Raw genomic sequence first — 54,953 nt, 5'->3', positions numbered from 1 at the left:
TCAGAGGCATCCCTGTGCGGGACCCCTCAGGTGTCTGGTAAGCAGAGCCCTCAACAGCTGCCCTTACGCTAAGGTGGGCTCTGAGTCCCAGCGCCTTTCAGCATCCAAGCTCTTGGCTCCTCAATTCACCGTGCCGGTGAGAAGATTCTCCAAGCAAGCTTCGCAGGCCTCCCTGGTCTCCATGGATACTGCTGATGCCAGAGCCCCGGACTTTTCACAACATTCACAACAGGCCGATAGAGTCTTGGATAGGAGCCCCCAAATCTCCCTGCCACTCAAGGAGACGGACTTGAACTCAACAGACACAGGTTCGCCTCCTGCCCCTTAGACCTTTTGGCCACCAGTGGACATTCCTAGTCATCTGAATCAACGGCTGCCTGCTATGTGGACAACTGAAACTGTACTTTGGGTCCTGGATTCAAGTCACCTTTTAATTTGCACATGGTCTCACCCTCAGAATTGATGCAAAGGATGGATCTACAGTGGGTTGTGCAACTGCAGGAAGAGAATGGATGCTCCATTTGACTGTGGTGCCAGTGATGGGGCTTTTGGAGTTTAGGTGGGTTCCGACAATGGGACTCCTGGATGGAGTCCGGGAAGTGGTGGCTTCTGCCTTTAATCCCAGCAGTCAGGATGGAGTCTTCATGTGGTTGTAGAGGTAGGCCACACACCTGCTCTGACGGGAAGCAGCCAGCAGACATCATCACAGCTTCTAGGCTGGAAAGCCACAAGGCCATGGAACCACCTTAGAATGTCCTGCCACACCTATTCTGGGTCAGAGATCAACTCAATAAAAGGAAATGGCACAGTTCTGAGGAGTCTCCATCCTTCCTCCTTCTCTGACAGCTGAGCCTTCATGCGACCATTGACTTGAACCTCCCACTAGTAGGATGCCACAGGGAGAGAAAGCAGGTCTTGGGGCACTCAGCATGGTTCCGAACATGCATGCACCTGTGACCTACTCGCATGGTACAATCTTCAGAGCACCACGGCCGTCATCTGCATCAGCACATCTGGAAGGACCTGCTCATGCCCATGAGTGCCCTGACTGACTTTCTGGACAAGAAGCAGGGAGGCGGGAGAGACAGGTGTAGGCTCATCCCTCCTGTATTTCCTCAGCATTGCCTTGTACTTCTGCCCTAATTGTCTCACGGTCTCAGGTGGTGCTACAGAGGCCACAGTGTGGACCAATAACAGGACCCGGTGGGGACTCCACACACTGGCTATGAGTAATCTGTTTTCCATGCTAGGATGAAATGGCTTTTTCCTGTCAGTTACTCCTCACCCATGCTCTGTAAGCAGGCCCAATAAAGATGTTATTAGTTCTCCTAACTGAAGTGTGGTAGGATACTTTGGTTTGTGTCTGGGGTGCTATAAAGGAGGGTAGAGGTATATGTCTCCCCAAGACAGGAATTCTACCTTCGACTGGATGCCGCCACATACACTTCTTCCCTGTCCCCTCACCACACCCATGGCCCCTCAAAGCTAACTAAGAACACATAACAGCCTCACAACAGACAGACACAGAGGGACATACAGGTCTGTGGTCTTGCTGAACAATGCTTTGTTTGGTGGCTACACTACCACCTCAGACCAGGATACAGACAAGAAAAGGAGCAATGTCCTCAAATCTTGCCTAACTATACAATGATAATTATTTAACCAGAATCCACCACAAAACAAATATGAAGATGTCTTTTTGCCAGGTGGTTGTGGCTCACTCCTTTAGTCTAGTGAGTACTAGGCCTGCCTGGTCTACACAGTGAGTTCCAGAACAGCCAGGAACTGTTCACAGAACCACTAAGAACATTTTAGGGCCGGGAAGTGGTGGCTTCTGCCTTTAATCCCAGCAGTCAGGAAGGAGGCAGCAGTGGGCGGCTCTCTGAGTTCGAGGCCAGCGTGGTCTACAGGGTGAGTTCCAGGACTTCGGGGGCTACACACATAAACCTTGTCTTGAAATATAGGGGGAAAAAAACGTCATTTCATGGCCGTAGGACATTCTGAGACTTTCACCAGTATTGAAGTAAAAAACATTTTCATGGCATAGAACTGGTACTGAGCACAGTTTTGGCCTCGATGAAACAAACGAAGGAAAACATTAAGGAATACACAAACCCTGAGCCAGCAGGGTTTGGTGTCACACACCTTTAATCCCAACATTTGGAGGGCAGAGATTGAGGCAGGATGATCTCTGTGAGTTCCAGGCCTACCTGGTCTATAAAAATGAGTTTCCAAACACCTGTGTGGTTGGGAAAAAACAAACAAACAAACAAACAAACAACAAAACACCTCAGAAATGAAAGGAGACAAAGAGTTAAATCACATCATTGATAGCAGTCTCTGTTCCATTGTTCCTGGCTAACCACTCAGCTATTGGCACCAAATGGGCCTCTAATCCTCATTTGGAGTGGATTAATGTCGGAGCCATGCATCCTAAACTACATGGAGAATTATACATTAGTTTAGCACAATTAATGGTGCTTGGGACCAACTACACCTCTTGAGAGCACAGTGAGTCCATGACTTGACTCATTCACTAAATCTAGTGGGGAATATGACAGGCCCCAGTCCTTAGCACACCTGACTCCATGATGGAAGCACCAGTCAGGGTGGAGACAGCACCACCTATCCAAATGAAAACAAAGACCTAATCCACCACAATCCGTAGTTCTGGGACAGGCTCAAAATACACTAACCTTGCAATTTGGTTTCTGTAGTTATGATCGGGTAACTGCACTCTTTTTAAGGCCTTTTTTTTTTTTTTGTGATTTTTGAGAAGGAGTTTTTCTCTGTTATTTATTTTGGTGCCTGTCCTGAGTCTCCCTCTGTAGACCAGGCTGGCCTGGAACTCACAGAGGTCTACCTGGCTCTGCCTCCCGAGCACTGGGATTAATGGCATGTGCCACCAACTGCCAGCATGACTGTTCTTTGATCTTAAACTAATTTACACTTTCTGCTGTGTTCAAGATATCTGGATTCATTAAAATAGTTTCCAGTATTCCATTTACTGTGGTCTTGTTTCTGATTGTTTCAAAACAAAATGGGTAATCATTGGTTTTCCAATTTGGGAGGATATCCACCAGAGAAGACTGCTGGGACATGGGATTAAGGCAACAGAAAGTCTTTATTGGCCAGCCAGGAACTGCACTGGGTGTTCAGCATCTCAGTACAGTCACCAGCCTTCCTCAGGGTCAGCTTTTAAGCTCAAAGACAGTGTTCTTGCTTGACATGCTTCAGTTAACAAGAGCGTTTGGGCAGTGGTGGGCCACGGCTTTAATCCCAGCAGTCAGGAGGCAGATGTGGGCAGATCTCTGAGTACGAGGCCAGCAAGGTCTACAGGGTGAGTTCCAGGACTTCCTGGTTCACACAGATAAACCTTGTCTTGAAAAATCAGGGAAAAAAAATGTCATTTCACAGCCATACAACATTCTGAGACTTTCATCAGTATTGAAGTACAAACATTTTAAATGTCATAGAACTGATATTAAGCACAGTTTTGGCCTCCATGAAACTAATAAAGGATAACATTAAGAATGGCTGAGCCAGCAGGGTTTGGTGTCACACACCTTTAATCCCAACACTTGGAGGACAGAGATTGAGGTAGGAGGATCTCTGTGAGTTCCAGGCCTACCTGGTCAATAAAAATGAGTTTCCAAACACCTGGGTGGGAAAAGAAAAACACACACCTCAAAAAGAAAAGGAGATAAAGATTAAATCCCATCATTGATAGTAGTATCTGTTCTCTTGTTCCTGGCTAACCACTCAGTTATTGGCATCAACTGGGTTCTAATCCTCATTTTGATCTACAGAGAGAGTTCCAGCACAGAGAAACCCTGTCTTGATCAGTTTAAGGTCTTTCTTGGTTCCATATTGAATTCACACTTAGCATTGTTACATGAGAACTGTCTAGTCGTTCAACTTGAAGAACTAGGTGAACTGGTATCAAGGTAAAATTCAAAAAACCAAACATAAAGGAGTAAAATGAAACCACATTTTATTGATCACAACAGAACCCTACCAGAAATAGGGACAAGCAGGGACAGGAAAACTCTTCCTTAGGAAAGATCTTAGAAGTGAAAGTCACAGTTAGGGCAAGAGCCTGTATATACATCAAAGTCCAGACAGCTCCAATGTATAAACATCTCTGTAGATTTAGGACAGACTTATCAACCACTAGTAATTCTCCAGAAGTACAAATGTGCAAAACTGACCTAGTATAGAAACCAAGTGGTCTACTCATATGAATTACTTTATCTTTTTTGGTTTTTGTTGTTGTTGTTGTTGTTGTTGTTGTTGTAGTTTTTGTTTGTTTTGTAGGTTTGGGTGGTTTTTTTGTTTTGTTTTGTTTTGTTTTCATTTTTGAGACAGGGTGTTTCTGTATAAAATCCCTGGCTGACCTGGAACTCACTTTTTCGACCAGGCTGGCCTCGAAATCACAGAGATTCTCCTGCCTCATTCTCTGCCTTCCAAGTGTTGGGATTAAAGGTGTGTACCACCAAACACTGCTGGCTCAGCCATTCTTAATGTTATCCTTCGTTTGTTTCATTGAGGCCAAAACTGTGCTCAGTACCAAATCCATGACATTTAAAATGTTTGTACTTCAATACTGATGAAAGTTTCAGAATGTTGGCTATGAAATTATATATATATATATATATTTGCCCCTGGTTTTTCAAGACAAGGTTAATCTGTTTGACCCCGGAATTCCTGGAACTCACCCTGTAGACCATGCTGGCCTTGAACTCAGAGATCTGCCTGCATCTGCCTCCCAATTATGGGACTAAAGGCATAAGCCACAACCATCTGGCAAAAAGACATCTTCATATTTGTTTTGTGGTGGATTCAGGTTGAATAATTATCCTTGTATAGTTAGCCAAGATTTGAGGACACTGCTTATTTTCCTGTCTGTATCTGATGTCAGGTGCTTATATAACCACCAAACTAAGAATTGTCCAGCAAGACCATAGACCTGCTTGTGTCTCTCTGTGGTGAAATTCTGTCATGCGTTCTTAAAATATTCTCTCTCTCTCTCTCTCTCTCTCTCTCTCTCTCTCTCTCTCTCTCTCTCTCTCTCTCCCTCCCTCCCTCCCTCCCTCCCTCCCTCCCTCCCTCCCTCCCTCCCTCCCTCCCTCTCTCTCTCTCTCTCTCTCTCTCTCTCTCTCTCTCTCTCTCTGTTTTTTGAGACAGGGTTTCTCTGTAGCTTTGGTGCCTGTCGTGGATCTTGCTCTGTAGACCAGGTTGGCCCGGAACTCACAGAGATCCGCCCTCCTCTGCCTCTGGAGAGCTGGGATTAAAGGCGTGAGCCACCACTTCCTGGCCCTAAAATTCTTAGTGGTTCTATAAACACTTGGCATATAGCATATTGCTGTGATGTATAACATTCTTTTTTGTAGTGTATTTCTGGTTTGCCTTTTCTCGAATTGGGGTTGTTTCATTTCCAGTGAAGTTGGGCGTGGCTAACGGAGGGGTGGGGCCAGTGGTGGGCGTGACTAAAGTGGGTGGGCGGGCACTGATGACAGTATTCACCTTTGCGGGTATAAAAGACCAAGAGCTGAGGCTCCAGGACCACAGGGAGTGAAAGTCTCACAGGAGAAAGCTTCTCTGGTGCTGCCCTGTCTTCAGCCAGGTCTCCATGCTGTTGGAGTAAGGTCAGTTATCTGGAACTCTCTTCAACAACTTTTGGATGTTTGTCCTTCTGAGAAAATGACGAGTATCATTGACCAGATCGGCTGGTCAAGCTCCAGCTTTAGGGTGTCAGATTTATCTGTGTTTCATTTGTGTTCAGTCCTGTTGGCATTTAAGTATGATTATTGTGGGGCAACATTTATCCTGGCGATCCCCAGTCACAATGACTTTTGTCACTCGAGGGGTTGACTTTCCAGTTAGTTCTTATCCCTATGTAATATGGGTGGTCCAGGGCATGTGAGCACGGCCGTGCATCCTGGCCCATTTCTGGCTGGGAATGATTGATTTGTCCCCAGGGTCCTCCCCTGTGGTATAGAGTCTGATTCCCTAGGTGTTCCCTATTTCCCAAAGGACAGAATCTTGCTTACAGAAATTCCAGATTTTTAATTTTTAAATTTTATGGCCACTGGATTTCATTTTCCTATTGTGTATCTTTTGGGGAAAGAGCTAGTTTGTTTACTTTTGTGGGTGGAGGTGTGGGACCCATCCAAAGTGTTACCCAGTGATTTGATCAAGGGAACCCTGGGGACCTGAAACATCTCAAGTTGCATGGCCCCAGGCTCAGGGTGACCTTGAACACAAAATCATGTTCTGGGTTGGCATACCTCAATTAACAGAAGCTAAAAAGCAAGGTTAGTTCATTTAGAGACTTTCCCAAAAGGATGGGCATTGATGGAGCTGTGCCTGTGCTGAAGGATTTTGGTTTGGTTTAGTTTTTTTTTTTTTTTCTTGTTTGTTTGTCTGTCTTTGTATTTTAGACAGGGTTTTTCTGTAGATTCAGAGCCTGTCTTGGACCTCAGTCTGTAGACAAGGCTGGCCTATAACTCACAGAGATCTGCCTACCTCTGCCTCTCAAGTGCTTGTATTAAAGGCATGCACCATCACCACTTGGCTCCTGTGCTGAGTTTTACAGTCTTTATAGCACCTCCATCATGGAGTTAGTCTTGCTAAGGTCTGACGCCTGTTTTCCACTTACCCTTTCCGAGAAGTCAGGTTAGGTTTCCTCTCTGCTCTTCTCTAGTGAGGTTAGGTTTTCTGACAATTGCATTTGAAATCTTAATTTGTCATTTGTATTGTTTTTCTTAGATTTTAATTGATGAAGTTTCTTGAATTGGATGACTAAACATTTTATTTCCCATGTATTCAGGACAACGTTGAAGACAATGTGGATCCAAGAACAACCTTGAGTCCCTGATTATCTCGGCACCAACTTCCAATTGCTAGGGTCAAGGTGAGTGTCACCAAGACTCACTTACTGTAAAACCCAGTTTTCTCCACCTGAATTCAAAATGGTTGTGTCTCTTTACCAGTGTTTTGATTTGAACTTGAATTTTGCCTAGCTCAGTCATTTTTCTATCCACTTATTTTCTGTTATTGTTGATTTCTATTAGGTTTGGGGTTGTTCCTCCTGAAGAGATCTCAGCTTCCCCTGCCTTCCAGGCCACCGGGACAGACCTCTAGGTGACAGGCCTGGACCAAGGCCCCCTGGGCAGCTGGCTGAGGTAGGCCTGGGCTGGCCTCTCTCTCCACAGAGACTCTCTCTCCAGGGAGCAGAGTCCCTGGGAAGTCAAGGCAGCAGGCTCTCTCTTCTCTTACTCTCTCTTGGCTTTTGTTTGGAGTGTGGAGAGGAGAAGGAAGGGTCTGGCTCTATTGACCAGCATCTGCTCAGACTTGTGATTCTCCTGAGAGACATAGTTAATGTTTAAACTGTGATCCTGATGAACGGGAAACTGAAGAACTAGGAAAAAAAAGAGAAGAAGGAAGAAAGGAAAGACAGAGCTTCTGCACAGAAGAGAGAGTGAAGGAAAAAGACACTGCAGGAAGACAGGGAAAAGAGAAGAAAAGGCACGGAGACAGACAGAAAGATCCCTCTTGCAAAGCTCAAGGTCCCAGAGCAGCGGTAGCCATGGCATCTGAGCACTGTGGCCCCCAGAGCCCAGGGAGTGCCATCATGACCTTCCGCCCAACCATGAGAGAATTTTCAGATTTCAGCAAGTACATTGCCTACATGGAGTCCCAAGGGGCACACCGAGCTGGACTGGCCAAGGTCATCCCACCCAAGGAGTGGAGAGCCAGGCAGTCCTATGAGGACGTCAGTGACATCCTAATAAGCAGTCCCCTGCAGCAAGTGGTGTCTGGCCAGGCAGGTGTGTTCACTCAATTCCATAAGAAGAAGAAAGCCATGACGGTGGGACAATACCGTGAGCTGGCCAACAGTAAGAAATACCAGACCCCGCCACACCTGAGTTTTGAAGATTTGGAGAGAAAATACTGGAAAAGTCGATTCTTTGGGTCACCGATCTATGGTGCAGATGTCAACGGCTCCCTGTTTGATGAGAACACTCAGTATTGGAACGTGGCACAGCTGGGGAGCATTTTGGACCTCTTGAAGCAGGAATGCGGCATTGTGATTGAGGGTGTCAACACGCCCTACCTGTACTTTGGCATGTGGAAGGCCACCTTCGCGTGGCACACCGAGGACATGGACCTGTACAGCATCAACTACCTGCACTTTGGGCAGCCCAAGACGTGGTATGCGGTGCCCCCCGAGCATGGCCGACGCCTGGAGCACCTGGCCAGGCAGCTGTTCCCGGGCAGTTCCCAGGGCTGCCAGGCCTTCCTGAGGCACAAGGTGGCACTCATCTCACCCACTGTACTCAAGGAGAATGGCATCCCCTTTGGCCGCATGACCCAGGAGGCTGGGGAGTTCATGGTCACCTTTCCCTATGGCTACCACGCTGGCTTCAACCATGGCTTCAACTGTGCAGAGGCCATCAATTTTGCGACCCCGAGGTGGATCGACTATGGCAAGGTGGCTTCTCAGTGTAGCTGTGGGGAGGCCAGGGTGAGCTTCTCCATGGACGCCTTTGTTCGGCTCCTGCAGCCTGAGCGATGTGAGCCGTTGAAGCCCCAGGGGCATGGAACTGTGGACTACCCAGAGGTCACCTCGCACCCCAGTCAGGGGACATTCACTTTGACTCAGAGGCATCCGTGTGCGGGACCCCTCAGGTGTCTGGTAAGCAGAGCCCTCAACAGCTGCCCTTACGCTAAGGTGGGCTCTGAGTCCCAGCGCCTTTCAGCATCCAAGCTCTTGGCTCCTCAATTCACCGTGCCGGTGAGAAGATTCTCCAAGCAAGCTTCGCAGGCCTCCCTGGTCTCCATGGATACTGCTGATGCCAGAGCCCCGGACTTTTCACAACATTCACAACAGGCCGATAGAGTCTTGGATAGGAGCCCCCAAATCTCCCTGCCACTCAAGGAGACGGACTTGAACTCAACAGACACAGGTTCGCCTCCTGCCCCTTAGACCTTTTGGCCACCAGTGGACATTCCTAGTCATCTGAATCAACGGCTGCCTGCTATGTGGACAACTGAAACTGTACTTTGGGTCCTGGATTCAAGTCACCTTTTAATTTGCACATGGTCTCACCCTCAGAATTGATGCAAAGGATGGATCTACAGTGGGTTGTGCAACTGCAGGAAGAGAATGGATGCTCCATTTGACTGTGGTGCCAGTGATGGGGCTTTTGGAGTTTAGGTGGGTTCCGACAATGGGACTCCTGGATGGAGTCTTCATGTGGTTGTAGAGGTAGGCCACACACCTGCTGTGACGGGAAGCAGCCAGCAGACATCATCACAGCTTCTAGGCTGGAAAGCCACAAGGCCATGGAACCACCTTAGAATGTCCTGCCACACCTATTCTGGGTCAGAGATCAACTCAATAAAAGGAAATGGCACAGTTCTGAGGAGTCTCCATCCTTCCTCCTTCTCTGACAGCTGAGCCTTCATGCGACCATCGACTTGAACCTCCCACTAGTAGGATGCCACAGGGAGAGAAAGCAGGTCTTGGGGCACTCAGCATGGTTCCGAACATGCATGCACCTGTGACCTACTCGCATGGTACAATCTTCAGAGCACCACGGCTGTCATCTGCATCAGCACATCTGGAAGGACCTGCTCATGCCCATGAGTGCCCTGACTGACTTTCTGGACAAGAAGCAGGGAGGCGGGAGAGACAGGTGTAGGCTCATCCCTCCTGTATTTCCTCAGCATTGCCTTGTACTTCTGCCCTAATTGTCTCACGGTCTCAGGTGGTGCTACAGAGGCCACAGTGTGGACCAATAACAGGACCCGGTGGGGACTCCACACACTGGCTATGAGTAATCTGTTTTCCATGCTAGGATGAAATGGCTTTTTCCTGTCAGTTACTCCTCACCCATGCTCTGTAAGCAGGCCCAATAAAGATGTTATTAGTTCTCCTAACTGAAGTGTGGTAGGATACTTTGGTTTGTGTCTGGGGTGCTATAAAGGAAGGTATAGATATATGTCTCCCCAAGACAGGAATTCTACCTTCGACTGGATGCTGCCACATACACTTCTTCCCTGTCCCCTCACCACACCCATGGCCCCTCAAAGCTAACTAAGAACACATAACAGCCTCACAACAGACAGACACAGAGGGACATACAGGTCTGTGGTCTTGCTGAACAATGCTTTGTTTGGTGGCTACACTACCACCTCAGACCAGGATACAGACAAGAAAAGGAGCAATGTCCTCAAATCTTGCCTAACTATACAATGATAATTATTTAACCAGAATCCACCACAAAACAAATATGAAGATGTCTTTTTGCCAGGTGGTTGTGGCTCACTCCTTTAGTCTAGTGAGTACTAGGCCTGCCTGGTCTACACAGTGAGTTCCAGAACAGCCAGGAACTGTTCACAGAACCACTAAGAACATTTTAGGGCCGGGAAGTGGTGGCTTCTGCCTTTAATCCCAGCAGTCAGGAAGGAGGCAGCAGTGGGCGGCTCTCTGAGTTCGAGGCCAGCGTGGTCTACAGGGTGAGTTCCAGGACTTCGGGGGCTACACACATAAACCTTGTCTTGAAATATAGGGGGAAAAAACGTCATTTCATGGCCGTAGGACATTCTGAGACTTTCACCAGTATTGAAGTAAAAACATTTTCATGGCATAGAACTGGTACTGAGCACAGTTTTGGCCTCGATGAAACAAACGAAGGAAAACATTAAGGAATACACAAACCCTGAGCCAGCAGGGTTTGGTGTCACACACCTTTAATCCCAACATTTGGAGGGCAGAGATTGAGGCAGGATGATCTCTGTGAGTTCCAGGCCTACCTGGTCTATAAAAATGAGTTTCCAAACACCTGTGTGGTTGAGAAAAATCAAACAAACAAACAAACAAACAACAAAACACCTCAGAAATGAAAGGAGACAAAGAGTTAAATCACATCATTGATAGCAGTCTCTGTTCCATTGTTCCTGGCTAACCACTCAGCTATTGGCACCAAATGGGCCTCTAATCCTCATTTGGAGTGGATTAATGTCGGAGCCATGCATCCTAAACTACATGGAGAATTATACATTAGTTTAGCACAATTAATGGTGCTTGGGACCAACTACACCTCTTGAGAGCACAGTGAGTCCATGACTTGACTCATTCACTAAATCTAGTGGGGAATATGACAGGCCCCAGACCTTAGCACACCTGACTCCATGATGGAAGCACCAGTCAGTGTGGAGACAGCACCACCTATCCAAATGAAAACAAAGACCTAATCCACCACAATCCGTAGTTCTGGGAGAGGCTCAAAATACACTAACCTTGCAATTTGGTTTCTGTAGTTATGATCGGGTAACTGCACTCTTTTTAAGGCCTTTTTTTTTTTTTTGTGATTTTTGAGAAGGAGTTTTTCTCTGTTATTTATTTTGGTGCCTGTCCTGAGTCTCCCTCTGTAGACCAGGCTGGCCTGGAACTCACAGAGGTCTACCTGGCTCTGCCTCCCGAGCACTGGGATTAATGGCATGTGCCACCAACTGCCAGCATGACTGTTCTTTGATCTTAAACTAATTTACACTTTCTGCTGTGTTCAAGATATCTGGATTCATTAAAATAGTTTCCAGTATTCCATTTACTGTGGTCTTGTTTCTGATTGTTTCAAAACAAAATGGGTAATCATTGGTTTTCCAATTTGGGAGGATATCCACCAGAGAAGACTGCTGGGACATGGGATTAAGGCAACAGAAAGTCTTTATTGGCCAGCCAGGAACTGCACTGGGTGTTCAGCATCCCAGTACAGTCACCAGCCTTCCTCAGGGTCAGCTTTTAAGCTCAAAGACAGTGTTCTTGCTTGACATGCTTCAGTTAACAAGAGCGTTTGGGCAGTGGTGGGCCACGGCTTTAATCCCAGCAGTCAGGAGGCAGATGTGGGCAGATCTCTGAGTACGAGGCCAGCAAGGTCTACAGGGTGAGTTCCAGGACTTCCTGGTTCACACAGATAAACCTTGTCTTGAAAAATCAGGAAAAAAAAAATGTCATTTCACAGCCATACAACATTCTGAGACTTTCATCAGTATTGAAGTACAAACATTTTAAATGTCATAGAACTGATATTAAGCACAGTTTTGGCCTCCATGAAACTAATAAAGGATAACATTAAGAATGGCTGAGCCAGCAGGGTTTGGTGTCACACACCTTTAATCCCAACACTTGGAGGACAGAGATTGAGGTAGGAGGATCTCTGTGAGTTCCAGGCCTACCTGGTCAATAAAAATGAGTTTCCAAACACCTGGGTGGGAAAAGAAAAACACACACCTCAAAAAGAAAAGGAGATAAAGATTAAATCCCATCATTGATAGTAGTATCTGTTCTCTTGTTCCTGGCTAACCACTCAGTTATTGGCATCAACTGGGTTCTAATCCTCATTTTGATCTACAGAGAGAGTTCCAGCACAGAGAAACCCTGTCTTGATCAGTTTAAGGTCTTTCTTGGTTCCATATTGAATTCACACTTAGCATTGTTACATGAGAACTGTCTAGTCGTTCAACTTGAAGAACTAGGTGAACTGGTATCAAGGTAAAATTCAAAAAACCAAACATAAAGGAGTAAAATGAAACCACATTTTATTGATCACAACAGAACCCTACCAGAAATAGGGACAAGCAGGGACAGGAAAACTCTTCCTTAGGAAAGATCTTAGGAGTGAAAGTCACAGTTAGGGCAAGAGCCTGTATATACATCAAAGTCCAGACAGCTCCAATGTATAAACATCTCTGTAGATTTAGGACAGACTTATCAACCACTAGTAATTCTCCAGAAGTACAAATGTGCAAAACTGACCTAGTATAGAAACCAAGTGGTCTACTCATATGAATTACTTTATCTTTTTTGGTTTTTGTTGTTGTTGTTGTTGTAGTTTTTGTTTGTTTTGTAGGTTTGGGTGGTTTTTTTGTTTTGTTTTGTTTTGTTTTCATTTTTGAGACAGGGTGTTTCTGTATAAAATCCCTGGCTGACCTGGAACTCACTTTTTCGACCAGGCTGGCCTCGAACTCACAGAGATTCTCCTGCCTCATTCTCTGCCTTCCAAGTGTTGGGATTAAAGGTGTGTACCACCAAACACTGCTGGCTCAGCCATTCTTAATGTTATCCTTCGTTTGTTTCATTGAGGCCAAAACTGTGCTCAGTACCAAATCCATGACATTTAAAATGTTTGTACTTCAATACTGATGAAAGTTTCAGAATGTTGGCTATGAAATTATATATATATATTTGCCCCTGGTTTTTCAAGACAAGGTTAATCTGTTTGACCCCGGAATTCCTGGAACTCACCCTGTAGACCATGCTGGCCTTGAACTCAGAGATCTGCCTGCATCTGCCTCCCAATTATGGGACTAAAGGCATAAGCCACAACCATCTGGCAAAAAGACATCTTCATATTTGTTTTGTGGTGGATTCAGGTTGAATAATTATCCTTGTATAGTTAGCCAAGATTTGAGGACACTGCTTATTTTCCTGTCTGTATCTGATGTCAGGTGCTTATATAACCACCAAACTAAGAATTGTCCAGCAAGACCATAGACCTGCTTGTGTCTCTCTGTGGTGAAATTCTGTCATGCGTTCTTAAAATATTCTCTCTCTCTCTCTCTCTCTCTCTCTCTCTCTCTCTCTCTCTCTCTCTCTCTCTCTCTCTCTCTCTCTCTCTGTTTTTTGAGACAGGGTTTCTCTGTAGCTTTGGTGCCTGTCGTGGATCTTGCTCTGTAGACCAGGTTGGCCCGGAACTCACAGAGATCCGCCCTCCTCTGCCTCTGGAGAGCTGGGATTAAAGGCGTGAGCCACCACTTCCTGGCCCTAAAATTCTTAGTGGTTCTATAAACACTTGGCATATAGCATATTGCTGTGATGTATAACATTCTTTTTTGTAGTGTATTTCTGGTTTGCCTTTTCTCGAATTGGGGTTGTTTCATTTCCAGTGAAGTTGGGCGTGGCTAACGGAGGGGTGGGGCCAGTGGTGGGCGTGACTAAAGTGGGTGGGCGGGCACTGATGACAGTATTCACCTTTGCGGGTATAAAAGACCAAGAGCTGAGGCTCCAGGACCACAGGGAGTGAAAGTCTCACAGGAGAAAGCTTCTCTGGTGCTGCCCTGTCTTCAGCCAGGTCTCCATGCTGTTGGAGTAAGGTCAGTTATCTGGAACTCTCTTCAACATCTTTTGGGTGTTTGTCCTGAGAAAATGACGAGTATCATTGACCAGATCGGCTGGTCAAGCTCCAGCTTTAGGGTGTCAGATTTATCTGTGTTTCATTTGTGTTCAGTCCTGTTGGCATTTAAGTATGATTATTGTGGGGCAACATTTATCCTGGCGATCCCCAGTCACAATGAGTTCTGTCACTCGAGGGGTTGACTTTCCAGTTAGTTCTTATCCCTATGTAATATGGGTGGTCCAGGGCATGTGAGCACGGCCGTGCATCCTGGCCCATTTCTGGCTGGGAATGATTGATTTGTCCCCAGGGTCCTCCCCTGTGGTATAGAGTCTGATTCCCTAGGTGTTCCCTATTTCCCAAAGGACAGAATCTTGCTTACAGAAATTCCAGATTTTTAATTTTTAAATTTTATGGCCACTGGATTTCATTTTCCTATTGTGTATCTTTTAGGGAAAGAGCTAGTTTGTTTACTTTTGTGGGTGGAGGTGTGGGACCCCTCCAAAGTGTTACCCAGTGATTTGATCAAGGGAACCCTGGGGACCTGAAACATCTCAAGTTGCATGGCCCCAGGCTCAGGGTGACCTTGAACACAAAATCATGTTCTGGGTTGGCATACCTCAATTAACAGAAGCTAAAAAGCAAGGTTAGTTCATTTAGAGACTTTCCCAAAAGGATGGGCATTGATGGAGCTGTGCCTGTGCTGAAGGATTTTGGTTTGGTTTAGTTTTTTTTTTTTTTCTTGTTTGTTTGTCTGTCTTTGTTTTTTAGACAGGGTTTTTCTGTAGATTCAGAGCCTGTCTTGGACCTCAGTCTGTAGACAAGGCTGGCCTATAACTCACAGAGATCTGCCTACCTCTGCCTCTCAAGTGCTTGTATTAAAGGCATGCACCATCACCACTTGGCTCCTGTGCTGAGTTTTACAGTCTTTATAGCACCTCCATCATGGAGTTAGTCTTGCTAAGGTCTGACGCCTGTTTTCCACTTACCCTTTCCGAGAAGTCAGGTTAGGTTTCCTCTCTGCTCTTCTCTAGTGAGGTTAGGTTTTCTGACAATTGCATTTGAAATCTTAATTTGTCATTTGTATTGTTTTTCTTAGATTTTAATTGATGAAGTTTCTTGAATTGGATGACTAAACATTTTATTTCCCATGTATTCAGGACAACGTTGAGGACAATGTGGATCCAAGAACAACCTTGAGTCCCTGATTATCTCGGCACCAACTTCCAATTGCTAGGGTCAAGGTGAGTGTCACCAAGACTCACTTACTGTAAAACCCAGTTTTCTCCACCTGAATTCAAAATGGTTGTGTCTCTTTACCAGTGTTTTGATTTGAACTTGAATTTTGCCTAGCTCAGTCATTTTTCTATCCACTTATTTTCTGTTATTGTTGATTTCTATTAGGTTTGGGGTTGTTCCTCCTGAAGAGATCTCAGCTTCCCCTGCCTTCCAGGCCACCGGGACAGACCTCTAGGTGACAGGCCTGGACCAAGGCCCCCTGGGCAGCTGGCTGAGGTAGGCCTGGGCTGGCCTCTCTCTCCACAGAGACTCTCTCTCCAGGGAGCAGAGTCCCTGGGAAGTCAAGGCAGCAGGCTCTCTCTTCTCTTACTCTCTCTTGGCTTTTGTTTGGAGTGTGGAGAGGAGAAGGAAGGGTCTGGCTCTATTGACCAGCATCTGCTCAGACTTGTGATTCTCCTGAGAGTCATATTTAATGTTTAAAGTGTGATCCTGACGAACGGGAAACTGAAGAACTAGGAAAAAAAAGAGAAGAAGGAAGAAAGGAAAGACAGAGCTTCTGCACAGAAGAGAGAGTGAAGGAAAAAGACACTGCAGGAAGACAGGGAAAAGAGAAGAAAAGGCACGGAGACAGACAGAAAGATCCCTCTTGCAAAGCTCAAGGTCCCAGAGCAGCGGTAGCCATGGCATCTGAGCACTGTGGCCCCCAGAGCCCAGGGAGTGCCATCATGACCTTCCGCCCAACCATGAGAGAATTTTCAGATTTCAGCAAGTACATTGCCTACATGGAGTCCCAAGGGGCACACCGAGCTGGACTGGCCAAGGTCATCCCACCCAAGGAGTGGAGAGCCAGGCAGTCCTATGAGGACGTCAGTGACATCCTAATAAGCAGTCCCCTGCAGCAAGTGGTGTCTGGCCAGGCAGGTGTGTTCACTCAATTCCATAAGAAGAAGAAAGCCATGACGGTGGGACAATACCGTGAGCTGGCCAACAGTAAGAAATACCAGACCCCGCCACACCTGAGTTTTGAAGATTTGGAGAGAAAATACTGGAAAAGTCGATTCTTTGGGTCACCGATCTATGGTGCAGATGTCAACGGCTCCCTGTTTGATGAGAACACTCAGTATTGGAACGTGGCACAGCTGGGGAGCATTTTGGACCTCTTGAAGCAGGAATGCGGCATTGTGATTGAGGGTGTCAACACGCCCTACCTGTACTTTGGCATGTGGAAGGCCACCTTCGCGTGGCACACCGAGGACATGGCCCTGTACAGCATCAACTACCTGCACTTTGGGCAGCCCAAGACGTGGTATGCGGTGCCCCCCGAGCATGGCCGACGCCTGGAGCACCTGGCCAGGCAGCTGTTCCCGGGCAGTTCCCAGGGCTGCCAGGCCTTCCTGAGGCACAAGGTGGCACTCATCTCACCCACTGTACTCAAGGAGAATGGCATCCCCTTTGGCCGCATGACCCAGGAGGCTGGGGAGTTCATGGTCACCTTTCCCTATGGCTACCACGCTGGCTTCAACCATGGCTTCAACTGTGCAGAGGCCATCAATTTTGCGACCCAGAGGTGGATCGACTATGGCAAGGTGGCTTCTCAGTGTAGCTGTGGGGAGGCCAGGGTGAGCTTCTCCATGGACGCCTTTGTTCGGCTCCTGCAGCCTGAGCGATGTGAGCCGTTGAAGCCCCAGGGGCATGGATCTGTGGACTACCCAGAGGTCACCTCGCACCCCAGTCAGGGGACATTCACTTTGACTCAGAGGCATCCGTGTGCGGGACCCCTCAGGTGTCTGGTAAGCAGAGCCCTCAACAGCTGCCCTTACGCTAAGGTGGGCTCTGAGTCCCAGCGCCTTTCAGCATCCAAGCTCTTGGCTCCTCAATTCACCGTGCCGGTGAGAAGATTCTCCAAGCAAGCTTCGCAGGCCTCCCTGGTCTCCATGGATACTGCTGATGCCAGAGCCCCGGACTTTTCACAACATTCACAACAGGCCGATAGAGTCTTGGATAGGAGCCCCCAAATCTCCCTGCCACTCAAGGAGACGGACTTGAACTCAACAGACACAGGTTCGCCTCCTGCCCCTTAGACCTTTTGGCCACCAGTGGACATTCCTAGTCATCTGAATCAACGGCTGCCTGCTATGTGGACAACTGAAACTGTACTTTGGGTCCTGGATTCAAGTCACCTTTTAATTTGCACATGGTCTCACCCTCAGAATTGATGCAAAGGATGGATCTACAGTGGGTTGTGCAACTGCAGGAAGAGAATGGATGCTCCATTTGACTGTGGTGCCAGTGATGGGGCTTTTGGAGTTTAGGTGGGTTCCGACAATGGGACTCCTGGATGGAGTCTTCATGTGGTTGTAGAGGTAGGCCACACACCTGCTGTGATGGGAAGCAGCCAGCAGACATCATCACAGCTTCTAGGCTGGAAAGCCACAAGGCCATGGAACCACCTTAGAATGTCCTGCCACACCTATTCTGGGTCAGAGATCAACTCAATAAAAGGAAATGGCACAGTTCTGAGGAGTCTCCATCCTTCCTCCTCTGACAGCTGAGCCTTCATGCGACCATCGACTTGAACCTCCCACTAGTAGGATGCCACAGGGAGAGAAAGCAGGTCTTGGGGCACTCAGCATGGTTCCGAACATGCATGCACCTGTGACCTACTCGCATGGTACAATCTTCAGAGCACCACGGCCGTCATCTGCATCAGCACATCTGGAAGGACCTGCTCATGCCCATGAGTGCCCTGACTGACTTTCTGGACAAGAAGCAGGGAGGCGGGAGAGACAGGTGTAGGCTCATCCCTCCTGTATTTCCTCAGCATTGCCTTGTACTTCTGCCCTAATTGTCTCACGGTCTCAGGTGGTGCTACAGAGGCCACAGTGTGGACCAATAACAGGACCCGGTGGGGACTCCACACACTGGCTATGAGTAATCTGTTTTCCATGCTAGGATGAAATGGCTTTTTCCTGTCAGTTACTCCTCACCCATGCTCTGTAAGCAGGCCCAATAAAGATGTTATTAGTTCTCCTAACTGAAGTGTGGTAGGATACTTTGGTTTGTGTCTGGGGTGCTATAAAGGAGGGTAGAGGTATATGTCTCCCCAAGACAGGAATTCTACCTTCGACTGGATGCCGCCACATACACTTCTTCCCTGTCCCCTCACCACACCCATGGCCCCTCAAAGCTAACTAAGAACACATAACAGCCTCACAACAGACAGACACAGAGGGACATACAGGTCTGTGGTCTTGCTGAACAATGCTTTGTTTGGTGGCTACACTACCACCTCAGACCAGGATACAGACAAGAAAAGGAGCAATGTCCTCAAATCTTGCCTAACTATACAATGATAATTATTTAACCAGAATCCACCACAAAACAAATATGAAGATGTCTTTTTGACAGGTGGTTGTGGCTCACTCCTTTAGTCTAGTGAGTACTAGGCCTGCCTGGTCTACACAGTGAGTTCCAGAACAGCCAGGAACTGTTCACAGAACCACTAAGAACATTTTAGGGCCGGGAAGTGGTGGCTTCTGCCTTTAATCCCAGCAGTCAGGAAGGAGGCAGCAGTGGGCGGCTCTCTGAGTTCGAGGCCAGCGTGGTCTACAGGGTGAGTTCCAGGACTTCGGGGGCTACACACATAAACCTTGTCTTGAAATATAGGGGGAAAAAACGTCATTTCATGGCCGTAGGACATTCTGAGACTTTCACCAGTATTGAAGTAAAAACATTTTCATGGCATAGAACTGGTACTGAGCACAGTTTTGGCCTCGATGAAACAAACGAAGGAAAACATTAAGGAATACACAAACCCTGAGCCAGCAGGGTTTGGTGTCACACACCTTTAATCCCAACATTTGGAGGGCAGAGATTGAGGCAGGATGATCTCTGTGAGTTCCAGGCCTACCTGGTCTATAAAAATGAGTTTCCAAACACCTGTGTGGTTGGGAAAAAACAAACAAACAAACAAACAAACAAACAACAAAACACCTCAGAAATGAAAGGAGACAAAGAGTTAAATCACATCATTGATAGCAGTCTCTGTTCCATTGTTCCTGGCTAACCACTCAGCTATTGGCACCAAATGGGCCTCTAATCCTCATTTGGAGTGGATTAATGTCGGCGCCCTGCATCCTAAACTACATGGAGAGTTACACATTAGTTTAGCACAATTAATGGTTCTTAGGACCAACTACACCTCTTGAGAGCACAGTGAGTCCATGACTTGATTCATTCACTAAATCCAGTGGGGAATATGACAGGCCCCAGACCTTAGCACACCTGACTCCATGATGGAAGCACCAGTCAGGGTGGAGACAGCACCACCTATCCAAATGAAAACAAAGACCTAATCCACCACAATCCGAAGTTCTGGGACTGGTTCAAAATACACTAACCCCGCAATTTGGTTTCTGTAGTTATGCTCAGGTAACTGCTCTTGCTAACTGAAGTATGTCAACCCAGAACTCGGTTTTTGTACTCAAAAGCTGACCCTGAGAAAGGGTGACTGTACTGGGATCCTGAATACCCGGTGTAGTTGCCGGCTGGCCAATAAAGACTTTCTGTTGCCTTAATCCCATGTCCCAGCAGTCTTCTCTGGTGGATATCCTCCCAAAACTGAAAACCAATGATTAACCATTTTGTTTTGAAACAATCAGAAACAAGACCACAGTAAATGGAATACTGGAAACTATTTTAATGAATCGAAATATCGTGAACACAGCAGAAAGTGTAAAATAGTTGAAGATCAAAGAAAAGTCATGCCGGCCAGTGGTGGCACCTGACTTTAATCCCAGTACTCGGGAGGCAGAGCCAGGTGGACCTCTGTGAGTTTGAGGCCAGCTTGGTCTACAGAGGGAGACCAAGTAAAGGCACCAAAATAAATAACAGAGAGAAACCCCTTCTCAAAAATCACACACACACACACACACACACACACACACACACACACACAAAAAAAAAAAAAAAAAAAAAAAAAAAAAAAAAAAACAAAAAAACAAACCTTATAACGAGTGCAGTTACCCGATCATAACTAAAGAAACCAAAATGCAAGGTTAGTGTATTTTGAGCCTGTCCCAGAACTAGGGACTGTGGTGGATTAGGTGCTTCCATCATGGAGTCAAGTATGCTAAGGTCTGGGGCCTGTCATATTCCCCACTAGATTTAGTGAATGAATCAAGTCATGGACTCACTGTGCTCTCAAGAGGTGTAGTTGGTCCTAAGAACCATTAATTGTGCTAAACTAATGTGTAATTCTCCATGTAGTTTAGGATGCATGGCTCCGACATTAATCCACTCCAAATGAGGATTAGAGGCCCAGTTGGTGCCAATAGCTGAGTGGTTAGCCAGGAACAAGTGAACAGAGACTGCTATCAATGATGGGATTTAACTCTTTGTCTCCTTTTCTTTTTTAAGTTTTTATTTCCCCAGCAATTTAGGTGTTTTCTAATTATTCCCCATCTATCAGCAGAAACAATAGTTTTCTCCCACAGCTACACATAGTCCCCTTACATCAGGAGCAGTGAGTCTAAGCCTCTCCAATTATGTAGGAGCAATTCTGCAATAGAACCTAACTGTTGTTTTAATCCACACAAAGAAACTTCTAATATTTCTGGGTCCAGATCAACCTGTCTACTCAGTTTGGAAAGCAACAGAAGAGGGCACACTTAGTCAAACCTTGTATCTGCCAACCAAGTGGTCTCAGAAACCTGGTAATATTGCCATTGTCCAGATGAGTCAATGTACCAAGCAGATCAGCAGACACCTGCTAACAAGGGGAAATGCCTAGATTAAAGGTGTTGGATATTAGATGAGTTTCAGCCCCTTGAAGTCCTCTAACATTAATTTGGGCTGTCCCCAGTCACAGTGAGATTTGTCAGTCAAAGGGGTGATAGAATGGTTTGTTCTCATACCTATCTAGTACAGGAGCCTGGGAGTCTGAGCATACCCAGCCATCCTGCCCAGTGGTTTCTAGATAACACAAGATTTTGCTGCAATGCTACAGTATCTTCAGGAAGGTTTATGCTCAAAGCCTAAAGAAAATATAGAAAAATGTAGACATTTTTGAATGATGCAACCCAATGGGAATACTGAGATGAAATTAAGCCAAACAAATTTGGGCTGGCAATGTTAATATCAGAATTCAAATCCAAATCAAATAACAGCGTCCATAGAAACAGACCTTGAACCCCAGGAGTAAAAAGCATACTTTAGAATAATTGTGTATTAGCTGGGCGTGGTGGCACACACCTTTAATCCCAGCACTCAACCGGCAGAGGCAGGCTGATCTCTCTGAGGACTAGGCCAAACTGATCTACAGAGAGAGTTCCAGCACAGAGAAACCCTCTCTTGATCAGTTTAAGGTCTTTCTTGGTTCCATATTGAATTCACACTTAGCATTGTTACATGAACACCTGATTTTTGACAATGAAGCCAAAACTATACAATGGAAAAAAGAAAGTATCTTCAACAAATGGTGCTGGCATAACTGGATGTCAATATGTAAAAGATTACAAATAGATCCTTATCTGTCACCATGCACAAAACTCAAGTCCAAGTGGATCAAAGACCTCAACATAAATCCAGTTACACTAAACTTAATACAAGAGAAAGTAGGAAGTACTCTTGGACACATTGGCACCAGAGACCACTTCCTAAATATAACACCAACAGCACAGACACTGAGCACAACAATTAATAAATGGGACCTCTTGAAACTGAGAAGCCTTGTAGGGCAAAAGACACGGTCAATAAGACAAAAGACAGCCTACAGAATGGGAAAAGATCTTCACAAACCCCACATCTGACAGAGGATTGATCTCAACAGTATATAAAGAACTCAAGAAATTAGACATCAAAATACTAAACAATCCAATTAAAAAATGGGTTAAAGAGCTAAACAGAGAATTCACAAAACAAGAATCACAAATGGCTGAAAGCCATTTAAAGAAATGCTCAACATCCTTAATTATCAGAGAAATGCAAATCAAAACGACTCTGAGATACCACTTTACACCTGTTAGAATGGCTACGATCAAAAACACTAATGACAGTCAATGTTGGAGAGGATGTGGAGCAAAGGGAACACTCCTCCACTATTGGTGGGAATGCAAGCTTGTACAACCACTGTGGAAATTAGTATGGTGGTTTCTCAGAAAATTAGGAATCAAATTACCACAAGATCCAGCCATACCACTCTTGGGCATATACCCAAGGAATGCTGATTCATACCACAAAGATACATGCTGATCTATGTTCATAGCAGTACTATTTGTAATAGCGAGAACCTGGAAACAACCTAGATGCCCATCAACTGAAGAATGGATTAAGAAAATGTGGTACATATACACAATGGAGTACTACTCAGCAGAGAAAAACAATGACAGCATGAAATTTGGAGGCAAATGGATGGAAATAGAAAAAAATCATCCTGAGTAAGGTAACCCAAACCCAGAAGGATAAACATGGTATGTACTCACTCATAAGTGGATTCTAGATATAAAGTAAAGAACAATCAGACTACAACCCACTGAACCATGGAGGCTATATATATAGCATGGGGGACCCTAGCATGACTATGGCTTATAATAAGTTTTGGTTTTACTCAATTACTGATCAAATCTCAATGAAACATTTCACTGTTAAGATAAGAATTTATACTATATCAAGCTGATAATAGAATACTTAATTAATTTAAAAAAATTTAAACTATTAAAAAAAAAACCCAAACATATTTTGTAAAGTAAAAGTGGGAACTAGGTACTCATCATTCTTCTCGACATAGTCACGCCCACCAACGGCCACACCCCTCCGTTAGCCACGCCCAACTTCACTGGAAATGAAACAACCCCAATTTGAGAAAAGGCAAACCAGAAATACACTACAAAAAAGAATGTTATACATCAAAGCAATATGCTATATGCCAAGTGTTTATAGAACCACTAAGAACATTTTAGGGCCGGGAAGTAGTGGCTCACGCCTTTAATCCCAGCTCTCCAGAGGCAGAGGTGGGTGGATCTCTGTGAGTTCCGGGCCAACCTGGTCTACAGAGCAAGATCCAAGACAGGCACCAGAGCTACAGAGAAACCCTGTCTCAAAATACACTAACCTTGCATTTTGGTTTCTGTAGTTATGATCGGGTAGCTGCACCCATTTTAAGGCTTTGTGTGTGTGTGTGATTTTTGAGAAGGGGTTTCTCTCTGTTATTTATTTTGGTGCCTTTACTTGGTCTTCCTCTGTAGACCAAGTTGGCCTCAAACTCACAGAGGTCCACCTGGCTCTGCCTCCCGAGTACTGGGATTAAAGTCAGGTGCCACCACTGGCCGGCATGACTTTTCTTTGATCTTCAACTATTTTATACTTTCTGCTGTGTTCACGATATTTCGATTCATTAAAATAGTTTCCAGTATTCCATTTACTGTGGTCTTGTTTCTGATTGTTTCAAAACAAAATGGTTAATCATTGGTTTATAGTGTTGGGAGGATATCCACCAGTGAAGACTGCTGTGACATGGGATTAAGGCAACAGAAAGTCTTTATTGGCCAGCCGGCAACTACACCGGGTGTTCAGGATCCCAGTACAGTCACCAGCCTTTCTCAGGGTCGGCTTTTGAGTACAAAAACCGTGTCTGGATTGACATACTTCAGTTAGCAAGAGCAGTTACCTGAGCATAACTACAGAAACCAAATTGCGGGGTTAGTGTATTTTGAACCAGTCCCAGAACTTCGGACTGTGGTGGATTAGGTCTTTGTTTTCATTTGGATAGGTGGTGCTGTCTCCACCCTGACTGGTGCTTCCATCATGGAGTCAGGTGTGCTAACCTATGGGGCCTGTCATATTCCCCACTAGATTGAGTGAATGAGTCAAGTCATGGACTCACTGTGCTCTCAAGAGGTGTAGTTGGTCCCAAGCACCATTAATTGTGCTAAACTAATGTGTAATTCTCCATGTAGTTTAGGATGCATGGCTCCGACATTAATCCACTCCAAATGAGGATTAGAGGCCCATTTGGTGCCAATAGCTGAGTGGTTAGCCAGGAACAATGGAACAGAGACTGCTATCAATGATGTGATTTAACTCTTTGTCTCCTTTCATTTCTAAGGTGTTTTGTTCTTTGTTTGTTTGTTTGTTTTTTCCCAACCACACAGGTGTTTGGAAACTCATTTTAATAGACCAGGAAGGCCTGGAACTCACAGAGATCATCCTGCCTCAATCTCTGCCCTCCAAATGTTGGGATTAAAGGTGTGTGACACCAAACCCTGCTGGCTCAGGGTTTGTGTATTCCTTAATGTTTTCCTTTGTTTGTTTCATCGAGGCCAAAACTGTGCTCAGTACCAGTTCTATGCCATGAAAATGTTTTTACTTCAATACTGGTGAAAGTCTCAGAATGTCCTACGGCCATGAAATGATGTTTTTTCCCCCTGCATTTCAAGACAAGGTTTATGTGTGTAGCCCCCCGAAGTCCTGGAACTCACCCTGTAGACCACGCTGGCCTCGAACTCAGAGAGCCGCCCACTGCTGCCTCCTTCCTGACTGCTGGGATTAAAGGCAGAAGCCACCACTTCCCGGCCCTAAAATGTTCTTAGTGGTTCTGTGAACAGTTCCTGGCTGTTCTGGAACTCACTGTGTAGACCAGGCAGGCCTAGTACTCACTAGACTAAAGGAGTGAGCCACAACCACCTGTCAAAAAGACATCTTCATATTTGTTTTGTGGTGGATTCTGGTTGAATAATTATCATTGTATAGTTAGGCAAGATTTGAGGACATTGCTCCTTTTCTTGTCTGTATCCTGGTCTGAGGTGGTAGTGTAGCCACCAAACAAAGCATTGTTCAGCAAGACCACAGACCTGTATGTCCCTCTGTGTCTGTCTGTTGTGAGGCTGTTATGTGTTCTTAGTTAGCTTTGAGGGGCCATGGGTGTGGTGAGGGGACAGGGAAGAAGTGTATGTGGCGGCATCCAGTCGAAGGTAGAATTCCTGTCTTGGGGAGACATATACCTCTACCCTCCTTTATAGCACCCCAGACACAAACCAAAGTATCCTACCACACTTCAGTTAGGAGAACTAATAACATCTTTATTGGGCCTGCTTACAGAGCATGGGTGAGGAGTAACTGACAGGAAAAAGCCATTTCATCCTAGCATGGAAAACAGATTACTCATAGCCAGTGTGTGGAGTCCCCACCGGGTCCTGTTATTGGTCCACACTGTGGCCTCTGTAGCACCACCTGAGACCGTGAGACAATTAGGGCAGAAGTACAAGGCAATGCTGAGGAAATACAGGAGGGATGAGCCTACACCTGTCTCTCCCGCCTCCCTGCTTCTTGTCCAGAAAGTCAGTCAGGGCACTCATGGGCATGAGCAGGTCCTTCCAGATGTGCTGATGCAGATGACGGCCGTGGTGCTCTGAAGATTGTACCATGCGAGTAGGTCACAGGTGCATGCATGTTCGGAACCATGCTGAGTGCCCCAAGACCTGCTTTCTCTCCCTGTGGCATCCTACTAGTGGGAGGTTCAAGTCGATGGTCGCATGAAGGCTCAGCTGTCAGAGAAGGAGGAAGGATGGAGACTCCTCAGAACTGTGCCATTTCCTTTTATTGAGTTGATCTCTGACCCAGAATAGGTGTGGCAGGACATTCTAAGGTGGTTCCATGGCCTTGTGGCTTTCCAGCCTAGAAGCTGTGATGATGTCTGCTGGCTGCTTCCCATCACAGCAGGTGTGTGGCCTACCTCTACAACCACATGAAGACTCCATCCTGACTGCTGGGATTAAAGGCAGAAGCCACCACTTCCCGGACTCCATCCAGGAGTCCCATTGTCGGAACCCACCTAAACTCCAAAAGCCCCATCACTGGCACCACAGTCAAATGGAGCATCCATTCTCTTCCTGCAGTTGCACAACCCACTGTAGATCCATCCTTTGCATCAATTCTGAGGGTGAGACCATGTGCAAATTAAAAGGTGACTTGAATCCAGGACCCAAAGTACAGTTTCAGTTGTCCACATAGCAGGCAGCCGTTGATTCAGATGACTAGGAATGTCCACTGGTGGCCAAAAGGTCTAAGGGGCAGGAGGCGAACCTGTGTCTGTTGAGTTCAAGTCCGTCTCCTTGAGTGGCAGGGAGATTTGGGGGCTCCTATCCAAGACTCTATCGGCCTGTTGTGAATGTTGTGAAAAGTCCGGGGCTCTGGCATCAGCAGTATCCATGGAGACCAGGGAGGCCTGCGAAGCTTGCTTGGAGAATCTTCTCACCGGCACGGTGAATTGAGGAGCCAAGAGCTTGGATGCTGAAAGGCGCTGGGACTCAGAGCCCACCTTAGCGTAAGGGCAGCTGTTGAGGGCTCTGCTTACCAGACACCTGAGGGGTCCCGCACACGGATGCCTCTGAGTCAAAGTGAATGTCCCCTGACTGGGGTGCGAGGTGACCTCTGGGTAGTCCACAGTTCCATGCCCCTGGGGCTTCAACGGCTCACATCGCTCAGGCTGCAGGAGCCGAACAAAGGCGTCCATGGAGAAGCTCACCCTGGCCTCCCCACAGCTACACTGAGAAGCCACCTTGCCATAGTCGATCCACCTCGGGGTCGCAAAATTGATGGCCTCTGCATAGTTGAAGCCATGGTTGAAGCCAGCGTGGTAGCCATAGGGAAAGGTGACCATGAACTCCCCAGCCTCCTGGGTCATGCGGCCAAAGGGGATGCCATTCTCCTTGAGTACAGTGGGTGAGATGAGTGCCACCTTGTGCCTCAGGAAGGCCTGGCAGCCCTGGGAACTGCCCGGGAACAGCTGCCTGGCCAGGTGCTCCAGGCGTCGGCCATGCTCGGGGGGCACCGCATACCACGTCTTGGGCTGCCCAAAGTGCAGGTAGTTGATGCTGTACAGGTCCATGTCCTCGGTGTGCCACGCGAAGGTGGCCTTCCACATGCCAAAGTACAGGTAGGGCGTGTTGACACCCTCAATCACAATGCCGCATTCCTGCTTCAAGAGGTCCAAAATGCTCCCCAGCTGTGCCACGTTCCAATACTGAGTGTTCTCATCAAACAGGGAGCCGTTGACATCTGCACCATAGATCGGTGACCCAAAGAATCGACTTTTCCAGTATTTTCTCTCCAAATCTTCAAAACTCAGGTGTGGCGGGGTCTGGTATTTCTTACTGTTGGCCAGCTCACGGTATTGTCCCACCGTCATGGCTTTCTTCTTCTTATGGAATTGAGTGAACACACCTGCCTGGCCAGACACCACTTGCTGCAGGGGACTGCTTATTAGGATGTCACTGACGTCCTCATAGGACTGCCTGGCTCTCCACTCCTTGGGTGGGATGACCTTGGCCAGTCCAGCTCGGTGTGCCCCTTGGGACTCCATGTAGGCAATGTACTTGTTGAAATCTGAAAATTCTCTCATGGTTGGGCGGAAGGTCATGATGGCACTCCCTGGGCTCTGGGGGCCACAGTGCTCAGATGCCATGGCTACCGCTGCTCTGGGACCTTGAGCTTTGCAAGAGGGATCTTTCTGTCTGTCTCCGTGCCTTTTCTTCTCTTTTCCCTGTCTTCCTGCAGTGTCTTTTTCCTTCACTCTCTCTTCTGTGCAGAAGCTCTGTCTTTCCTTTCTTCCTTCTTCTTTTTTTTTCCTAGTTCTTCAGTTTCCCGTTCGTCAGGATCACACTTTAAACATTAACTATGTCTCTCAGGAGAATCACAAGTCTGAGCAGATGCTGGTCAATAGAGCCAGACCCTTCCTTCTCCTCTCCACACTCCAAACAAAAGCCAAGAGAGAGTAAGAGAAGAGAGAGCCTGCTGCCTTGACTTCCCAGGGACTCTGCTCCCTGGAGAGAGAGTCTCTGTGGAGAGAGAGGCCAGCCCAGGCCTACCTCAGCCAGCTGCCCAGGGGGCCTTGGTCCAGGCCTGTCACCTAGAGGTCTGTCCCGGTGGCCTGGAAGGCAGGGGAAGCTGAGATCTCTTCAGGAGGAACAACCCCAAACCTAATAGAAATCAACAATAACAGAAAATAAGTGGATAGAAAAATGACTGAGCTAGGCAAAATTCAAGTTCAAATCAAAACACTGGTAAAGAGACACAACCATTTTGAATTCAGGTGGAGAAAACTGGGTTTTACAGTAAGTGAGTCTTGGTGACACTCACCTTGACCCTAGCAATTGGAAGTTGGTGCCGAGATAATCAGGGACTCAAGGTTGTTCTTGGATCCACATTGTCCTCAACGTTGTCCTGAATACATGGGAAATAAAATGTTTAGTCATCCAATTCAAGAAACTTCATCAATTAAAATCTAAGAAAAACAATACAAATGACAAATTAAGATTTCAAATGCAATTGTCAGAAAACCTAACCTCACTAGAGAAGAGCAGAGAGGAAACCTAACCTGACTTCTCGGAAAGGGTAAGTGGAAAACAGGCGTCAGACCTTAGCAAGACTAACTCCATGATGGAGGTGCTATAAAGACTGTAAAACTCAGCACAGGAGCCAAGTGGTGATGGTGCATGCCTTTAATACAAGCACTTGAGAGGCAGAGGTAGGCAGATCTCTGTGAGTTATAGGCCAGCCTTGTCTACAGACTGAGGTCCAAGACAGGCTCTGAATCTACAGAAAAACCCTGTCTAAAAAACAAAGACAGACAAACAAACAAGAAAAAAAAAAAAAACTAAACCAAACCAAAATCCTTCAGCACAGGCACAGCTCCATCAATGCCCATCCTTTTGGGAAAGTCTCTAAATGAACTAACCTTGCTTTTTAGCTTCTGTTAATTGAGGTATGCCAACCCAGAACATGGTTTTGTGTTCAAGGTCACCCTGAGCCTGGGTCCATGCAACTTGAGATGTTTCAGGTCCCCAAGGTTCCCTTGATCAAATCACTGGGTAACACTTTGGAGGGGTCCCACACCTCCACCCACAAAAGGAAACAAACTAGCCCCTTCCCCAAAAGATACACAATAGGAAAATGAAATCCAGTGGCCATAAAATTTAAAAATTAAAAATCTGGAAATTCTGTAAGCAAGATTCTGTCCTTTGGGAAATAGGGAACACCTAGGGAATCAGACTCTATACCACAGGGGAGGACCCTGGGGACAAATCAATCATTCCCAGCCAGAAATGGGCCAGGATGCACGGCCGTGCTCACACCCCCTGGACCACCCATATTACATAGGGATAAGAACTAACTGGAAAGTCAACCCCTCGAGTGACAAAAGTCATTGTGACTGGGGATCGCCAGGATAAATGTTGCCCCACAATAATCATACTTAAATGCCAACAGGACTGAACACAAATGAAACACAGATAAACCTGACACCCTAAAGCTGGAGCTTGACCAGCCGATCTGGTCAATGATACTCGTCATTTTCTCAGGACAAACACCCAAAAGATGTTGAAGAGAGTTCCAGATAACTGACCTTACTCCAACAGCATGGAGACCTGGCTGAAGACAGGGCAGCACCAGAGAAGCTTTCTCCTGTGAGACTTTCACTCCCTGTGGTCCTGGAGCCTCAGCTCTTGGTCTTTTATACCCGCAAAGGTGAATACTGTCATCAGTGCCCGCCCACCCACTTTAGTCACGCCCACCACTGGCCCCACCCCTCCGTTAGCCACGCCCAACTTCACTGGAAATGAAACAATCCCAATTCGAGAAAAGGCAAACCAGAAATACACTACAAAAAAGAATGTTATGCATCACAGCAATATGCTATATGCCAAGTGTTTATAGAACCACTAAGAATTTTAGGGCCAGGAAGTGGTGGCTCACGCCTTTAATCCCAGCTCTCCAGAGGCAGAGGAGGGCGGATCTCTGTGAGTTCCGGGCCAACCTGGTCTACAGAGCAAGATCCACGACAGGCACCAAAGCTACAGAGAAACCCTGTCTCAAAAAACAGAGAGAGAGAGAGAGAGAGAGAGAGAGAGAATATTTTAAGAACGCATGACAGAATTTCACCACAGAGAGACACAAGCAGGTCTATGGTCTTGCTGGACAATTCTTAGTTTGGTGGTTATATAAGCACCTGACATCAGATACAGACAGGAAAATAAGCAGTGTCCTCAAATCTTGGCTAACTATACAAGGATAATTATTTAACCTGAATCCACCACAAAACAAATATGAAGATGTCTTTTTGCCAGATGGTTGTGGCTTATGCCTTTAGTCCCATAATTGGGAGGCAGATGCAGGCAGATCTCTGAGTTCAAGGCCAGCATGGTCTACAGGGTGAGTTCCAGGAATTCCGGGGTCAAACAGATTAACCTTGTCTTGAAAAACCAGGGGCAAATATATATATATATATATATATATATATATATATATATATATATATATATATATATATAATTTCATAGCCAACATTCTGAAACTTTCATCAGTATTGAAGTACAAACATTTTAAATGTCATGGATTTGGTACTGAGCACAGTTTTGGCCTCAATGAAACAAACGAAGGATAACATTAAGAATGGCTGAGCCAGCAGTGTTTGGTGGTACACACCTTTAATCCCAACACTTGGAAGGCAGAGAATGAGGCAGGAGAATCTCTGTGAGTTCGAGGCCAGCCTGGTCGAAAAAGTGAGTTCCAGGTCAGCCAGGGATTTTATACAGAAACACCCTGTCTCAAAAATGAAAACAAAACAAAACAAAACAAAAAAACCACCCAAACCTACAAAACAAACAAAAACTACAACAACAACAACAACAAAAACCAAAAAAGATAAAGTAATTCATATGAGTAGACCACTTGGTTTCTATACTAGGTCAGTTTTGCACATTTGTACTTCTGGAGAATTACTAGTGGTTGATAAGTCTGTCCTAAATCTACAGAGATGTTTATACATTGGAGCTGTCTGGACTTTGATGTATATACAGGCTCTTGCCCTAACTGTGACTTTCACTCCTAAGATCTTTCCTAAGGAAGAGTTTTCCTGTCCCTGCTTGTCCCTATTTCTGGTAGGGTTCTGTTGTGATCAATAAAATGTGGTTTCATTTTACTCCTTTATGTTTGGTTTTTTGAATTTTACCTTGATACCAGTTCACCTAGTTCTTCAAGTTGAACGACTAGACAGTTCTCATGTAACAATGCTAAGTGTGAATTCAATATGGAACCAAGAAAGACCTTAAACTGATCAAGACAGGGTTTCTCTGTGCTGGAACTCTCTCTGTAGATCAAAATGAGGATTAGAACCCAGTTGATGCCAATAACTGAGTGGTTAGCCAGGAACAAGAGAACAGATACTACTATCAATGATGGGATTTAATCTTTATCTCCTTTTCTTTTTGAGGTGTGTGTTTTTCTTTTCCCACCCAGGTGTTTGGAAACTCATTTTTATTGACCAGGTAGGCCTGGAACTCACAGAGATCCTCCTACCTCAATCTCTGCCCTCCAAGTGTTGGGATTAAAGGTGTGTGACACCAAACCCTGCTGGCTCAGCCATTCTTAATGTTATCCTTTATTAGTTTCATGGAGGCCAAAACTGTGCTTAATATCAGTTCTATGACATTTAAAATGTTTGTACTTCAATACTGATGAAAGTCTCAGAATGTTGTATGGCTGTGAAATGACATTTTTTTTTCCTGATTTTTCAAGACAAGGTTTATCTTTGTGAACCAGGAAGTCCTGGAACTCACCCTGTAGACCTTGCTGGCCTCGTACTCAGAGATCTGCCCACATCTGCCTCCTGACTGCTGGGATTAAAGCCGTGGCCCACCACTGCCCAAACGCTCTTGTTAACTGAAGCATGTCAAGCAAGAACACTGTCTTTGAGCTTAAAAGCTGACCCTGAGGAAGGCTGGTGACTGTACTGGGATGCTGAACACCCAGTGCAGTTCCTGGCTGGCCAATAAAGACTTTCTGTTGCCTTAATCCCATGTCCCAGCAGTCTTCTCTGGTGGATATCCTCCCAAATTGGAAAACCAATGATTACCCATTTTGTTTTGAAACAATCAGAAACAAGACCACAGTAAATGGAATACTGGAAACTATTTTAATGAATCCAGATATCTTGAACACAGCAGAAAGTGTAAATTAGTTTAAGATCAAAGAACAGTCATGCTGGCAGTTGGTGGCACATGCCATTAATCCCAGTGCTCGGGAGGCAGAGCCAGGTAGACCTCTGTGAGTTCCAGGCCAGCCTGGTCTACAGAGGGAGACTCAGGACAGGCACCAAAATAAATAACAGAGAAAAACTCCTTCTCAAAAATCACAAAAAAAAAAAAGGCCTTAAAAAGAGTGCAGTTACCCGATCATAACTACAGAAACCAAATTGCAAGGTTAGTGTATTTTGAGCCTCTCCCAGAACTACGGATTGTGGTGGATTAGGTCTTTGTTTTCATTTGGATAGGTGGTGCTGTCTCCACCCTGACTGGTGCTTCCATCATGGAGTCAGGTGTGCTAAGGACTGGGGCCTGTCATATTCCCCACTAGATTAAGTGAATGAGTCAAGTCATGGACTCACTGTGCTCTCAAGAGGTGTAGTTGGTCCCAAGCACCATTAATTGTGCTAAACTAATGTATAATTCTCCATGTAGTTTAGGATGCATGGCTCCGACATTAATCCACTCCAAATGAGGATTAGAGGCCCATTTGGTGCCAATAGCTGAGTGGTTAGCCAGGAACAATGGAACAGAGACTGCTATCAATGATGTGATTTAACTCTTTGTCTCCTTTCATTTCTAAGGTGTTTTGTTCTTTGTTTGTTTGTTTGTTTTTTCCCAACCACACAGGTGTTTGGAAACTCATTTTAATAGACCAGGAAGGCCTGGAACTCACAGAGATCATCCTGCCTCAATCTCTGCCCTCCAAATGTTGGGATTAAAGGTGTGTGACACCAAACCCTGCTGGCTCAGGGTTTGTGTATTCCTTAATGTTTTCCTTTGTTTGTTTCATCGAGGCCAAAACTGTGCTCAGTACCAGTTCTATGCCATGAAAATGTTTTTACTTCAATACTGGTGAAAGTCTCAGAATGTCCTACAGCCATGAAATGATGTTTTTTCCCCCTGCATTTCAAGACAAGGTTTATGTGTGTAGCCCCCCGAAGTCCTGGAACTCACCCTGTAGACCACGCTGGCCTCGAACTCAGAGAGCCGCCCACTGCTGCCTCCTTCCTGACTGCTGGGATTAAAGGCAGAAGCCACCACTTCCCGGCCCTAAAATGTTCTTAGTGGTTCTGTGAACAGTTCCTGGCTGTTCTGGAACTCACTGTGTAGACCAGGCAGGCCTAGTACTCACTAGACTAAAGGAGTGAGCCACAACCACCTGGCAAAAAGACGTCTTCATATTTGTTTTGTGGTGGATTCTGGTTAAATAATTATCATTGTATAGTTAGGCAAGATTTGAGGACATTGCTCCTTTTCTTGTCTGTATCCTGGTCTGAGGTGGTAGTGTAGCCACCAAACAAAGCATTGTTCAGCAAGACCACAGACCTGTATGTCCCTCTGTGTCTGTCTGTTGTGAGGCTGTTATGTGTTCTTAGTTAGCTTTGAGGGGCCATGGGTGTGGTGAGGGGACAGGGAAGAAGTGTATGTGGCGGCATCCAGTCGAAGGTAGAATTCCTGTCTTGGGGAGACATATACCTCTACCTTCCTTTATAGCACCCCAGACACAAACCAAAGTATCCTACCACACTTCAGTTAGGAGAACTAATAACATCTTTATTGGGCCTGCTTACAGAGCATGGGTGAGGAGTAACTGACAGGAAAAAGCCATTTCATCCTAGCATGGAAAACAGATTACTCATAGCCAGTGTGTGGAGTCCCCACCGGGTCCTGTTATTGGTCCACACTGTGGCCTCTGTAGCACCACCTGAGACCGTGAGACAATTAGGGCAGAAGTACAAGGCAATGCTGAGGAAATACAGGAGGGATGAGCCTACACCTGTCTCTCCCGCCTCCCTGCTTCTTGTCCAGAAAGTCAGTCAGGGCACTCATGGGCATGAGCAGGTCCTTCCAGATGTGCTGATGCAGATGACGGCCGTGGTGCTCTGAAGATTGTACCATGCGAGTAGGTCACAGGTGCATGCATGTTCGGAACCATGCTGAGTGCCCCAAGACCTGCTTTCTCTCCCTGTGGCATCCTACTAGTGGGAGGTTCAAGTCGATGGTCGCATGAAGGCTCAGCTGTCAGAGAAGGAGGAAGGATGGAGACTCCTCAGAACTGTGCCATTTCCTTTTATTGAGTTGATCTCTGACCCAGAATAGGTGTGGCAGGACATTCTAAGGTGGTTCCATGGCCTTGTGGCTTTCCAGCCTAGAAGCTGTGATGATGTCTGCTGGCTGCTTCCCGTCAGAGCAGGTGTGTGGCCTACCTCTACAACCACATGAAGACTCCATCCTGACTGCTGGGATTAAAGGCAGAAGCCACCACTTCCCGGACTCCATCCAGGAGTCCCATTGTCGGAACCCACCTAAACTCCAAAAGCCCCATCACTGGCACCACAGTCAAATGGAGCATCCATTCTCTTCCTGCAGTTGCACAACCCACTGTAGATCCATCCTTTGCATCAATTCTGAGGGTGAGACCATGTGCAAATTAAAAGGTGACTTGAATCCAGGACCCAAAGTACAGTTTCAGTTGTCCACATAGCAGGCAGCCGTTGATTCAGATGACTAGGAATGTCCACTGGTGGCCAAAAGGTCTAAGGGGCAGGAGGCGAACCTGTGTCTGTTGAGTTCAAGTCCGTCTCCTTGAGTGGCAGGGAGATTTGGGGGCTCCTATCCAAGACTCTATCGGCCTGTTGTGAATGTTGTGAAAAGTCCGGGGCTCTGGCATCAGCAGTATCCATGGAGACCAGGGAGGCCTGCGAAGCTTGCTTGGAGAATCTTCTCACCGGCACGGTGAATTGAGGAGCCAAGAGCTTGGATGCTGAAAGGCGCTGGGACTCAGAGCCCACCTTAGCGTAAGGGCAGCTGTTGAGGGCTCTGCTTACCAGACACCTGAGGGGTCCCGCACACGGATGCCTCTGAGTCAAAGTGAATGTCCCCTGACTGGGGTGCGAGGTGACCTCTGGGTAGTCCACAGATCCATGCCCCTGGGGCTTCAACGGCTCACATCGCTCAGGCTGCAGGAGCCGAACAAAGGCGTCCATGGAGAAGCTCACCCTGGCCTCCCCACAGCTACACTGAGAAGCCACCTTGCCATAGTCGATCCACCTCTGGGTCGCAAAATTGATGGCCTCTGCACAGTTGAAGCCATGGTTGAAGCCAGCGTGGTAGCCATAGGGAAAGGTGACCATGAACTCCCCAGCCTCCTGGGTCATGCGGCCAAAGGGGATGCCATTCTCCTTGAGTACAGTGGGTGAGATGAGTGCCACCTTGTGCCTCAGGAAGGCCTGGCAGCCCTGGGAACTGCCCGGGAACAGCTGCCTGGCCAGGTGCTCCAGGCGTCGGCCATGCTCGGGGGGCACCGCATACCACGTCTTGGGCTGCCCAAAGTGCAGGTAGTTGATGCTGTACAGGTCCATGTCCTCGGTGTGCCACGCGAAGGTGGCCTTCCACATGCCAAAGTACAGGTAGGGCGTGTTGACACCCTCAATCACAATGCCGCATTCCTGCTTCAAGAGGTCCAAAATGCTCCCCAGCTGTGCCACGTTCCAATACTGAGTGTTCTCATCAAACAGGGAGCCGTTGACATCTGCACCATAGATCGGTGACCCAAAGAATCGACTTTTCCAGTATTTTCTCTCCAAATCTTCAAAACTCAGGTGTGGCGGGGTCTGGTATTTCTTACTGTTGGCCAGCTCACGGTATTGTCCCACCGTCATGGCTTTCTTCTTCTTATGGAATTGAGTGAACACACCTGCCTGGCCAGACACCACCTGCTGCAGGGGACTGCTTATTAGGATGTCACTGACGTCCTCATAGGACTGCCTGGCTCTCCACTCCTTGGGTGGGATGACCTTGGCCAGTCCAGCTCGGTGTGCCCCTTGGGACTCCATGTAGGCAATGTACTTGCTGAAATCTGAAAATTCTCTCATGGTTGGGCGGAAGGTCATGATGGCACTCCCTGGGCTCTGGGGGCCACAGTGCTCAGATGCCATGGCTACCGCTGCTCTGGGACCTTGAGCTTTGCAAGAGGGATCTTTCTGTCTGTCTCCGTGCCTTTTCTTCTCTTTTCCCTGTCTTCCTGCAGTGTCTTTTTCCTTCACTCTCTCTTCTGTGCAGAAGCTCTGTCTTTCCTTTCTTCCTTCTTCTCTTTTTTTTCCTAGTTCTTCAGTTTCCCGTTCGTCAGGATCACACTTTAAACATTAAATATGACTCTCAGGAGAATCACAAGTCTGAGCAGATGCTGGTCAATAGAGCCAGACCCTTCCTTCTCCTCTCCACACTCCAAACAAAAGCCAAGAGAGAGTAAGAGAAGAGAGAGCCTGCTGCCTTGACTTCCCAGGGACTCTGCTCCCTGGAGAGAGAGTCTCTGTGGAGAGAGAGGCCAGCCCAGGCCTACCTCAGCCAGCTGCCCAGGGGGCCTTGGTCCAGGCCTGTCACCTAGAGGTCTGTCCCGGTGGCCTGGAAGGCAGGGGAAGCTGAGATCTCTTCAGGAGGAACAACCCCAAACCTAATAGAAATCAAGAATAACAGAAAATAAGTGGATAGAAAAATGACTGAGCTAGGCAAAATTCAAGTTCAAATCAAAACACTGGTAAAGAGACACAACCATTTTGAATTCAGGTGGAGAAAACTGGGTTTTACAGTAAGTGAGTCTTGGTGACACTCACCTTGACCCTAGCAATTGGAAGTTGGTGCCGAGATAATCAGGGACTCAAGGTTGTTCTTGGATCCACATTGTCCTCAACGTTGTCCTGAATACATGGGAAATAAAATGTTTAGTCATCCAATTCAAGAAACTTCATCAATTAAAATCTAAGAAAAACAATACAAATGACAAATTAAGATTTCAAATGCAATTGTCAGAAAACCTAACCTCACTAGAGAAGAGCAGAGAGGAAACCTAACCTGACTTCTCGGAAAGGGTAAGTGGAAAACAGGCGTCAGACCTTAGCAAGACTAACTCCATGATGGAGGTGCTATAAAGACTGTAAAACTCAGCACAGAAGCCAAGTGGTGATGGTGCATGCCTTTAATACAAGCACTTGAGAGGCAGAGGTAGGCAGATCTCTGTGAGTTATAGGCCAGCCTTGTCTACAGACTGAGGTCCAAGACAGGCTCTGAATCTACAGAAAAACCCTGTCTAAAAAACAAAGACAGACAAACAAACAAGAAAAAAAAAAAAACTAAACCAAACCAAAATCCTTCAGCACAGGCACAGCTCCATCAATGCCCATCCTTTTGGGAAAGTCTCTAAATGAACTAACCTTGCTTTTTAGCTTCTGTTAATTGAGGTATGCCAACCCAGAACATGGTTTTGTGTTCAAGGTCACCCTGAGCCTGGGTCCATGCAACTTGAGATGTTTCAGGTCCCCAGGGTTCCCTTGATCAAATCACTGGGTAACACTTTGGAGGGGTCCCACACCTCCACCCACAAAAGTAAACAAACTAGCTCTTTCCCCAAAAGATACACAATAGGAAAATGAAATCCAGTGGCCATAAAATTTAAAAATTAAAAATCTGGAATTTCTGTAAGCAAGATTCTGTCCTTTGGGAAATAGGGAACACCTAGGGAATCAGACTCTATACCACAGGGGAGGACCCTGGGGACAAATCAATCATTCCCAGCCAGAAATGGGCCAGGATGCACGGCCGTGCTCACATGCCCTGGACCACCCATATTACATAGGGATAAGAACTAACTGGAAAGTCAACCCCTCGAGTGACAGAACTCATTGTGACTGGGGATCGCCAGGATAAATGTTGCCCCACAATAATCATACTTAAATGCCAACAGGACTGAACACAAATGAAACACAGATAAATCTGACACCCTAAAGCTGGAGCTTGACCAGCCGATCTGGTCAATGATACTCGTCATTTTCTCAGGACAAACACCCAAAAGATGTTGAAGAGAGTTCCAGATAACTGACCTTACTCCAACAGCATGGAGACCTGGCTGAAGACAGGGCAGCACCAGAGAAGCTTTCTCCTGTGAGACTTTCACTCCCTGTGGTCCTGGAGCCTCAGCTCTTGGTCTTTTATACCCGCAAAGGTGAATACTGTCATCAGTGCCCGCCCACCCACTTTAGTCACGCCCACCACTGGCCCCACCCCTCCGTTAGCCACGCCCAACTTCACTGGAAATGAAACAATCCCAATTCGAGAAAAGGCAAACCAGAAATACACTACAAAAAAGAATGTTATACATCACAGCAATATGCTATATGCCAAGTGTTTATAGAACCACTAAGAATTTTAGGGCCAGGAAGTGGTGGCTCACGCCTTTAATCCCAGCTCTCCAGAGGCAGAGGAGGGCGGATCTCTGTGAGTTCCGGGCCAACCTGGTCTACAGAGCAAGATCCACGACAGGCACCAAAGCTACAGAGAAACCCTGTCTCAAAAAACAGAGAGAGAGAGAGAGAGAGAGAGAGAGAGAGAGAATATTTTAAGAACGCATGACAGAATTTCACCACAGAGAGACACAAGCAGGTCTATGGTCTTGCTGGACAATTCTTAGTTTGGTGGTTATATAAGCACCTGACATCAGATACAGACAGGAAAATAAGCAGTGTCCTCAAATCTTGGCTAACTATACAAGGATAATTATTTAACCTGAATCCACCACAAAACAAATATGAAGATGTCTTTTTGCCAGATGGTTGTGGCTTATGCCTTTAGTCCCATAATTGGGAGGCAGATGCAGGCAGATCTCTGAGTTCAAGGCCAGCATGGTCTACAGGGTGAGTTCCAGGAATTCCGGGGTCAAACAGATTAACCTTGTCTTGAAAAACCAGGGGCAAATATATATATATATATATATATATATATATATATATATATATATAATTTCATAGCCAACATTCTGAAACTTTCATCAGTATTGAAGTACAAACATTTTAAATGTCATGGATTTGGTACTGAGCACAGTTTTGGCCTCAATGAAACAAACGAAGGATAACATTAAGAATGGCTGAGCCAGCAGTGTTTGGTGGTACACACCTTTAATCCCAACACTTGGAAGGCAGAGAATGAGGCAGGAGAATCTCTGTGAGTTCGAGGCCAGCCTGGTCGAAAAAGTGAGTTCCAGGTCAGCCAGGGATTTTATACAGAAACACCCTGTCTCAAAAATGAAAACAAAACAAAACAAAACAAAAAAACCACCCAAACCTACAAAACAAACAAAAACTACAACAACAACAACAACAAAAACCAAAAAAGATAAAGTAATTCATATGAGTAGACCACTTGGTTTCTATACTAGGTCAGTTTTGCACATTTGTACTTCTGGAGAATTACTAGTGGTTGATAAGTCTGTCCTAAATCTACAGAGATGTTTATACATTGGAGCTGTCTGGACTTTGATGTATATACAGGCTCTTGCCCTAACTGTGACTTTCACTCCTAAGATCTTTCCTAAGGAAGAGTTTTCCTGTCCCTGCTTGTCCCTATTTCTGGTAGGGTTCTGTTGTGATCAATAAAATGTGGTTTCATTTTACTCCTTTATGTTTGGTTTTTTGAATTTTACCTTGATACCAGTTCACCTAGTTCTTCAAGTTGAACGACTAGACAGTTCTCATGTAACAATGCTAAGTGTGAATTCAATATGGAACCAAGAAAGACCTTAAACTGATCAAGACAGGGTTTCTCTGTGCTGGAACTCTCTCTGTAGATCAAAATGAGGATTAGAACCCAGTTGATGCCAATAACTGAGTGGTTAGCCAGGAACAAGAGAACAGATACTACTATCAATGATGGGATTTAATCTTTATCTCCTTTTCTTTTTGAGGTGTGTGTTTTTCTTTTCCCACCCAGGTGTTTGGAAACTCATTTTTATTGACCAGGTAGGCCTGGAACTCACAGAGATCCTCCTACCTCAATCTCTGCCCTCCAAGTGTTGGGATTAAAGGTGTGTGACACCAAACCCTGCTGGCTCAGCCATTCTTAATGTTATCCTTTATTAGTTTCATGGAGGCCAAAACTGTGCTTAATATCAGTTCTATGACATTTAAAATGTTTGTACTTCAATACTGATGAAAGTCTCAGAATGTTGTATGGCTGTGAAATGACATTTTTTTTTCCTGATTTTTCAAGACAAGGTTTATCTTTGTGAACCAGGAAGTCCTGGAACTCACCCTGTAGACCTTGCTGGCCTCGTACTCAGAGATCTGCCCACATCTGCCTCCTGACTGCTGGGATTAAAGCCGTGGCCCACCACTGCCCAAACGCTCTTGTTAACTGAAGCATGTCAAGCAAGAACACTGTCTTTGAGCTTAAAAGCTGACCCTGAGGAAGGCTGGTGACTGTACTGGGATGCTGAACACCCAGTGCAGTTCCTGGCTGGCCAATAAAGACTTTCTGTTGCCTTAATCCCATGTCCCAGCAGTCTTCTCTGGTGGATATCCTCCCAAATTCGAAAACCAATGATTACCCATTTTGTTTTGAAACAATCAGAAACAAGACCACAGTAAATGGAATACTGGAAACTATTTTAATGAATCCAGATATCTTGAACACAGCAGAAAGTGTAAATTAGTTTAAGATCAAAGAACAGTCATGCTGGCAGTTGGTGGCACATGCCATTAATCCCAGTGCTCGGGAGGCAGAGCCAGGTAGACCTCTGTGAGTTCCAGGCCAGCCTGGTCTACAGAGGGAGACTCAGGACAGGCACCAAAATAAATAACAGAGAAAAACTCCTTCTCAAAAATCACAAAAAAAAAAAAGGCCTTAAAAAGAGTGCAGTTACCCGATCATAACTACAGAAACCAAATTGCAAGGTTAGTGTATTTTGAGCCTCTCCCAGAACTACGGATTGTGGTGGATTAGGTCTTTGTTTTCATTTGGATAGGTGGTGCTGTCTCCACCCTGACTGGTGCTTCCATCATGGAGTCAGGTGTGCTAAGGACTGGGGCCTGTCATATTCCCCACTAGATTAAGTGAATGAGTCAAGTCATGGACTCACTGTGCTCTCAAGAGGTGTAGTTGGTCCCAAGCACCATTAATTGTGCTAAACTAATGTATAATTCTCCATGTAGTTTAGGATGCATGGCTCCGACATTAATCCACTCCAAATGAGGATTAGAGGCCCATTTGGTGCCAATAGCTGAGTGGTTAGCCAGGAACAATGGAACAGAGACTGCTATCAATGATGTGATTTAACTCTTTGTCTCCTTTCATTTCTAAGGTGTTTTGTTCTTTGTTTGTTTGTTTGTTTTTTCCCAACCACACAGGTGTTTGGAAACTCATTTTAATAGACCAGGAAGGCCTGGAACTCACAGAGATCATCCTGCCTCAATCTCTGCCCTCCAAATGTTGGGATTAAAGGTGTGTGACACCAAACCCTGCTGGCTCAGGGTTTGTGTATTCCTTAATGTTTTCCTTTGTTTGTTTCATCGAGGCCAAAACTGTGCTCAGTACCAGTTCTATGCCATGAAAATGTTTTTACTTCAATACTGGTGAAAGTCTCAGAATGTCCTACAGCCATGAAATGATGTTTTTTCCCCCTGCATTTCAAGACAAGGTTTATGTGTGTAGCCCCCCGAAGTCCTGGAACTCACCCTGTAGACCACGCTGGCCTCGAACTCAGAGAGCCGCCCACTGCTGCCTCCTTCCTGACTGCTGGGATTAAAGGCAGAAGCCACCACTTCCCGGCCCTAAAATGTTCTTAGTGGTTCTGTGAACAGTTCCTGGCTGTTCTGGAACTCACTGTGTAGACCAGGCAGGCCTAGTACTCACTAGACTAAAGGAGTGAGCCACAACCACCTGGCAAAAAGACGTCTTCATATTTGTTTTGTGGTGGATTCTGGTTAAATAATTATCATTGTATAGTTAGGCAAGATTTGAGGACATTGCTCCTTTTCTTGTCTGTATCCTGGTCTGAGGTGGTAGTGTAGCCACCAAACAAAGCATTGTTCAGCAAGACCACAGACCTGTATGTCCCTCTGTGTCTGTCTGTTGTGAGGCTGTTATGTGTTCTTAGTTAGCTTTGAGGGGCCATGGGTGTGGTGAGGGGACAGGGAAGAAGTGTATGTGGCGGCATCCAGTCGAAGGTAGAATTCCTGTCTTGGGGAGACATATACCTCTACCTTCCTTTATAGCACCCCAGACACAAACCAAAGTATCCTACCACACTTCAGTTAGGAGAACTAATAACATCTTTATTGGGCCTGCTTACAGAGCATGGGTGAGGAGTAACTGACAGGAAAAAGCCATTTCATCCTAGCATGGAAAACAGATTACTCATAGCCAGTGTGTGGAGTCCCCACCGGGTCCTGTTATTGGTCCACACTGTGGCCTCTGTAGCACCACCTGAGACCGTGAGACAATTAGGGCAGAAGTACAAGGCAATGCTGAGGAAATACAGGAGGGATGAGCCTACACCTGTCTCTCCCGCCTCCCTGCTTCTTGTCCAGAAAGTCAGTCAGGGCACTCATGGGCATGAGCAGGTCCTTCCAGATGTGCTGATGCAGATGACGGCCGTGGTGCTCTGAAGATTGTACCATGCGAGTAGGTCACAGGTGCATGCATGTTCGGAACCATGCTGAGTGCCCCAAGACCTGCTTTCTCTCCCTGTGGCATCCTACTAGTGGGAGGTTCAAGTCGATGGTCGCATGAAGGCTCAGCTGTCAGAGAAGGAGGAAGGATGGAGACTCCTCAGAACTGTGCCATTTCCTTTTATTGAGTTGATCTCTGACCCAGAATAGGTGTGGCAGGACATTCTAAGGTGGTTCCATGGCCTTGTGGCTTTCCAGCCTAGAAGCTGTGATGATGTCTGCTGGCTGCTTCCCGTCAGAGCAGGTGTGTGGCCTACCTCTACAACCACATGAAGACTCCATCCTGACTGCTGGGATTAAAGGCAGAAGCCACCACTTCCCGGACTCCATCCAGGAGTCCCATTGTCGGAACCCACCTAAACTCCAAAAGCCCCATCACTGGCACCACAGTCAAATGGAGCATCCATTCTCTTCCTGCAGTTGCACAACCCACTGTAGATCCATCCTTTGCATCAATTCTGAGGGTGAGACCATGTGCAAATTAAAAGGTGACTTGAATCCAGGACCCAAAGTACAGTTTCAGTTGTCCACATAGCAGGCAGCCGTTGATTCAGATGACTAGGAATGTCCACTGGTGGCCAAAAGGTCTAAGGGGCAGGAGGCGAACCTGTGTCTGTTGAGTTCAAGTCCGTCTCCTTGAGTGGCAGGGAGATTTGGGGGCTCCTATCCAAGACTCTATCGGCCTGTTGTGAATGTTGTGAAAAGTCCGGGGCTCTGGCATCAGCAGTATCCATGGAGACCAGGGAGGCCTGCGAAGCTTGCTTGGAGAATCTTCTCACCGGCACGGTGAATTGAGGAGCCAAGAGCTTGGATGCTGAAAGGCGCTGGGACTCAGAGCCCACCTTAGCGTAAGGGCAGCTGTTGAGGGCTCTGCTTACCAGACACCTGAGGGGTCCCGCACACGGATGCCTCTGAGTCAAAGTGAATGTCCCCTGACTGGGGTGCGAGGTGACCTCTGGGTAGTCCACAGATCCATGCCCCTGGGGCTTCAACGGCTCACATCGCTCAGGCTGCAGGAGCCGAACAAAGGCGTCCATGGAGAAGCTCACCCTGGCCTCCCCACAGCTACACTGAGAAGCCACCTTGCCATAGTCGATCCACCTCTGGGTCGCAAAATTGATGGCCTCTGCACAGTTGAAGCCATGGTTGAAGCCAGCGTGGTAGCCATAGGGAAAGGTGACCATGAACTCCCCAGCCTCCTGGGTCATGCGGCCAAAGGGGATGCCATTCTCCTTGAGTACAGTGGGTGAGATGAGTGCCACCTTGTGCCTCAGGAAGGCCTGGCAGCCCTGGGAACTGCCCGGGAACAGCTGCCTGGCCAGGTGCTCCAGGCGTCGGCCATGCTCGGGGGGCACCGCATACCACGTCTTGGGCTGCCCAAAGTGCAGGTAGTTGATGCTGTACAGGTCCATGTCCTCGGTGTGCCACGCGAAGGTGGCCTTCCACATGCCAAAGTACAGGTAGGGCGTGTTGACACCCTCAATCACAATGCCGCATTCCTGCTTCAAGAGGTCCAAAATGCTCCCCAGCTGTGCCACGTTCCAATACTGAGTGTTCTCATCAAACAGGGAGCCGTTGACATCTGCACCATAGATCGGTGACCCAAAGAATCGACTTTTCCAGTATTTTCTCTCCAAATCTTCAAAACTCAGGTGTGGCGGGGTCTGGTATTTCTTACTGTTGGCCAGCTCACGGTATTGTCCCACCGTCATGGCTTTCTTCTTCTTATGGAATTGAGTGAACACACCTGCCTGGCCAGACACCACTTGCTGCAGGGGACTGCTTATTAGGATGTCACTGACGTCCTCATAGGACTGCCTGGCTCTCCACTCCTTGGGTGGGATGACCTTGGCCAGTCCAGCTCGGTGTGCCCCTTGGGACTCCATGTAGGCAATGTACTTGCTGAAATCTGAAAATTCTCTCATGGTTGGGCGGAAGGTCATGATGGCACTCCCTGGGCTCTGGGGGCCACAGTGCTCAGATGCCATGGCTACCGCTGCTCTGGGACCTTGAGCTTTGCAAGAGGGATCTTTCTGTCTGTCTCCGTGCCTTTTCTTCTCTTTTCCCTGTCTTCCTGCAGTGTCTTTTTCCTTCACTCTCTCTTCTGTGCAGAAGCTCTGTCTTTCCTTTCTTCCTTCTTCTCTTTTTTTTCCTAGTTCTTCAGTTTCCCGTTCGTCAGGATCACACTTTAAACATTAAATATGACTCTCAGGAGAATCACAAGTCTGAGCAGATGCTGGTCAATAGAGCCAGACCCTTCCTTCTCCTCTCCACACTCCAAACAAAAGCCAAGAGAGAGTAAGAGAAGAGAGAGCCTGCTGCCTTGACTTCCCAGGGACTCTGCTCCCTGGAGAGAGAGTCTCTGTGGAGAGAGAGGCCAGCCCAGGCCTACCTCAGCCAGCTGCCCAGGGGGCCTTCGTCCAGGCCTGTCACCTAGAGGTCTGTCCCGGTGGCCTGGAAGGCAGGGGAAGCTGAGATCTCTTCAGGAGGAACAACCCCAAACCTAATAGAAATCAACAATAACAGAAAATAAGTGGATAGAAAAATGACTGAGCTAGGCAAAATTCAAGTTCAAATCAAAACACTGGTAAAGAGACACAACCATTTTGAATTCAGGTGGAGAAAACTGGGTTTTACAGTAAGTGAGTCTTGGTGACACTCACCTTGACCCTAGCAATTGGAAGTTGGTGCCGAGATAATCAGGGACTCAAGGTTGTTCTTGGATCCACATTGTCCTCAACGTTGTCCTGAATACATGGGAAATAAAATGTTTAGTCATCCAATTCAAGAAACTTCATCAATTAAAATCTAAGAAAAACAATACAAATGACAAATTAAGATTTCAAATGCAATTGTCAGAAAACCTAACCTCACTAGAGAAGAGCAGAGAGGAAACCTAACCTGACTTCTCGGAAAGGGTAAGTGGAAAACAGGCCTCAGACCTTAGCAAGACTAACTCCATGATGGAGGTGCTATAAAGACTGTAAAACTCAGCACAGAAGCCAAGTGGTGATGGTGCATGCCTTTAATACAAGCACTTGAGAGGCAGAGGTAGGCAGATCTCTGTGAGTTATAGGCCAGCCTTGTCTACAGACTGAGGTCCAAGACAGGCTCTGAATCTACAGAAAAACCCTGTCTAAAAAACAAAGACAGACAAACAAACAAGAAAAAAAAAAAAACTAAACCAAACCAAAATCCTTCAGCACAGGCACAGCTCCATCAATGCCCATCCTTTTGGGAAAGTCTCTAAATGAACTAACCTTGCTTTTTAGCTTCTGTTAATTGAGGTATGCCAACCCAGAACATGGTTTTGTGTTCAAGGTCACCCTGAGCCTGGGTCCATGCAACTTGAGATGTTTCAGGTCCCCAGGGTTCCCTTGATCAAATCACTGGGTAACACTTTGGAGGGGTCCCACACCTCCACCCACAAAAGGAAACAAACTAGCCCCTTCCCCAAAAGATACACAATAGGAAAATGAAATCCAGTGGCCATAAAATTTAAAAATTAAAAATCTGGAAATTCTGTAAGCAAGATTCTGTCCTTTGGGAAATAGGGAACACCTAGGGAATCAGACTCTATACCACAGGGGAGGACCCTGGGGACAATATCAATCATTCCCAGCCAGAAATGGGCCAGGATGCACGGCCGTGCTCACATGCCCTGGACCACCCATATTACATAGGGATAAGAACTAACTGGAAAGTCAACCCCTCGAGTGACAAAAGTCATTGTGACTGGGGATCGCCAGGATAAATGTTGCCCCACAATAATCATACTTAAATGCCAACAGGACTGAACACAAATGAAACACAGATAAATCTGACACCCTAAAGCTGGAGCTTGACCAGCCGATCTGGTCAATGATACTCGTCATTTTCTCAGGACAAACACCCAAAAGATGTTGAAGAGAGTTCCAGATAACTGACCTTACTCCAACAGCATGGAGACCTGGCTGAAGACAGGGCAGCACCAGAGAAGCTTTCTCCTGTGAGACTTTCACTCCCTGTGGTCCTGGAGCCTCAGCTCTTGGTCTTTTATACCCGCAAAGGTGAATACTGTCATCAGTGCCCGCCCACCCACTTTAGTCACGCCCACCACTGGCCCCACCCCTCCGTTAGCCACGCCCAACTTCACTGGAAATGAAACAATCCCAATTCGAGAAAAGGCAAACCAGAAATACACTACAAAAAAGAATGTTATACATCACAGCAATATGCTATATGCCAAGTGTTTATAGAACCACTAAGAATTTTAGGGCCAGGAAGTGGTGGCTCACGCCTTTAATCCCAGCTCTCCAGAGGCAGAGGAGGGCGGATCTCTGTGAGTTCCGGGCCAACCTGGTCTACAGAGCAAGATCCACGACAGGCACCAAAGCTACAGAGAAACCCTGTCTCAAAAAACAGAGAGAGAGAGAGAGAGAGAGAGAGAGAGAGAGAGAGAGAGAGAGAGAGAGAGAGAGAGAGAGAGAGAGAGAGAGAGAGAGAATATTTTAAGAACGCATGACAGAATTTCACCACAGAGAGACACAAGCAGGTCTATGGTCTTGCTGGACAATTCTTAGTTTGGTGGTTATATAAGCACCTGACATCAGATACAGACAGGAAAATAAGCAGTGTCCTCAAATCTTGGCTAACTATACAAGGATAATTATTCAACCTGAATCCACCACAAAACAAATATGAAGATGTCTTTTTGCCAGATGGTTGTGGCTTATGCCTTTAGTCCCATAATTGGGAGGCAGATGCAGGCAGATCTCTGAGTTCAAGGCCAGCATGGTCTACAGGGTGAGTTCCAGGAATTCCGGGGTCAAACAGATTAACCTTGTCTTGAAAAACCAGGGGCAAATATATATATATATATATATATATATATATATATATATATATATATATATATATATATAATTTCATAGCCAACATTCTGAAACTTTCATCAGTATTGAAGTACAAACATTTTAAATGTCATGGATTTGGTACTGAGCACAGTTTTGGCCTCAATGAAACAAACGAAGGATAACATTAAGAATGGCTGAGCCAGCAGTGTTTGGTGGTACACACCTTTAATCCCAACACTTGGAAGGCAGAGAATGAGGCAGGAGAATCTCTGTGAGTTCGAGGCCAGCCTGGTCGAAAAAGTGAGTTCCAGGTCAGCCAGGGATTTTATACAGAAACACCCTGTCTCAAAAATGAAAACAAAACAAAACAAAACAAAAAAACCACCCAAACCTACAAAACAAACAAAAACTACAACAACAACAACAACAAAAACCAAAAAAGATAAAGTAATTCATATGAGTAGACCACTTGGTTTCTATACTAGGTCAGTTTTGCACATTTGTACTTCTGGAGAATTACTAGTGGTTGATAAGTCTGTCCTAAATCTACAGAGATGTTTATACATTGGAGCTGTCTGGACTTTGATGTATATACAGGCTCTTGCCCTAACTGTGACTTTCACTTCTAAGATCTTTCCTAAGGAAGAGTTTTCCTGTCCCTGCTTGTCCCTATTTCTGGTAGGGTTCTGTTGTGATCAATAAAATGTGGTTTCATTTTACTCCTTTATGTTTGGTTTTTTGAATTTTACCTTGATACCAGTTCACCTAGTTCTTCAAGTTGAACGACTAGACAGTTCTCATGTAACAATGCTAAGTGTGAATTCAATATGGAACCAAGAAAGACCTTAAACTGATCAAGACAGGGTTTCTCTGTGCTGGAACTCTCTCTGTAGATCAAAATGAGGATTAGAACCCAGTTGATGCCAATAACTGAGTGGTTAGCCAGGAACAAGAGAACAGATACTACTATCAATGATGGGATTTAATCTTTATCTCCTTTTCTTTTTGAGGTGTGTGTTTTTCTTTTCCCACCCAGGTGTTTGGAAACTCATTTTTATTGACCAGGTAGGCCTGGAACTCACAGAGATCCTCCTACCTCAATCTCTGCCCTCCAAGTGTTGGGATTAAAGGTGTGTGACACCAAACCCTGCTGGCTCAGCCATTCTTAATGTTATCCTTTATTAGTTTCATGGAGGCCAAAACTGTGCTTAATATCAGTTCTATGACATTTAAAATGTTTGTACTTCAATACTGATGAAAGTCTCAGAATGTTGTATGGCTGTGAAATGACATTTTTTTTTCCTGATTTTTCAAGACAAGGTTTATCTGTGTGAACCAGGAAGTCCTGGAACTCACCCTGTAGACCTTGCTGGCCTCGTACTCAGAGATCTGCCCACATCTGCCTCCTGACTGCTGGGATTAAAGCCGTGGCCCACCACAGCCCAAACGCTCTTGTTAACTGAAGCATGTCAAGCAAGAACACTGTCTTTGAGCTTAAAAGCTGACCCTGAGGAAGGCTGGTGACTGTACTGGGATGCTGAACACCCAGTGCAGTTCCTGGCTGGCCAATAAAGACTTTCTGTTGCCTTAATCCCATGTCCCAGCAGTCTTCTCTGGTGGATATCCTCCCAAATTGGAAAACCAATGATTACCCATTTTGTTTTGAAACAATCAGAAACAAGACCACAGTAAATGGAATACTGGAAACTATTTTAATGAATCCAGATATCTTGAACACAGCAGAAAGTGTAAATTAGTTTAAGATCAAAGAACAGTCATGCTGGCAGTTGGTGGCACATGCCATTAATCCCAGTGCTCGGGAGGCAGAGCCAGGTAGACCTCTGTGAGTTCCAGGCCAGCCTGGTCTACAGAGGGAGACTCAGGACAGGCACCAAAATAAATAACAGAGAAAAACTCCTTCTCAAAAATCACACAAAAAAAAAAAGGCCTTAAAAAGAGTGCAGTTACCCGATCATAACTACAGAAACCAAATTGCAAGGTTAGTGTATTTTGAGCCTCTCCCAGAACTACGGATTGTGGTGGATTAGGTCTTTGTTTTCATTTGGATAGGTGGTGCTGTCTCCACCCTGACTGGTGCTTCCATCATGGAGTCAGGTGTGCTAAGGACTGGGGCCTGTCATATTCCCCACTAGATTAAGTGAATGAATCAAGTCATGGACTCACTGTGCTCTCAAGAGGTGTAGTTGGTCCCAAGCACCATTAATTGTGCTAAACTAATGTATAATTCTCCATGTAGTTTAGGATGCATGGCTCCGACATTAATCCACTCCAAATGAGGATTAGAGGCCCATTTGGTGCCAATAGCTGAGTGGTTAGCCAGGAACAATGGAACAGAGACTGCTATCAATGATGTGATTTAACTCTTTGTCTCCTTTCATTTCTGAGGTGTTTTGTTGTTTGTTTGTTTGTTTGTTTGTTTTTTCCCAACCACACAGGTGTTTGGAAACTCATTTTTATAGACCAGGTAGGCCTGGAACTCACAGAGATCATCCTGCCTCAATCTCTGCCCTCCAAATGTTGGGATTAAAGGTGTGTGACACCAAACCCTGCTGGCTCAGGGTTTGTGTATTCCTTAATGTTTTCCTTCGTTTGTTTCATCGAGGCCAAAACTGTGCTCAGTACCAGTTCTATGCCATGAAAATGTTTTTACTTCAATACTGGTGAAAGTCTCAGAATGTCCTATGGCCATGAAATGACGTTTTTTCCCCCTATATTTCAAGACAAGGTTTATGTGTGTAGCCCCCCGAAGTCCTGGAACTCACCCTGTAGACCACGCTGGCCTCGAACTCAGAGAGCCGCCCACTGCTGCCTCCTTCCTGACTGCTGGGATTAAAGGCAGAAGCCACCACTTCCCGGCCCTAAAATGTTCTTAGTGGTTCTGTGAACAGTTCCTGGCTGTTCTGGAACTCACTGTGTAGACCAGGCAGGCCTAGTACTCACTAGACTAAAGGAGTGAGCCACAACCACCTGGCAAAAAGACGTCTTCATATTTGTTTTGTGGTGGATTCTGGTTAAATAATTATCATTGTATAGTTAGGCAAGATTTGAGGACATTGCTCCTTTTCTTGTCTGTATCCTGGTCTGAGGTGGTAGTGTAGCCACCAAACAAAGCATTGTTCAGCAAGACCACAGACCTGTATGTCCCTCTGTGTCTGTCTGTTGTGAGGCTGTTATGTGTTCTTAGTTAGCTTTGAGGGGCCATGGGTGTGGTGAGGGGACAGGGAAGAAGTGTATGTGGCGGCATCCAGTCGAAGGTAGAATTCCTGTCTTGGGGAGACATATACCTCTACCCTCCTTTATAGCACCCCAGACACAAACCAAAGTATCCTACCACACTTCAGTTAGGAGAACTAATAACATCTTTATTGGGCCTGCTTACAGAGCATGGGTGAGGAGTAACTGACAGGAAAAAGCCATTTCATCCTAGCATGGAAAACAGATTACTCATAGCCAGTGTGTGGAGTCCCCACCGGGTCCTGTTATTGGTCCACACTGTGGCCTCTGTAGCACCACCTGAGACCGTGAGACAATTAGGGCAGAAGTACAAGGCAATGCTGAGGAAATACAGGAGGGATGAGCCTACACCTGTCTCTCCCGCCTCCCTGCTTCTTGTCCAGAAAGTCAGTCAGGGCACTCATGGGCATGAGCAGGTCCTTCCAGATGTGCTGATGCAGATGACGGCCGTGGTGCTCTGAAGATTGTACCATGCGAGTAGGTCACAGGTGCATGCATGTTCGGAACCATGCTGAGTGCCCCAAGACCTGCTTTCTCTCCCTGTGGCATCCTACTAGTGGGAGGTTCAAGTCGATGGTCGCATGAAGGCTCAGCTGTCAGAGAAGGAGGAAGGATGGAGACTCCTCAGAACTGTGCCATTTCCTTTTATTGAGTTGATCTCTGACCCAGAATAGGTGTGGCAGGACATTCTAAGGTGGTTCCATGGCCTTGTGGCTTTCCAGCCTAGAAGCTGTGATGATGTCTGCTGGCTGCTTCCCGTCAGAGCAGGTGTGTGGCCTACCTCTACAACCACATGAAGACTCCATCCTGACTGCTGGGATTAAAGGCAGAAGCCACCACTTCCCGGACTCCATCCAGGAGTCCCATTGTCGGAACCCACCTAAACTCCAAAAGCCCCATCACTGGCACCACAGTCAAATGGAGCATCCATTCTCTTCCTGCAGTTGCACAACCCACTGTAGATCCATCCTTTGCATCAATTCTGAGGGTGAGACCATGTGCAAATTAAAAGGTGACTTGAATCCAGGACCCAAAGTACAGTTTCAGTTGTCCACATAGCAGGCAGCCGTTGATTCAGATGACTAGGAATGTCCACTGGTGGCCAAAAGGTCTAAGGGGCAGGAGGCGAACCTGTGTCTGTTGAGTTCAAGTCCGTCTCCTTGAGTGGCAGGGAGATTTGGGGGCTCCTATCCAAGACTCTATCGGCCTGTTGTGAATGTTGTGAAAAGTCCGGGGCTCTGGCATCAGCAGTATCCATGGAGACCAGGGAGGCCTGCGAAGCTTGCTTGGAGAATCTTCTCACCGGCACGGTGAATTGAGGAGCCAAGAGCTTGGATGCTGAAAGGCGCTGGGACTCAGAGCCCACCTTAGCGTAAGGGCAGCTGTTGAGGGCTCTGCTTACCAGACACCTGAGGGGTCCCGCACACGGATGCCTCTGAGTCAAAGTGAATGTCCCCTGACTGGGGTGCGAGGTGACCTCTGGGTAGTCCACAGATCCATGCCCCTGGGGCTTCAACGGCTCACATCGCTCAGGCTGCAGGAGCCGAACAAAGGCGTCCATGGAGAAGCTCACCCTGGCCTCCCCACAGCTACACTGAGAAGCCACCTTGCCATAGTCGATCCACCTCTGGGTCGCAAAATTGATGGCCTCTGCACAGTTGAAGCCATGGTTGAAGCCAGCGTGGTAGCCATAGGGAAAGGTGACCATGAACTCCCCAGCCTCCTGGGTCATGCGGCCAAAGGGGATGCCATTCTCCTTGAGTACAGTGGGTGAGATGAGTGCCACCTTGTGCCTCAGGAAGGCCTGGCAGCCCTGGGAACTGCCCGGGAACAGCTGCCTGGCCAGGTGCTCCAGGCGTCGGCCATGCTCGGGGGGCACCGCATACCACGTCTTGGGCTGCCCAAAGTGCAGGTAGTTGATGCTGTACAGGTCCATGTCCTCGGTGTGCCACGCGAAGGTGGCCTTCCACATGCCAAAGTACAGGTAGGGCGTGTTGACACCCTCAATCACAATGCCGCATTCCTGCTTCAAGAGGTCCAAAATGCTCCCCAGCTGTGCCACGTTCCAATACTGAGTGTTCTCATCAAACAGGGAGCCGTTGACATCTGCACCATAGATCGGTGACCCAAAGAATCGACTTTTCCAGTATTTTCTCTCCAAATCTTCAAAACTCAGGTGTGGCGGGGTCTGGTATTTCTTACTGTTGGCCAGCTCACGGTATTGTCCCACCGTCATGGCTTTCTTCTTCTTATGGAATTGAGTGAACACACCTGCCTGGCCAGACACCACTTGCTGCAGGGGACTGCTTATTAGGATGTCACTGACGTCCTCATAGGACTGCCTGGCTCTCCACTCCTTGGGTGGGATGACCTTGGCCAGTCCAGCTCGGTGTGCCCCTTGGGACTCCATGTAGGCAATGTACTTGTTGAAATCTGAAAATTCTCTCATGGTTGGGCGGAAGGTCATGATGGCACTCCCTGGGCTCTGGGGGCCACAGTGCTCAGATGCCATGGCTACCGCTGCTCTGGGACCTTGAGCTTTGCAAGAGGGATCTTTCTGTCTGTCTCCGTGCCTTTTCTTCTCTTTTCCCTGTCTTCCTGCAGTGTCTTTTTCCTTCACTCTCTCTTCTGTGCAGAAGCTCTGTCTTTCCTTTCTTCCTTCTTCTCTTTTTTTTCCTAGTTCTTCAGTTTCCCGTTCGTCAGGATCACACTTTAAACATTAAATATGACTCTCAGGAGAATCACAAGTCTGAGCAGATGCTGGTCAATAGAGCCAGACCCTTCCTTCTCCTCTCCACACTCCAAACAAAAGCCAAGAGAGAGTAAGAGAAGAGAGAGCCTGCTGCCTTGACTTCCCAGGGACTCTGCTCCCTGGAGAGAGAGTCTCTGTGGAGAGAGAGGCCAGCCCAGGCCTACCTCAGCCAGCTGCCCAGGGGGCCTTGGTCCAGGCCTGTCACCTAGAGGTCTGTCCCGGTGGCCTGGAAGGCAGGGGAAGCTGAGATCTCTTCAGGAGGAACAACCCCAAACCTAATAGAAATCAAGAATAACAGAAAATAAGTGGATAGAAAAATGACTGAGCTAGGCAAAATTCAAGTTCAAATCAAAACACTGGTAAAGAGACACAACCATTTTGAATTCAGGTGGAGAAAACTGGGTTTTACAGTAAGTGAGTCTTGGTGACACTCACCTTGACCCTAGCAATTGGAAGTTGGTGCCGAGATAATCAGGGACTCAAGGTTGTTCTTGGATCCACATTGTCCTCAACGTTGTCCTGAATACATGGGAAATAAAATGTTTAGTCATCCAATTCAAGAAACTTCATCAATTAAAATCTAAGAAAAACAATACAAATGACAAATTAAGATTTCAAATGCAATTGTCAGAAAACCTAACCTCACTAGAGAAGAGCAGAGAGGAAACCTAACCTGACTTCTCGGAAAGGGTAAGTGGAAAACAGGCCTCAGACCTTAGCAAGACTAACTCCATGATGGAGGTGCTATAAAGACTGTAAAACTCAGCACAGGAGCCAAGTGGTGATGGTGCATGCCTTTAATACAAGCACTTGAGAGGCAGAGGTAGGCAGATCTCTGTGAGTTATAGGCCAGCCTTGTCTACAGACTGAGGTCCAAGACAGGCTCTGAATCTACAGAAAAACCCTGTCTAAAAAACAAAGACAGACAAACAAACAAGAAAAAAAAAAAAAAAACTAAACCAAACCAAAATCCTTCAGCACAGGCACAGCTCCATCAATGCCCATCCTTTTGGGAAAGTCTCTAAATGAACTAACCTTGCTTTTTAGCTTCTGTTAATTGAGGTATGCCAACCCAGAACATGGTTTTGTGTTCAAGGTCACCCTGAGCCTGGGTC

The 54,953-nt window shown here is 46.5% G+C and overlaps 7 protein-coding genes across 7 annotated transcripts in view; 3 read left to right on the top strand and 4 right to left on the bottom strand.

Annotated features, from left to right (window-relative positions):
- LOC143274185 (lysine-specific demethylase 4D-like) overlaps window positions 1-1,332 on the top strand; it is a 2,914-nt gene extending 1,582 nt beyond the window's left edge. Inside the window, exon 1 of the mRNA XM_076575675.1 lies at window positions 1-1,332. This exon is cut by the window's left edge and continues 1,582 nt beyond it. Within this exon, the coding sequence (XP_076431790.1) occupies window positions 1-328 (328 nt within the window). The 3' untranslated portion in view covers window positions 329-1,332.
- A 6,083-nt stretch (window positions 1,333-7,415) lies between these two features.
- LOC143274184 (lysine-specific demethylase 4D-like) lies at window positions 7,416-9,948 on the top strand. Its single transcript, XM_076575674.1, has one exon. It carries the CDS (start codon window positions 7,592-7,594, stop codon window positions 8,990-8,992), a length of 1,401 nt encoding a protein of 466 aa, XP_076431789.1. The 5' UTR covers window positions 7,416-7,591; the 3' UTR covers window positions 8,993-9,948.
- A 5,010-nt stretch (window positions 9,949-14,958) lies between these two features.
- LOC143274183 (lysine-specific demethylase 4D-like) lies at window positions 14,959-17,948 on the top strand. The gene has a single exon (XM_076575673.1). The coding sequence runs from the start codon at window positions 16,103-16,105 to the stop codon at window positions 17,501-17,503; it is 1,401 nt and encodes a 466-aa protein (XP_076431788.1). The 5' UTR covers window positions 14,959-16,102; the 3' UTR covers window positions 17,504-17,948.
- Window positions 17,949-25,477: 7,529 nt separating this feature from the next.
- Window positions 25,478-29,025, bottom strand: LOC143274182 (lysine-specific demethylase 4D-like). The gene has a single exon (XM_076575672.1). The coding sequence runs from the start codon at window positions 27,880-27,882 to the stop codon at window positions 26,482-26,484; it is 1,401 nt and encodes a 466-aa protein (XP_076431787.1). The 5' UTR covers window positions 27,883-29,025; the 3' UTR covers window positions 25,478-26,481.
- A 5,008-nt stretch (window positions 29,026-34,033) lies between these two features.
- On the bottom strand, window positions 34,034-37,732 carry LOC143274181 (lysine-specific demethylase 4D-like). Its single transcript, XM_076575671.1, has one exon. The coding sequence runs from the start codon at window positions 36,436-36,438 to the stop codon at window positions 35,038-35,040; it is 1,401 nt and encodes a 466-aa protein (XP_076431786.1). The 5' UTR covers window positions 36,439-37,732; the 3' UTR covers window positions 34,034-35,037.
- Window positions 37,733-43,583: 5,851 nt separating this feature from the next.
- On the bottom strand, window positions 43,584-45,487 carry LOC143274167 (lysine-specific demethylase 4D-like). The gene has a single exon (XM_076575602.1). It carries the CDS (start codon window positions 44,982-44,984, stop codon window positions 43,584-43,586), a length of 1,401 nt encoding a protein of 466 aa, XP_076431717.1. The 5' UTR covers window positions 44,985-45,487.
- Window positions 45,488-51,193: 5,706 nt separating this feature from the next.
- On the bottom strand, window positions 51,194-54,742 carry LOC143274180 (lysine-specific demethylase 4D-like). The gene has a single exon (XM_076575670.1). The coding sequence runs from the start codon at window positions 53,596-53,598 to the stop codon at window positions 52,198-52,200; it is 1,401 nt and encodes a 466-aa protein (XP_076431785.1). The 5' UTR covers window positions 53,599-54,742; the 3' UTR covers window positions 51,194-52,197.
- Window positions 54,743-54,953: the final 211 nt, after the last annotated feature.

Source organism: Peromyscus maniculatus, chromosome 7 (assembly GCF_049852395.1).
Source record: "Peromyscus maniculatus bairdii isolate BWxNUB_F1_BW_parent chromosome 7, HU_Pman_BW_mat_3.1, whole genome shotgun sequence".
NCBI lineage: Eukaryota > Metazoa > Chordata > Mammalia > Rodentia > Cricetidae > Peromyscus > Peromyscus maniculatus.
This window is presented reverse-complemented; position numbering and strand designations above follow the sequence as displayed.

Bases quoted from the DNA above. Each gene is read 5' to 3' on its own strand.
- LOC143274184 (XM_076575674.1), top strand. From the start codon at position 7,592: ATGGCATCTGAGCACTGTGGCCCCCAGAGCCCAGGGAGTGCCATCATG.
- LOC143274183 (XM_076575673.1), top strand. From the start codon at position 16,103: ATGGCATCTGAGCACTGTGGCCCCCAGAGCCCAGGGAGTGCCATCATG.
- LOC143274182 (XM_076575672.1), bottom strand. From the start codon at position 27,882: ATGGCATCTGAGCACTGTGGCCCCCAGAGCCCAGGGAGTGCCATCATG.
- LOC143274181 (XM_076575671.1), bottom strand. From the start codon at position 36,438: ATGGCATCTGAGCACTGTGGCCCCCAGAGCCCAGGGAGTGCCATCATG.
- LOC143274167 (XM_076575602.1), bottom strand. From the start codon at position 44,984: ATGGCATCTGAGCACTGTGGCCCCCAGAGCCCAGGGAGTGCCATCATG.
- LOC143274180 (XM_076575670.1), bottom strand. From the start codon at position 53,598: ATGGCATCTGAGCACTGTGGCCCCCAGAGCCCAGGGAGTGCCATCATG.